Source organism: Chelonoidis abingdonii, chromosome 2 (assembly GCF_003597395.2).
Source record: "Chelonoidis abingdonii isolate Lonesome George chromosome 2, CheloAbing_2.0, whole genome shotgun sequence".
Classification (NCBI taxonomy): domain Eukaryota; kingdom Metazoa; phylum Chordata; order Testudines; family Testudinidae; genus Chelonoidis; species Chelonoidis abingdonii.
In genome coordinates this window covers 177,629,765-177,701,853 of record NC_133770.1, presented here as the reverse complement: position 1 = coordinate 177,701,853, position 72,089 = coordinate 177,629,765, and the positions used below count along the sequence as shown (strand labels likewise).

General features: G+C 42.6%; 1 protein-coding gene across 2 annotated transcripts; it reads left to right on the top strand.

The window, feature by feature from the left end:
- The first annotated feature begins 26,991 nt into the window (after positions 1–26,991).
- Positions 26,992–60,411, top strand: PXDC1 (PX domain containing 1). Of its 2 annotated transcripts, none has more exons than XM_032798405.2 (5): positions 26,992–28,249; positions 43,777–43,868; positions 45,940–46,057; positions 50,189–50,300; positions 58,774–60,411. In XM_032798405.2, the coding sequence occupies exons 1-5, from the start codon at positions 27,994–27,996 to the stop codon at positions 58,889–58,891; spliced, it is 696 nt and encodes a 231-aa protein (XP_032654296.1). In that variant the 5' UTR covers positions 26,992–27,993; the 3' UTR covers positions 58,892–60,411. The 2 variants fall into 2 exon arrangements, with proteins under 2 accessions (XP_032654296.1, XP_032654297.1); XM_032798406.2 differs by lacking the exon at positions 58,774–60,411 and adding an exon at positions 51,325–51,427 and having other exon boundaries at positions 27,061–28,249.
- Positions 60,412–72,089: the final 11,678 nt, after the last annotated feature.

Genomic DNA, 72,089 nt, shown 5'->3' with positions numbered 1-72,089 from the left:
AAGACTGAAAGGCACAGTATAACTGCAAATACATTATAGCTTCACCTCAATCTGTACAGAATTTTCTGTTTGTCTTGCCTCCCGCTGCTCTACTCAGGTTGCTCCTAGACAAAGGCTCAAACTGAAACCTCACATTCTAACCCCTGGGAACTGTGTGCATGCATTGCAGTGAGATGCGTATCTCTACATACCTAAAATAAAAATCTGTTGGGGGTGAGATTGTAAGATCTGAAATTAGAAGATGTCTGTAACTGTCAAATATCCACAGGAGCTGTCCTCTGCCCCAGAGTTTAAACCCTCCCTTGGATGAACTCCTTCAGTGTTCCAGATGCCCTCAGGGATCCCCCTCTTTCTTAAGGGCAGATGATGCAGCCTCAGCAGCTCCAAGACTGAGCCTCTGCACCATGGGCTCTGCCTAATGAGTCCGACCGAGGGCTTGTCTACATTTAAAACACAACAGTTGGCACCACTGCAGCTGTGCCACTGTAGCGCTTCAGTGTAGATGTTAGCTATGCTGCTGGGAAGGGATTTAAAGTGACACCAAAAAAAAAATCATACTTTGTGTATAGCATTTTCCTTTTGTTATCTAATGTGTACAAAGAGTGTATTATCATAAATGCACTGATCAAAGCTTTGGTATTTATAAATAAACTAATGGTTGTATGGGTAAGAGGTATTTGAAACCTACCTACTGTACATCTTAGAGCACACCTTTAAGTTGTCCTATTTACAACAGTAACAAAAACAAACACAGCTGACCAGTGAAAAGGCTATTTGATGCATTTTTCTGTGTGTCTCCATTTCACAGCTCAAACTCTCCCAGTTTTGCATTAGGGAGACAAAGAGAGTGAGGTAATATCTTCTATTGCACCAGCTTCCGTTGGTGTGAGAGAGAAGATATTACTTCCTCCATCTTGTCTCTCTAAGATCCTGGGACCAACATGGCTACAACAACTCAGTCTTGCATTGTCAGTCCTGGCCAGTCTTTAGGTTTGCAGTTGATAAGGTGAAGCAGGGTGACCTGCAGCAGTGTAAAGTGTCCTGATTTTATTTTAATCTCCTTGTTCAGATATTCAGAATCAAACACATTCACCAATAGATCCAGTGGGGAACTTGTCCAGCATTCCTGGTAAAAAGAGCTGAAGCTTACAGCTGGAACTCTTGCTTACAATATACTAGAACTGGTAATAGCCCACTACTATTAGCTACTTCTCAACATGTACCAGCCAAGCAGCTCTTCTTTCTCTTTCATGTGTTTAGCATTGTAAGGTAACAGCATTGTATTTGCGAGTGTGACTTCAGTGACAGTAAGTTTGGTTTTAATGTGCAAAAGATTGTTTTGTTTTTCTCTGTTAAATTGTACAGTATATGATAGCTGTGTAGGAATTAGCCAGGTCATCAGCGTAATTCTGCCAAAAGGTATCAAGACATTTTCAGGCAGAGAAGAAGTAACAGAGCAGCCATCAAAAACCTTCCTAACTGACAGTATCCTTAAAAGAACCTTTTTAAATGATAAAAATTGGGTTTAGAAAGCTTCTCATAAAACAAAAAAAAAATTATATTTTCAAATGAAACTTTTACTGAATGTAAAACTTTTTCATGAAACTCCATTTTTGACACCTTTTTATCTGGGGGTGGGAGAGAAGATTAGCTCTGTGCGCGTGTGATGAAGCCACTCCTCATGCTGTCCTAAATCTCCTCACATTTGGAAGGTAAAGGAGTTGATTTGCATTTGCCACTCTTCTGGGGAGTTATTGCTCAGGGGCAAGCACACTTGAGAGCAGTTTTTCACATTATGTACAAATCCAGTGTCTAGTCAAAGACAGAACGTGAAATACTTTGGGGACCTGACAAAAGACAAAATCCCATGTAACAACAAAATGATGACAAACTCTGTTTTTTAAATGATGAATAAAAACAACTATAGGTTAAAGATTTGACCTCTTGAGCTCAATGGGAGGCTTGATGCTGACTAAAATGATACTAGAATATAAGATATGTTTTCAGCCTGGAAACTGGTAAGTCAGATTATCATTCTTACCAGCATGTTACTAAGCATACTGCAGTCTGAAGGGCTGAATGTTCAGAAGGAGTTAGGTTCCTAACTTGGACTGATTTCAAATAGACAGTAGGCCTCTAACTCCTTCTGAGCATTCAGTCCGATATGTTTAGATTCAGTAAAGCGTACCTTACAAAAGCTACATGAGTACCATTTGCTATTGTAGCTGGTAATACCTGAAGCATAAAATACTTGTATGGATGTGTAGCAGGGCATCAGCTCATCTGGCGGTGCCTCCTGCTGGTCATCCAGGGAATTAGCTCGCCAGCCTCCGGAGCGCCCTTTGCAGGCCAGTGTCTCGCTTGCTGCTGGTCCTGGAGTCTCTCCTGGACCCCAGTGCCCCTTACCTCGGGGTTCCACCCTGTGCAGTACCCCACAGTCTCGCTGGGTCTCCCCTCTCCAGGGAACCCCCAACTCCCTATCCCCACCTTGCCTCAGTCTTTGGCTACTGCTAGTCACCATCTAGCCCCTGCTCACTGGGGCAGACTCCAGTATAATTGCCACTCATCATTGGCAAGGAGGATTTGGACCTGCTGCTTCTGCCTACCCTTGGGCTGCCCCTCTGCAACCTCAGTACCCTTCTTGGCCTTTAACAAGGCCTGCAGCCTGGGGATTTTCCAGGTCAGAGCTCCCCAGACCCTCTGGCCTTTCCCCAGCCCTGCTCCTGTCTAGGGACCCTGCTCAGTGCCAAGCAGCCAGGCCCATACCTCTCAACAGCTAGACAGAAAACTCTTCCTAAGCTCTAGCCTAGCAGCCACCTTATAGAGCCAGCTGCAGCCTGATTGAGGCGTGGCCCAGCTGCGACTGCTTCCCCAATCAGCCCAGGCTTACTGGTTCCCCACCACACCTTTCACAGGGCTGTTTTAAGCCCTTCATGGCAGGAGTGGGGTTACTGCCCCATCACAGGCTGCTATGACAATAGTAGCTGAGCAGTTCACAAAACTTACTCTATTATACCTTTGTGACATAGGGAAGCAGTGTCCCCATTTTCCAGATGGGGAAATGGAGAGATATTAAGAGACTTGCCCAACATCACACAGAAGTCTGTGGTAGAGTTGGAAACAGATCCATCATCTTCTGAATCAGTCAAGTGCTTTAGCAGAATACACCTTCAGGAGTGTCACTCACTTCACTACCTTCAACCCATAGTGAAAATATACTAACATCCCCCCAAAAATTTATGTATGCTTTCCATGTATCCTCTCCCATTACTGCTGATCACAAAGCCACTTGGTGTGACTGAGCCCCTGGGCTGAAGGGTATTTTGGGTGCATAGTATACTTGTAATTAGCATCTTTATATTAATAGTTTTAAATGATTATTTATACATTTCCACTTCCTTCTGTCTGATTGAATTAATAACAATCTTGTGTTTGTAAAATGACAACTAATTATGATGGAAGTGAGTCAGATGTCATTTTTTTACTTCAGTGTTTGTTACTGAATAAATCAGGCAGGAGGAGCAAACTAATTAGACTCAATACTAGGGCTAGGAAATGTGGAACATTTTCTACTAGAAAATTATCTTGCAATGACCCTAGTTCTCTAAAAAATAATGCTGAGATAATACCCTTGCACTGGGTACAAGTAGAGCATATGAAACTGTGGTGGAAAAACTGTAAGAAATGCATAGTAACAAAATAAATTATTACTGCTGTTATTTGTAACATAAAGTTTTAGACATTTCTCTGCATACGACAAACATACCTGTTCTCTATACATTTCTGGGATGGTGGTGAAAGGACAGATTGAAAGTCGGTAAGAATGGAAGGAAAAGCATGCATGTGAGAGAGAACTGGGAAAACATATCTAAGAATAAAAATAACATGCAAATATTTGCATAATATTTTACTGAGGCTTAGTCATGATGATGCAGTAGAAATAATATCAAATGTTGCAAAACTGCATGCAGACTACTGTAGATCAATGGATGTTACAGGACTTCAGCTAAGGATATAATGAAGAAAGAAACAAATAATAAAACACTTGAACTATTTCTGAAAATTCTCTTTGAATGCTCTACAGGAGTGCAAGTAGTGTGGTACTCTCCAGTATGCAGTACCGGCAAGAAATTTTTAGCGTGTACAGGGTACCAGAAAGACTTTGGGCTAGCCCTCCCTTCTGAAGGGGGGTGGGGCTGTGCTCTGCTCCTTAAAGGAACAGAACACTGCTAGGGAGGACATTCATTCTTTATATGGATTTAACAGCACAACGCAAATGCTAAAAAACTTAAACAAAGCCTTTGTTTAAGTTTGTTAGCATATGTATTCTGCTGTTACTTTGGTCAGGAGTCCTAAAGAGGGGAGGGGTGAGGGGGATGGAAGGTATTTAAACAGTGCTTTTGATTCTGTTTCTCCCCGTTCATCTGAATTATCCATGAAATCCATACTGCATCACATCAAGTCCAAATCATTAGAGGAATGCCTCTGCTTGCACTGACCAGAGGATGTTTGGTGTCAGGCCAGTTCTGTAGCCTGATGGGAATCAGATGTTGTCCCCAGTGTACGTAGAATTCTTCTTTGCAGTCAAACTCATCTAACATGCATTTTGTTAACTGGAACTGGAGCAGCAAAACAAAGAAAACAAATGCCTCGTTTTCCAGCTTTGTGGGTGAGAGAACTATAAGTGAATATTATAATGCCAGACACTGACAGCCTTAAACCAGCTGCCTCAGGAATCTGCCAAGAACTTTACTGAAAATATGTTCCTCATCTTAGCAGTGGAGCTAAGATTTATCACATATCTGCCCACCTTTATTCGAATGAAGCTTCTTCTGAGCTCACAACTCAGTCATTGCCAGTTTTGTCCAGAACAATTTACAAACTTGGAACCTAATCCTGTAAAGTGTAAACCCTTAATCGTTTGATCAATCCCACTGAAGACAATGGGACTATTTGCATAACTGTGAACCACTTTTGTGGACTGGTAAGAGTTTCAGGAGTCTGTTCTTATACAGGATATTGAATCCCTCGTTGAAATGCAATGTTTGAGTACAATACCATAAATCAGTTTAGGATACAGTTCTACTTAAAATTTGTCTTTCAATAAGTCATACATATGCTGAAATGGCTCCTTACCCAATTCCCAGATGCCGTATAAACAAACTGAATACTACATATCTGGGCGGGGAAGTGAATAAGCATGTTTATGTTGGTATATACGAAGGGGTGTGTCGGAGGGGATGGGGAGAGCGTGGAGGCAGGGAGGAGTCACATGGAGGGTCACGTGGAGCAGTCACATGCCCTACCCCGTCTGTTCCTCCTATGACTGCAGTCCCAGCAAGAAATGATTTCTACTTGCACCACTGATGCTATACTACTTCCTGGGCAGGTAGAAATCACAATACATGGCAGGTGATCTGACACTGCCCTAACCAGCATGACAGGAATACTAGCATAGAGCAAACTACTACTTTCAAGCAAGATGTGAATGGGAAGAATGTGTCTTCACTGGACAACATAGCTGAAACGTTAAAGTGTGCTGCTTTAGTTCGTGGATGTTGGTGGTTAATGGAATGGTAAATGTTTAATCTGGATCACTGTGACTTGTAGAGATTTAGCTTGCCCAATACTACCTAGGTATGATAGCATGATTTCGTGATGCAACACTTATTAAAAGCTGAACTCTTCTCGAACTCTGTATTCAGGGCACTGAAGGTGAGACTCTCCCCACTGACAAAAGCCAGCGCAATACCCTACAGAACAATTTAAGCCTCACACTAAGGAAGTAAGTGGTGGTACATAGAGCCTTTTGCAGACCTCTTTATAAGCTTCCTTCTATGCCTCACCTTCAACATCCACATGCCTATTTCTTTCAACCTCTTTTTTATTGTACAATAAAATACTGTTGTAGATAGTAAAAGGAAAATTCCATTCCTCACTTCTGCATATAAGACTTACTTATATCTTATACTGATGTAAATTGGGAGTAACTCCATCAAAGTCAATGAAGATGCACTGTTAAAAAACACTACCCATGTAAAAGAGGGAGAATCAAAGCGTCAGCATTCTAATATAATCTGTCCTCCTTACATTGTCCTTGGGCGTCATATGGTGCAATAAAAAATCTCATTCTAAAGTCTAGCCCACTCATTTTCTTTCCTCCTCCCTCAAAAAGCCTGCATTGATTTTCCGCAGATGTATATACTACTTCTGATCCCTGAAATTATGCTTTCCATATAGAAGGTCCTAAGTATACCCCCTTTGTCCAAGGAAATTTGTTGCCACCAGCTTGAGAAGTTCTAAAGAAAAAAAGAGTTTCGCTAACTGAATGAGGTATTTGTTTCATGTAGTCCAATATGAGGAGCATGAGGTGAAGTTATCATCCAAGGTTTTAATGTGGCCCATTTTTATGGGCATGTGGAAACCTCTCCATAGCTAAGGTTGCAACCTATGTCCATAATAAGACATATTAACTGCCTTATAACTTTGGTTCCAAAATATAGCTTGGCCTGAAAATTGCTAGCTTTGCTCTGAAGAAAAAGGAGAATGTTTCTCATAAATTTGTAGAACTTATCAAACTGTTTTGTTATCTCAGATCATTAAAAACAATCTGATTTGATTTTTTACTTCATTTGATCCCTGTAGCTCAAAATCTGCTTGCTTCTACTTCAAACTTCCCATATAGTTAAATGATCGTCAGAACTTGAGTACTGGCTATACTTGAAGAACAGAGTTTGTAATCAAGATAAGTTATTAACTTTTTGTGTGGAAAGTTTTGAGGCCAGCCTTCTTCCTGCTGCCTTTGGTAGGAGTTATGGGCCAAGAATTAATGCCACTGAAGTCAATGGAGTTATATCAGTGTGAGATCAAAGTTGAGCTATAGGGATGAAATCCTGGCTCCATTAAAGTCAATAGTAAAACTTCCATTGACTTCAGGATTTCACCCTAGATCTCGCTCATCTCCTTAATGGTCATGGCAATTATAAATGTATTTCCAACCACCCAATGCTTTCAGATGCTGGGGTATAATTACAGTACTTATGTCCAGACCCAACTGTTTAGCTCTCCTGAAATGCCGTGACATCAGAGCTGAGAGCATTGAGGAGCAGGGCTTGTCTACCACAGAATTTCAAAGGAGCTGAACAGATGAGCGTGGAGTTTTAGGGGGCATATCTGGAAAGCTGAAAGGCATGTTTGGAAAAGGTATCATACAATTAAATAACATCCAACATGCAAAATAAGATGTTATCTCAATCTGGTAAATCAAACTCCCGTAAGTATTTTTTTATTATGGAGTAATTCCAGGATGGCCTTAAACTATGGAGAAAATGGAATACGGATTTAGATCTGTATTCCCCCAAGCAGGATTCGGAGGCAATTTAGAAATAGTATACTTTCTATTTATCCAAAGCATGAAATGATTTTCAGCACAGAATTTACTCTTTATGTTAGAAGCTGCCATACACTTCATCTCTTTCTAGATCAGAAATCTGCAATAAAATGTGAAGACTTTCTTTCTAGGGTACTCAATACTACAAGTCTTTCTCACGCAGATTATCCTTTCTTTCAGTGAATCAAGTGACTATGGATTGCAAGATTGTCTATTGTTTAGAACTGTAGAAGAATTAATACATTATTAAGATTTACTACTAGTATCTGGTTTATTCTTTTTTCCATGAGAACAAGATGCTGTCTGGCTCTTACCTGGGTGTGCAGTGAGTGGTGAGCACTGAACCTTTCCCTTCACCCCATCTCAGCAAGAACTGTTTTACCAACACTCACTGGAGCGTAGGGATTACTCCATCCCTATTCGCCTTGCAGTGCAGAGCATCTCAAAGGGAACTGAGAGGGTTAGGTAGGAGGCAGGACTGATGCAGAGGTGGTAGCCAGCTGCATTCCTGAATGGGGGTACCAACAGAAACACTTGCCCATACACCAGAGACATTTGGGAGGCACATGGCCTGGTTGATGCAGAATGTCACCTGGCAGTACAGCTTCACACCAACCCTGACATGAACTGTCAATGTTTAGGAGGGAATATTTGAAAAGACATGAGAAGAGGCTTTTAGGAATTGGCCTATCTTCTGTACATCAGTATATAATGAGGCACTGGATACAAGGGTTAAGAAGGACAAATTTTCCTCAGTTACACTGGTTTAAATCTGGAGTAATTCCATTATCTTCAAGGGAGTTATTTATTCCAGTTTCATCCAAACGTCAATAAGAGCAGGATCTGGCCCACTGAGACTAATGGATTTACTCTGGATTTATACTTCTGTAGCTGGGCGCAAAAGTTTTACATTGTCCTCAAGCAAACATAAATTTTTTAAAAGCCAAATAATCAGCAGTTTAGCTCTAATAACAGGCTCCATTTCTTGGTCTGCTGCAAACACTTGTTTGGATAAGGAAAAGGATTTCTTAATCCTGAAGTCTAAACTCACTGATCTCTGATCAGGACAAAATTTAAATATCGGATGATGAGTTCTGAAGTAGTTTTAAAAATAGTGGAGCACAGTCTGACATTGTGTGTTCTATTATATGTCACGAGAACTCAAAGCACCCTTACTTCCTAAAACCACACAGTCATAGTATAGCAAGAAGGATATTGTTTATCCACAGCCAGTGGGTTCCATGATACTTTTCATGGTCAGGTAAGAAAACTGTCTTGAGTGCAGCCTGATTCTGAGTTCAGAGCAGTTTTATGCTGGTGCAATCCCTTAACTGTTAGTGATTTGACACTTTATTTACACTGGTGTAAATGAAATCAGAATCAGGCCTTTTGACTTTTTGGTGGTCTCCACTGTATATAATAAAGAAATTAGTGGTCCGTTCTTAACAGATAATAGACGGTGCTATGCTCTTTGTGTTAATTTCTTATGGTGCTCTTTCCTGTTCATTGATCTAGTTATATGGTAAAAATGTTTCTGTTTAAAATGAGCATTCTAATAATAATTTCCATAGGAGGCTGCAGACATAGACTGAAAGCTTATAGGTGTTCAGCTACCCTTTAAGAAGTATACATCACTTCAGTTTTCTTTTCCACTAGTAAAATAATAGTAGTAGTAGTAAACAGCCACCATTACTTTACAGACGCACTATGATGCTATTAATAAGGCAAGAATTACTTCAGGAAAACTTCTAGTTACTCATATAGGGCTGAATCCCAAAGTCCTTAATCAACTTTTACATATTCTTACTCCTCCTTTGACACCACTGGGAGGCTGCCTGAACAGGGACTGAAGAAAAATTAGACCCTGAATTCTAATCTCAGATTAGTTATACATCAGTGAAGCTGAGATCAGAAGCTGGCTCTTTGGAAGGACTTCAGGATTTGGCCCACTAATTTTTCACAAATAGAATTATTCTGAAGAGGGAAGAAAGAAAAGTCTGGTGATTTAAAGGACAATGTGGGTTTTATTCCTGGTTCTTTCACAGACTTTCTCTGTGATCTTGGCCAAGTCATATAGACTAAAATGTTCAGCCTTCCTAGTTACCTAAATGAAGGCATTTAAATTCATACTGAGATGAGTAAATAAGTGACCTGTTTTTCAGGGGGCTTGAACCCTGAACATCCATGGAAGTCAGCGTAAGACAAACAGGATATGAAGTTGCAAGTCCAGCTTGCAGTTTTCAGAGAATCAAGCTCAAATTCATAAACAAAAAAAAAAAAAAAAAGACACAATCACATGTCAGATTCAGAGTGGGAAATCAGCTTAGATGTTAGAAAAATCACAGTAATGCGACTTCAATGTCCCCTCAAAGAACTAAACATCAAATTCACTTCTCTTTTCATGTTCCACGGCATAAAAGGAAATGAAAGCAAATTAGAAAGAGAGATGTTTGGGTAAGTTTGAGCTATTTTGCTTTCCTGACCAAAGTAAATAGTGAACTGGAATAGATTATTTTGTCACATGCTGACAATGCCAGTAGTTAGGCTCCAAGTGCTTGCAAAATCCTTACTTATATGAGCATCCTTTACTCACTTAAATGAAAGGCTTATTTTGTTGCTCTTTTAACTAGGAGGTCAACAGTCAATGGCAATCACCAGTTTAATGACAGTAGTCATGGCTTCCCGCTTAACAGGGTGGGCACATGAAGGTCGTCATCTTCCACCCAACACTTCTACCATGGTTTTCTGTATTAGAAAACATCGAACCTCCAACTATTTGTCAAGATAAAGCCACAACACGAGAACTTAAATGTGCCAAAAACTACCTGGAACTTCCAATCAGTTTTCCTAATAATAATTTCAATTTCAAAAGAGCTCTTGCACAGGATATAGCTATGTGTGCCTAAATTTTCAGAAATGACTAATGATTTTGGAGGCTCAGCTTTTCAGTATCCAACATGAGACATTTTAAAGAGGCTTGATTTTCAAAGGGCAGTGCTCAGGAAGAATTATATTTGAAAATAATCAGATTTTTATTATTCAAATAACCTCATGAAAACAGATAAGATAAGAAAATCAACTGAATAACTAATCTATGACCTGATTCTTCAGACCTGAGTGGCTAAGTTAGGCTCATAAATCCTTATCTAGGAACATAAATATGTGACCTTTTTATTTTTATAAAGGTACTGAAAACTTACACTCCTATTGACTTTCATTTGGATGCCTAAATATGGATTCAGGAGTAGAGTTGAGGAAGGAATTGATTTTTTATTTTTTTTTTTTGGTTCAGGACAGACCCAAATATTCAGAAGAAAAAATTAGTTTGGTTTGAACTTTATTTTTTTGAATTTCCTTGTTGAAATGAGAAACTGAAAACAAAAATTAGTTTCACAAACACTGAGCACATTGTGTTTCCAAAATGAAATGTGCTCTCTCAGACCAGCAGCTGCTGAGTGAAATTGACAAGAATGCCAATTTCAACCAGCTCCTGCTGGGACTCCCAGGACTGGATTCCGCCCGGTGGACTGCCCTGAATTTGGGTATACTAGGGATTTGACTCCTAGGCTAGCCTGGAGTCTGGAAGCTCAGAGAACAGGACTCTGGAGGCTGGCAGGCTCCCTGCCTCTAAACTATGGAAACACCAGAAGATTCCCAGTGGAAATATGCTTGAGTTTTGGTGAAAGTTTTGTCAAATCTAAAATAGTTTTGATAAAATATTTCAGTCCAACAAATCGTAATTTTCCGATGAAACTTAGTTTCATCAGAAAATTTCTGACCAGCTCCATTTGAAAGGCTAGCTTTAGGCACCCACATTAAACATATTTTGGCCATATGCCAAAAGAAACTGATAACATTAAATTGATTATTATGACTTAACATTACTAAAAATCTAGAAACTATGGTCAATTCCCCCGTTCCTCTCCCAGGGTCCTTATCCCATCTTTAATCCTTGGAACTGACATTAAGGTTAAAAATAATGATACTGAGAATAATTGGTTTTTGATTTCTAATCATGGCTGTGATACTTGTTTGCTGTGTGGTCTCTGGAAAATCTTTTAACCTCTCTGTAGTCCATTTTGTTCATGTGTTTTTAAAAAAAGAGAGAGAATTCTTGCAACACTCTGCAGAGGAGGTAAACACAGAGCCCGTACAACTCATTAGGCGACCTAGGCAGTTGCCTAGGGCACTAGCATTTGGGGGGTGGCATTTCGGGTCCTTCGGCGGTGACCACAGCGGCTGGATCTTCAGCCGCCCCAGTCATCGTCAGCATAGGCGGAGGGACCTGGTGCAGGAGGGGGCACGGAGGGCTGCCTGCAGTAAGTAAGGGGTGGGGCGGCACGCAGGGGAACCGTTCCCCACCCCAGATCAGCTCTGCTCCACCACCTCCCCAGAGCACACTGCCCCGCTCTGCTTCTCTCCCTCACAGGCTTGCAGCGCCAAACAGCAGATTGGCGTCACAAGCCTGGGAGGCAGGAGAAGTGAAGCGGCGACAGAGTGCTCGGGGAGGAGGCGGAGTAGAGGCGAGCTGGGGTGGGAAGCTGCCGCACGGCTCCTCGGGCTGGGGGGAGCTGCCGCAGTGGAGGGGCGCCTCAGGGTGGGAAGCTGCCATGCGGGGGCACCTTAGGGCGGAGGGGGGATAGAGAGCTACTACAGGGCTCAGGGAGGAGGCGGGTGCAAGGTGGAAGTTATCAATTCTCAGATACAGCTTTGACTCTAGCCAATCCTTGTTGTCTTGGGTTTTGTTCCAGGCAAGAAGGAAGAAGTCTTCTGGGATTTAGATTGGCTCTTTTTGACAGGAAACTGTGGAATTATTTGGGAGGGGGTAAGTGTTTTTTAAATGGAAACTGTGGAACAAAAGTATCTTCCTTGTTTTACTCAGATTGCTGTGTTACAAGAGGCTGACTATAAAACGCATACATTCTTGACTAATTCTAAGAAAATTTTCTGAACTCAAAACAAGAATCTGTCCAGGCTAAACAGAAAAGTCACTAAATAGCTGAATTTGTTTTCCTTCAGAATGCAGCACTAATGAATAAGATTGCTGCAAAAACAAAAAATGAGCACTCTGCCCCTCCACCCAGCCATTACCACTTGCTCAGACAGGTGGAGGCATGCTCCATTCTCAATCATCTTCAATCCTAAATCCCATGACCTGACTGGGTCTCCGCAAGCAGGCAGCCTATTATATTTCGTGTCAATTGAGCTGTGCTTCATGTTTCCTTTCCGAATTGAAGACTGAAGGGCCCTAGAATTGTTTCACTGTGCGTTTAAATAAACAAACAAAGCTGAGATGCTTTATAAGCTTTTAATTGTCACTCTTTCCATTTCGTTTACACCTACCCCAGCCCTCTTATCTTTCTCTTTTTCATTTACACTGCTGGTTCGATCTTTCCTTCCCACCTCAGCTTTGGAAAGGAAAAGACTAAAGGTGAAACGCTGGCTCCATTGAAGTCAGTGGCAGAACTCTCAGTGACTTCAGTGGAACAAGGTTCTGATGATCCTGCGAATACTTACATGCTTTGCTTTATACCTTGAGTAATCCCACTGAGGCCTGGCTTTACATGGGTGCAGCAGAACTACAGGGATTTGCACTGGTGAAACTACATCAGCATAGCTACACTGGTGCAAAAGTCCCCACTGCAGACAAGCCATCAGTTTCATGGGGACTGTTCTGAGACAGAGGTCAGAGAAAAGGCAGCCTTTGTTCACCACCAAAGCTGCAATCTGAATGGCAATGGCCATTGCACATTGTTGGAAGTGCTGCTCTCCATGGGAGAGGTCCCACAGCAACTAGGGTAACATCATTCAGGATCCTCTGGAATAGTTCACCTTCTCTTTTGTTTATAGTTTCAGGTCAGTTTTGTTTGGGGGGTTCTCATGCACTTGGATGCTGCTGCAGTGTTTGGGTGGCAAACACTGGAGGGAAATAATTAGACTTGAATATATTTATATGAAAATGTTACTATTAGTTCTTTGAAAAAGCTATGGTGCTTTTTTTTTTTTTAACAAAACATCAGTTTGGGACCTAGACTACCCAGCAGCATTTCTTTGAGTAAATGGAATTCAAGGAAGACGGACATGTGGTATTGAATCGTATTAAACAGGTGCATCAGTCATTGACATTGAGTAATGAGCCTATTGTGGCTGCTATTGGAAACTAATAATACTAATAATTACTGACCATATGACTTGTCTAACGTGAACTTCACAAAAGCAAAAGAGGTGATTGTCATTGGCTGCTGACTGGATTAGGCTTGTAGAGTAATAGTTCTGGACAAGATAGTATTGGGGGCCTAAATAAAATATTTATTATGTAAAAAACAAAATAGCAAACCTTGAGTAACAGCATCTTTGTGCAACAGAAATCAGTGACTTTAACCTGTGATGCTACTTAGTAACATCATGAGTCCACTTCTGCTGCAACATTTATTGATCCGGGTCCCACAGTACAAGGTACTTTAGTCTTGTCAGTGTGGAACGGACCCAACTGTGTTTATGCTATGGACCCATGTGATGTCTATAGTCACTACAGTCTTTTTAATTCATCTAACTTGGGGCCAGATTGTGCCTACTCCTTCCACCAGTGCACAGTGTGACCGGAAGGTTTCTACAAGGAGCTTTCTATTTCCCCAATTGTATGGGCTGAATAATCATTTTAAAGCACAGTTAATGCTAATGCTGTTTGCCTACCTCTAAAGCCAGTCCAGTCATAGTACAACTTAGAGATCCAGTATGGAGCACATCTTTGAAAGTAGTTGTAAAATTGAGTATAAAATGATTATAGCCTTATGTAGATAGCTAGGCAGATAGGGCCAGATTTTTCCCTTCTTTGTACTAGTGTAAATGGAGAAAATCACTCCAGTGGACAAGAAGCAGAGTTATACTAACATAACATTTGTGTAAGTGAGTTGAAAATCAGGTCCACAGTATTTAGAATGTATTAATATGAACCATATTAAATATGGCTTCTTGTGGAGAGCAGAAAGAGACACAGTCCCTCATTTCCCAGTGTGCCAAATTGTACACTCAGATCTTGTTTCTCCTAAAATTACCTCTGGTTGAACCCCATCACTCGTAGCAATGGAGAGTTAGCTAGTATAGACTGTTGTAGGAACAGCAGTGATCTGTATACTCTGTATAACCTGTATGCTCAAAAGGACTGTTATACCTCCCCTCCCCCCCTTTGAATACCTGTGAAGTGGCTTTCCCCTTCCCCTCCCTCCTGGAATGCTTGTGGGATGAATGGGCTGCTTGAACAGCTGGAAGATCAGAAGGGCTCCCAGAGAGACAAGGTATCTGGGATTCTAATTAGGCAGTGATCACACACCCAATGCACGGACACTGTCTGAGGTGGAGTGTGACCAACCAGACATAGCCAAGTCATCTCTAGTCACAGGCCATGAGGAGCAGGACCTTAAAAGGGAAAGGAGCCATGTGCTCAGAAGTGCATTCACAAGATTGTACCTTCTGTGAAGGCCCTTCACCCGGACCAACTGGCCAGTGGTTCACCACGTTGCATTTCACCGTGCTTTAGGAAGACTTACTTTCATCGCACCGTCCATTGCTGTTCTGTGGGACACTTACCTTGAAGGATCCTGACATCTCCAATGCCGTGCCTGTCCTGGGAGTGTGAGTGTGACTACCCCCACTTCTTTTGAACTTAGCTATCAGTTTAATAAATGTGCTGCTTTCTGCCAAACTCTAGTGAGTCATTAGTCCTCCCTAAGCTTACTTGCTGGCCCAATTTTGGATAACATAGACAAGGATTTTAACTACTTTGTTGTGTAGATCAGATCTGAGTAGGGTTAGATGATAGAGTATCTAAAATGCTGGTGAATGTCTGGAGTCCTGTCTATCAGCATGTATCACTGTTGCTACCACTGGAGCAACAATGGGAAGTGCTATGGAAAAAACCCTACTGTAGACACAAACCTTTGAATCAACATGTCTTGCAATTGCCATTTCCAGGGAGTGGCTGTCTAAGAGGAATTCAGAATAAAGAAGAAGCCACCGGGCAAATTGTGCAATCCACCTTCATGTGTACTAGGTATGATCATATGTAACGTATGAGTCAAATCTACAGATACTTGTAAAAAGGAAAATCAAAAGAAAACCAAGGGTTAGAATCTGCAGATTCTGTGATTCAACTCCCACTGGTGGTAGGTGCTGGTGTCGTTAAAGTAAACTAAGGGCTGAATCCTGTTGAGGTTTATGCATGGAACAGCTATAGGACCAGGCCCTAAGGCTTTTTAAAAATTAGCTATGGGGGAAACTGTCTTCTTTCCAAGGCTCAGCTTCATCGCAACCATTGTGTATTGCTCACTTAGTTACCCAAGATCTTGTAATGGCCTTATGTAGTGTTCAGTTATGGCACAAATTAAACCCTTAGTTGAAGTAACTTGCTTGGTTTCACTTAAGGAAACAAGCAGCAGCTTTCTACAGGTCAAATGGGCATCCACCCGGCATTCCCTAAAAAGTTTGATTAGTTTCATAACAAATGCATGATATAGAAACTTAGCGGGAGATGAGTGTTCAGCACCTCACAGGATCTTGCCCCATGTGAATAAATAAAAAGATATTACATGATCTGTCATGACCTTTTTCATATATACGTGACAATAAAAGAGGTAGAAGGGAACATTTGAGACCAAAAATATTTTAATCCTTTAACCAGATGGCAGGTTCCTGGGGAAAAAACTTAATAAAGGCAACATAGTAATTGACTTAAAAGAGCCCCAAAAGAAATGTCTATACACAGAACATGAAAGAACTACTCACATACATGCACATAGCAGCGATGCTAAATAGCACAGAGGAATAGAGCATAATAGGTAGCAACAGTCAGAGATTCACTACAAGCCCCTTTCTGGAAGGGGAGGGAAAGGAGGGGGTGGGAAATAAGAGAGAAATGCTTTCTGTCTTGCTCCTGGGAAGAGTTAGAAAAATAGAACACTTACCAATACAGAAGAAAAAGGAAAATAGTTCTGTGTATTATTCATGCTTCATTTGTATCTTACCCATTGCCTCCTCTCCCACAACCCAGAAAGGCTTCCTAGGGCATGAAAGGGACTATAAAACTAAATAAGAACATCAACAGTACGTGTGTGTTTTGGGGGAAGAGAGCAGAAGTAATGGAACTCCCACTCTGATCTTTCAGCAGCTGTCCTCTCAGGAACCTCCAAAACAAAAGCATGGCATGAAACCTTGTTCTCCGGTAAAGGTCCCTGCTTTGAAACCTAAATAACTAAAAATGGGGGATATTGTGGCTCATCCTGGAGATGGAGGAAGTTTCATTAAAGCTGATGACTGGGTTGTCATGCACAGACTGAACTACCAAGGTATGATGGGCTCAAACTTAATTCCTGATACTATAGTACTGATGTACATTACAACTATACTGAAATACCTCATGTATTTACTTAGCTTATTGCTCTAGCTTCTGCAATGGCAGTCATCATTTACATCTCTAATTATGCTGTGCAGACATATCAAGTCATCTGTGCCTGTTTTGACTTGATGTAGCTGAAGTAGTAAATGTAGACTAGCGACACTTTGCAGATGCAGTTATGCACATCAGTGCAATTTGGCAGACACTGCTTTTCACACCAAGGATTCCATCCTGCATTTCTTTCATTCCCAAGGCTCCCATTGATTTTAATGGGAGTTTTGAGTGCATAGGGACTGCATTTTGTGAAATGTTTTCTTGGTCTGTGCAGATACCTAAGGGGTTCTTCTTGCAAGATGCTGAGCAGTTTGATCCTGATCCAGCAAAGCATGTAGGCACATGCTTAAGTTAAGCATGTGCGTAAGTATTTGGCCAGCGTGTTCAACATTTTGCAGGATCAGGGCCTAAAAGAGAGAGGCTAATCCTGGGCCTAATGTAGTGGAGGGAAAGCAGAGATTACATTTATTTCAATTTCAACATCACTAGCCCTAAAATGACCCACAGGGCAATCACTAACCTTCCAGTTCCTTAGACTGTTCCTTAGAAAAGGAAAAATTAGAAGGAAACTAGACAGCTTCGAATCTCAAAGTCAATGAACCACACTGATAGATGAATTCTTCTTTAGGGTATGCATACAGTAAAATTGCACATACACTGATCTTAGTAATTTCAGGTATTAATAATGTAGTTTCCCTTCTGAAACAATAAGATTTTTAATTTTATAAAATGCTACTTGCCAAATAGCTAAGAGATTTCAATTTACATTCACGCCGCTCTTTCTTGTGCAGTCTTAGACAAGTCACTTCACTGGCCTGTGCATCATCCTCCCTATCTGTAAAATCAGAATACTTGTCTGCCTTTGTAAAGCACTTCGAGAGCTACTGATAAAAAGTGCTACATAAGAGCTAGGTTGTTATTATTAGGCCACAAAAGAGATAACTGTAAACTGTGCTTAATTTCAGCACGTATATCTTTGTGTCTAAATTAATATATATTAGGCTGAGAACCTGAATAGTGTACATCCATATTTTTAGTATACTGCAGATTGATTTGCCACATTTTTTACTTAACTTTGGTATGCCTGAAACACATTAAAGGTATACTTAGTATACAACCTTTTTTGTACAGTGTGACAAACCCAGACCAGTGGGGTACAGGAGTCTGGTCCTATTGGCATCCCATGGGTGGACGGGCTTCGCCCGCCCACTTCTAAAGGACCTCCCCCCAGCCTAAGGGGAGGATCCACAGGTCTAGAACACCAAGTAATTCCGGGGGACAACAAATGAAAAAAAACAGGAGCGGGAGTGAGGTCACAGGGCTAAACTAAGGGAACCTGACGGGGACACCGAGCAGAGAACCCCGGACAACGTCCACTGCTCCTCAAAGGCGTCTAGGGAGCCAGTGGACACCGCCCAGAGGAACTCCGCTCGGATGCGTGAACGGACAGAGGAGCGGAAATAGGCCCCACAGTCGCAAGAAATCCCATCAGCCAACCTCCTCTCTCTGGTGCTATAGATGGCTAGTTTGGTCAGGGCCAAGAGGAGGTTGAGAAGGAGATCCCGCGACTTTGTGGGGCCCCGGATTGGGAGTGTATCGATAAAAGGTGAGGGAAAGTGGCAACCAGAACGCCAGAAGATATTCAGCAGAAGCCCGGAACAGGGGCGGGCAACCTGGCGCATTCCCAAGTAAACGGCGCCAGTCTCCTCTCGCCCACAGATAGGATAAGGCAGGGTGTTGGGGACAGGGGTGAACCGCGCCAGTAAACACACCTGTGCTCACGGCCCATGAAGGGAGTCGCCAACAGGAGTCCTGTAGAGGGCATTACTGTCACTGGATGAAGTAAGTTTTCTGTTCCCCTGAGTGCCAGGCACTAGAGTACTCAGGAACTGCTAGAACACTTTAGACAGACGGCTGATTAGATCACCTGGAGCCATCAAGGCAGGCTATCAGGGACCGGTTTAAAGGAGCTTCACTCCAGTCAGGTAGCGAGGGCCAGAGGGAGGAAGTGTGTGTGCGGAGCTGCAGACAGGAGACACAAGGACTGAGAGTGAGAGTGAGAGCGGCTGGAGGACTAAGAGTACAGCTGGAGGACTGAGTACAACATTATCAGCACCAGGGGGAGATCCTGTGTGAGTGCAAAGAAGGTTGAGGGACCAGGGGACATGCCCAGGAGTGTAGCTGTCATGCAGCCTGGTAAAAGAGGCACTATAGACAGCTGCAATCCACAGGGCCCTGGGCTGGAACCTGGAGTAGAGGGCGGCCCTGGGTTCCCCCCAAACCTCCCAACTCCTGACCAGACACAGGAGGAGTTGACCCAGACTGTGGGGAAGATCACTGAGGTGAGCAAATCTGCCAATAATCACAGGACCCACCAAGGTAGAGGAGGAACTTTGTCACAATAGGCTAATAAAGGGTAAAATTGTTTCAACTAGCAATTGTTCTTTAGCTAGATGAAGATAGCTTACCCTTTGGCATGAATATATCTAGCTTTCAAATGTGGTTACAGATCCTTGAACATTTATAATATATTTATCAATGGAAAGAATTTCAGGCTTTGCTATTAAATCAAATTCATTGTCAATGCTGAGGGAAAGGAGGGACTCTTTCAACCAGTTTTTACCCAGAAAACATGCTATAAACTGTAATAATCATTTATGCAACATTTATACACCTCTATCCCGTTATAATGCAACCCGATATAAGGCAAATTCACATACAAGGCGGTAAAGCTCTGACATGCTGCTCTGAGTAGCAGGTTAAGGGTGCCGGGGCAGGCCAGGGCCGAGGGGTTTGATAAGGGGCAGAGGGTCTCGGGGTCGGTCAAGGACTTCTCCCCCCGCCCCGGGTCTGGGGGGCAGCAGCTGTGGGAGGGCACTTTTGGAGGGCCTGCAGTCCCAGAGTGGCCTGGGGGATTAGCGGGGGGGGAGGGGCCAGGAGGACTCCGTTCTGCTTCCCTCGCCCCGGCCCCAGTTGTGTCACTCAGGGGACGGGGCTTGGGGGAAGGGATCCCTCCACAATCACTGGCAGTGGCGGAAGCATAGCAGGCCAGACCGAGCCAACTCCAATGGGCAGATGAGTGCAGGACCTTTCCCCTGCCGCCCGCCAGCAACATGGCTGGGGCCGGGGCAAGGAAAGTTCCCGCTGAAGGTGAGTGCAGGGGGGCATCCTTTCCCCAACCTCCCCACACTCACCGATGGCGGGAAGCAGAGCACCGCAGCTGGGAGGTGGCGGAGTGGAGCCGGCTGGGACCAGGCTGCTCCACTTCCTGCCGCTGCCAGTGAGTTCCTGTCAGGGGGTGGAGGGGTGGGGGCGGATAGGGGTCGGAGCAGTCGGGACAGGGAGCAGGGGGGTTGGGTAGGGGGTGGCATCCTGGGGGTGATTAGAGATGGGGGGGTCTCTGGAGGGGGTGGTCAGGGAACAAAGAACCGGGGAGGGGGGCAAAGCAAGTTTGATATAATGCAGTCTCACCTATAACAGGGTAAGATTTTTTTGTCTCTCAAGGACAGTGTTATATCGGGGTAGAGGTGTATTATGAATAGTCCAATGCTGCCTGGGTATGGCATGCCCTCCACTCCCATTGACTTCAGTGGGAGTTAAGGGCACTCAGCACCTCACAGGATCAGAGCCAGCTCTAGTCTGCAGGAGTGATAGGAGAACACAGCAAGAATACAGAATTCCAACAGAGCTCTGGCTGTGCATTCATCCCTCAATCAGACAGACCACCCTTTAGTAACATGAAAGGATATTTCAGTCACCAGCCCATTTAATCCCGGGTTGCCTTTCATCAAAAGGTTTCAGAGGAAAGATCTTGTCATGAGAATAACAATTCTCTGAAGACTAAAAGATGAGGAGTTATTGTGAATTATAGATACAAATACATTCTAATAGGAGGGATCTAACAAGGAAGAATTGAATGGGAGCCCCCACGCCACGTTGTCTGCACGTGTTAGCAGGGCTTGGGTTGCTGGTTAAAACTCATTATCTTCTCTTTACTTTCTGTGTAAGTGAATAAAGTTTCTACTCCCACTGCTTTGCAAGATTGGGATTCCTGAACAGGAGAAAGAAGTGAATACAGTTCATTTATTCCAATACCACTGACGAAAGAGCAGAACAATGCGATGAGCAGCTAGCTTTCCCCTCTAAGTCTTTTACCTCCTCCATTTAAAAACCCAGCCAACCCAGGCCTGTAAATTCCACCTGGTTCTTCATCCATGATATCTGGATTGGCCATTTTGCTAATTTAGGAACGAACCTGCAAGGTGCTAAATATCTCCTGTCAGGTGACCTCACGGGCCTGGGTGCTGGGTTGCTGCATCATCAGGTCAATTTCTTCCTTCTTTTTTTCCCTTTACATTTTTAAATTATTTCTGTTATTTAGTGATAATTGCAATAGCTATTCATTGACATTTATCTTATAGCTTTCCAAGTGTTTAACAAAGTATCATTATCCCCGTTTTACAAGATGAAGAAACGGAGGCATAGAGTAGTGAAATTACATGCCCGAGGTCACCCAGCAACAGAACCCAGATTAGAACCAAGGCCTCCCAAGTCTAAGTCTCATTGCCCAGCCACTGGTACATGCTCCAGATATAAGGCTGGAGAGCAACCTGCTTTCAGGATTCTCATAGTAGCAATGGACTTCAATTCTCTCCTACAGGCTGTGCTTCCTGTGAAAACCTGTTAAAACCAGGTCATTTTGTTTATGAAGGGAAATAAAGAAATTTAATTATCACTAGAATGTTGTTGAACTGTTTATTATAGTGAACATTTTATTCATCAAATGTTTTCATGAACAAGTTTCATCCTGTGGGTAACCTGGATTTCAAAGTGTTTAACACTTGCTGCAGTTGCTGCACTTTAGAGAAAATAAGGAAGATGGCAAAAGTAGATAATTTTTTTTTATGTTATCTCTTATTGTAGAACCCTCTCTCTCTCCTCTATTTGTGTCTTTATTGCACTCATTATGATGCTATTATGGAACAGGTCACAATAATAAAGTTCTGAGATTGACACCTTATGTACATTAATTTTTGTGTGTGCTTCCGTCTAACAATTGAATGTCAGTTTTCCACAAAGGTAGGCTTTATAGGGTTTGTATTATTTCAGCAAGCAGAGAAAAAGACTGTAGGCACTGTGCATGTATTTTTAGCTCATTTCATTCCTGCTGGAAAACATTCCTTTCTTTAATATCACGTTAGTGAAAGTTATGGTTTGCGAGGCTGAAAAACTGTGAGGCACAAATCTAAAGAATTTAAGTGGATGGAAGCTGGCATGTATTTAAGAAATATGATTGTAACAAGACAATTAGATCACTTCAAAAACCTCATAACATAAAATACACACTCACGTGGCATCTTTATTTGTGAAGGTATCTATGTGCCACCAAAACTATCTCTCCTCCCTTAAATATGGATAATAACCATCCTACACAAGTCATATTAAAAGCCACACTTACCAGGAAAAGGATAAAAATGTGTCTTAATAAAGGCCCTTCCTTTAAAAAAAAAAAATAAAAAAGCAAATACATATTTCCAGTTCTCTACTGTGTCACAGATGTTTCTCCACTGACTGTGATTATGCTGCATATAAATGATCTAAATGAATGCAAATAACCACCCTCTATCTACTTTTAAAAAGTGCACTATCAATGCAAATTGAATAGCAGAAAACAAAAGTATGAAAAAACAAATGGAACAATCATTTTCATTTGCAAGATGCACATCCCTTGTGGTTACACATGCTTGTTGCAAATCCATTTTATGGCCCAAGGTGCTGACCTACTTTCCTCCTAGACATACTGCCATTCTACTGCAAATAATTTTTTTGTGTGAGAGCATTTTTCCACTAAATTTTTATGGATGCAAACAACATCTGATTATTATGAAGTAATCTTTCATCTAAAGAAACAATCAATTCAGTTTTAAAGCTGCACCACTGTTTATATTTAAGTTATGTGTCTTTTATATTTAGTAGGGCTGTTGATTAATTGCAGTTAACTCATGTGATTAACTCAAAAAAAATTAATCTTGATTAATGACAGTTTTAATTTCAGTGTTAATAGAATGCCAATTGAAATGTATTAAATGTTTTGGTGGTTTTTCTACATTTTCATATATATTGTATTCTGTGTAATTGAAATCAAAGTGTATATTTATTATTATTATAAATATTGCAAAAATGAGAAACAAAAGAAATGGTATTTTTCCATTCATCTCATACAAATACTGTAGTGCAATCTTTTTCATGAAAGTGCCACTTACAAATGTAGGTGTTTTTTGTTACATAACTTCACTCAAAAACAAAACAATGTAAAACTTCAGAGCCTACAAGTCCACTCAATCCTATTTCTTGTTCAGTCAATCGCTAAGACAAACAAATTTGTTTACATTTATAGGAGATAATGCTGTCCTCTTCTTATTTACAATGTCACCAGAAAGTGAGAACAGGTATTTGCATGGCACTTTTGTAGCTGGCATTGCAAGGTCTTTACATGCCAGATATGCTAAATATTCATATGCCCCTTCTTGCTTTGGCCACTATTCCAGAGGACATGCTTCCATGCTGATGCTTGCTTTAAAAAAGAAAAAAAAAAGTGTTAATTAAATTTGTGACTGAACTCCTTGGGGGAGAATTGTATGACCCTTGCTTTGTTTTACCCACATTCTGCCATATATTTCATGTTATGTGTCAGTCCGCACTGCTTTGGATTGTTATCGAGCAGAACCCATTATCAGCACGGACGCATATGGTTGAAGCATGAAGGGGCATATGAATCTTTAGCACGTCTGCACGTAAACAACTTGTGATGCCGGCTACAACAGTGCCATGAGAATGGCCTGTTCTCACTTTCAGGTGATGTAAACAAGAAGCGGGCAACATTATCTCCTGCAAATGTAAACAAATTTGTTTGTTTGAGTGATTGGCTGAACAAGAAGTAGGACTGAGTGGACATGCAGGCTCTAAAATTTTACATTGTTTTATTTCTGAATGCATTTTTTGTACATAATTCTACATTTGTAAATTTAACTTTCATGATAAAGAGATTGCACTACAGTACTTGTATTAGATGAATTGCAAAATACTATTTCTTTTGTTTTTTTACAGTGCAAATACTTGTAATCAAAAATAATTATAAAGTGAGCACTGTACACTTTGTATTCTGTGTTGTAATTGAAATAATATATTTGAAAATGTAGAAAACATCCAAAAATATTTAAATAAATGGTATTCTATTATTGCTTAACAGCACGATTAATCATGATTTTTTTAATCGTGTGATTGTGATTAATTTTTTTAATCACTTGACAGCCTTAGTATTTAGTGAATAAAGTAACTTTTTTCTGGTACAATACTATATAATCACTCACTGGAGGTGTAAGGGGCTGATCCTGCACACAGTTATGTACATAATTAATTTTAGGCATGCAAGTAATCCTACTTTCAGCACTTCTAAAAATAAGATGTATTTGTATACAATATATATGCCTAAATATGACTTTTTTTTGGCATTGAATCATTTTTTCGTAAGCAGGCAGTAACATGTACACACGTTTTCTTGTGAAGTTTGTTTTCAATTGCTTCGAGCACTTTAATTAAACTGTGAAGGAGTGTGTGGGGGAGGGGGGCTGTGTAACTGAAGGGGAGAAAAGTGAATCGTACAAATGAAAAATCAAAGGGGCTCAAACCTGTGAGATGCTGAATGCCCCATGGGAATGAAGGTGCTCAACACCAGGCCTGAAATATAAGAGAACTTCAATCTGAATGGTACAAGGCTTCTTCAAGCTGATTTCAGCAGGAATTGGGGGAACAGAGCAAGGGGCAAAAATCAGTCGCAGTCTGTATTGTAATGGAAAAAAATACAATTAAACACACAGTACTTCAGCTGCTATATTTAGAAGTGACACAAGGCTGACATCTTAAAAATGAGTGTGATGCACAGTTGCCTTCACTTCCTTAGGATATGCAGAGTTCCCCCCCCCTTGGGTTACCACAGCAACAGTTAGAAAACAAAATGCCTCTTTTCTTGTTTTTGTTTTTACATTGAAGAACTTGGGAGACCACCATGTACCGGAACAAGAGAAGAGATTACAAAAGCCCCCTTATAACACAAAGAACTGTGTTAAGTTCTTCCCTCAGTACAAAAGTTCACATCAATCCCTCTTCCTTGAAAACACATTGACTATTCCTAACAGCTAATAATGAATACAGAAGAGAGGTCTTGTCTGTCAGTGATATGGAATCTTTTTGTGGAGAGCCAAGGAGAAGTGGGTGGGCCTTTACCACACACTGCACTGTCTGCTGTGGTAGAAATGTGTGAAATTTTTATGTAGATTGCTGAGTTGCTTATTTGGTTTACTTTCATTTGTCAGATTTAGGCCTAATCCTGCTTTTTTTTACTGAGGTCAGTTTGTTGGCTGTTTAGTTTGACTGGGGCAGGATCCAGTTCAATCTTAAGGGACTTGGGTATCATTAGTCCAGCTTTTTTAAAAATTCAATATGATCTATAATGAAAAGTAAATTGGGGAAATATGGTTCAGTTGTGGTTTGCTCTTTTCTCTGACATTCTATTGTGCTGTAGAATAGATTTAACACAGCTGTGCTGATAAAGAAATTGAGTCAACAGAGTGTGGGCAGTTTATGTGTGTGTCCCTGGGAAAAGGATTAAAATTCTTCTTTTGTGTGTCTTGAAGCATCAGAATGTTTTAGTGACTTATCAGCAATTCCTACCAACAAGTTGAAAATTGAGAGGGTTTTGCTTACTAAAGGCTTCATGTAGTTTGTGTCAAGCATCTTTTTCACGCATTCTTAATTTAAAGCGTTTTAAAATTCAGCAATATCTGCAATAAAGGTAAAAAACAATGCAATGTGCAGTGCGTTTCATATGAAAAAGCTGCATAACCATCCCCCCAACATTGATTCAGCTGCAATCCCCTCAGAGTAGCTATCTGTCCATTCCTATAAGTTTTCTGTTCCACAGCTCTGGTAACTCTTTGTATCTGCCCTCTGCTTGCATCCTCAGCTGTTGGTTTGTTGGCTGCAATCCTGGTCTGAGGAACCCTAGGAGTTTATCACATCAGCAAACCAGCTCTAATGTGCTACTGAGTACAGTAGCAGGTGAATGTGGGAACCTTAGGTCTTCCAAAGAATGTACCCCTCTCACTTCTGACCACTGTAGGGTCCAGGGAAAGCGCCCTGCAGCAGCCCACCCTTTCCTCAATGCAGTTCTGCTCTGTCCAGGGGGAGCTCCAAGCCCCAGCACGCCAAGCGCGTGCTTGGGGCGGCATGCTGTGGAGGGCGCTCTGCCGGTCGGAGGGTCCGCTGGTCCCGCGGCTTCGCCTGCGGGAGGTCCACCAGAGCCGCGGGACTGACAACTGGCAGAGCTGGTGAGCTGCAAGAAAGCAGAACTCCCTCGCCAACAAGCAAAAATTCTTCATCAAGGTGCAGGTACCCCCAACCAAACACTTCTGATTTCGTGGCTTCATTTACTTTGGGTCTAGGAAGTACCACTTACTGTTCAGATTCACAGGTGTTTCAAACAACTAGAACAACAATCCTCACCCCACCTCCCCATAATAGGCATCTCTCTCTCTCTAGTTCTGGCAGATAGCTCTCTTGACTGATAGATCTTACACCCATGCTATCCAGCCCCAGCATTGATTTCTCCTTAATGAGGATATGCTTAGGGTGGGGATGAAGCAAATTGTACTGTATGGTTGCAAGAACGCGTGCAGTGCTTTTGCAGGCTCAGTCAGGGGTGCTGCTGGCCCTCGGGGGCAAAGAGGGAAAGACAGATTGGTGGAAAAAAGCACCAGCAAGTTTGCTAGGTTCCCCCCTGCTTTGCCTCTATAATCCCGTATGTGCTTCTAGTCTCGCTCTTTCCTCAATAGTACGCCACGAGTCCAGGCTCCTGTCCTGCTTTAGCTAACATTGCGTGGGAGGTTCGATATGGCAGGCACTCATCTCCCAGCCAATCCCCCGGGAGAGCCACCGACAGTCCTGCTGCGGAAGGCATCTCAGCAGAGCAGCGGGGTCTGCCTTTAAAACCACGTGCAGGCTAGAAGCGGGCCCTGAGAGGCCGCGAATGCAGCAGCCAGAGGTTGGGGCGGGGGGAACTGTCTCTTCCCAGCTATTGGGGCTGGAAGAAAAACTTCTAGGGTCAGTGGGAGGGAGAGCAATTTCTCGGCCGCTCAGTGGCTGTCTGTGAGATCACCCCGAGGCGCAGGACCTTGTCCCCAGCCTGGGACCCTGCTCAGCGCTGGGGATGGGGCGGGTGTTGGCTGTGGGCTCTCAGCTGCTGCTGCTGCAGTGGGGAGGGAGTCTGGCAAGCGCGGCTGAGGAGGAGGCTCCGCTGGCCGGGGCTTTTCGCTGACACCTCCCCAGCGTGCCGGGATCGGCAGCGCCACCGAGCAGGAGGGAGCTGTCCCGGCCAGAGCGCGCAGAGCAGCCGCCCAGGCGGGGCGAGGGGGCAGCGCGCCCGATTGCGTTGCAATAACCCGGTCCTAGTCCCTTGGCGAGAGGAGGCAAAGGGGGCTTCGGCCTCTGCCTGCTGCCGCCGGGAGACTCCTACCAGCCGTCCCCAGCATCCCGCCCCCGCTGTCCAGCCCCCGCGGGATCCGGAGAGAGGAAGCCAAAGCCGGGGGAGCGGAGCCCAAGCGGAACTCGCGACCCTCCCCCGCGCGGAGTCCCGGGCGCAGAGGAGTCGGCGGGACGGGAGGGGTGCCTGCCTGGAGGCGCCTCCTCGAGCTGCTGCGTGGGGAAAGAGCCAAGGCGCAGCAAGAACTGAGTGTGCAGGGAGTGCCCGGGATCGGACTGCAAAGGGCGCTGCCTCCTAGCCCGGGGGGCTGCTCGGGCCCCTTGGCCAAGCTGCTGCCCGGCGCCGCGCAAAGTGCAAGAAAGTCGGGGAAAGTTACTGCCCGTCGAGATCTCCCCACCGTGCCACTGCCTGCCGGGCGTGTGACACGCAGCACCGCTGCAGCGGGAGGAGGGCAGGGCTGGGACCTCCCTCCAGCGCAGGAGGAGACTCAACCCGTGCTTTTTGCGGGCTGGGTTGCATCGCACCCCCCATTGATTTGCAACCCTCCCCCCAGCCACCGTTCGGTTCCCCAGCAGCGGGAGGAGGCTGCTCCCCGCCGGGGCATGTGCAGGCAGCGGCGGGATGGCCTCGGCCGTGTTTGAGGGTACCTCTCTGGTGAACATGTACGTGAGGGGCTGCTGGGTGAATGGCATCCGGAGACTTATCATCAGTCGGCGTGGGGACGAGGAGGAGTTCTTCGAGATCCGCACCGAGTGGTCGGACAGGAACGTTCTCTACTTGCACCGGAGCTACTCGGACCTGGGCCGCCTCTTCAAGAGGCTGCTGGACTCCTTCCCGGAGGATCGCCCCGAGCTGTCACAGTCCCCCCTGCTCCAAGGTTTGGGCAGCTTCTGGCTTCCTTTGTATTGCCTAAGACCCTGCTCCTGGCTTGGGGTGTATGTAGGTACGCCCTGGAGAGGGTGGGGAGAGGTAACGTAGTTGCTGGGGAGAGTCAGGCTCTGTTGTTGCCTGTATGGGTTTGAGTCGTGTTTCTGGAGCGATTGAAAGGCTACCGAATGAGTGGGGGAGGAAAGGGTTAAACGCCATATAGCGAGCTGGGTTCCCTGCTGTGTAACTTACAGCGGTGTCCAGTGGCTGTGGAATACCGCCTGGCTCAGTCAGCCTGGTAACCCTTCATACAAGGCAGTGGAGAGAATCTGCGCCAGATGTTGGGCCCAGATTGCCCGGAAACCGAACTCAGTCATCATGCTCCACATAGGCACAAGCCCCAAATTCGGATGCACCCTGTGGAGGTAATTGCAGAGAGGGTGCTAAGAATATTGTCCCACCCCTCTTGGGCCCAGTGAGCCTAATTGACATAATTTGTGTTTACTGCTCCATCCACACTGATTTAACGCCTCCCCACCCCGCCCCAGATGCATGAGACACTCTGAGGGATGCGGGGCTTTTGGGGGGGGGGGTATGAGGGAAACACTGGGGTTGAAAGTGGGAAGTCTGCAGCTCTTCACAGTCAATAGAGCAGACTTCCAGGGCTTTATAGGGGGAAAAGTCCAGACTTTGTGTATATTTTCCCATGAGAACGTGGAAGTTTGCTGCTGCTGTCTCTCTTTAAGCATCCTATGCTGAGCATCAGTGCAGGGTGATTGAGAGTTAAATTCTGAGGCTTGATTCTCTGCTCCTTTGTACCAGTGTAGTTCTACTGACTTCAGTGGAGTTACTTCTGATTCTCACCTGTGTGAGAAAAGACATGGTCCTTGAGGTTGGAGGTAGCATCAGAGAGTGTTCCCCAAGCTAAGGTGGTTAAAAAATCATTTTTTTCCTAGAGTAATTCAAAGTGAGATATATCTTGCAGGCTCTGTCAGTCACTCAAGCCTCCTGCTTTCTTTACTCCTGCCAGGTCTCCGTCTATTTGTGTTGTCATTTTGTCCTGTTAAAAATACCTGGAATATCTTCTTCTCCCCTGCCCCTTTTCCCCTGATTCCTGTGCTGTATTCTAGGTTCATGGGAAATCGCTTCTCTTTCAGTTTCTGAAAATGTAGAGTTGCTCATTTTAGTTCATCTTGTTTCCCCTCCTAGTCTTTTCTCAGCTGAGGCTGAGGGAGGAAGGAATGCTTCCTGACAGTCTTGGCACTGAGTGCCCCCTGCGGTCAACTGGGGAACCTTGCAGTGTAAAAGCTGAAAACCATTGAGTTGGCTGCCAAGTCTAAGACCTACTGATTTGGGTGCTCAGTTTAACATACTTTGGGCCTGATTTTCAGTGGTGCTGAGCACTTATAGGCCCTATTGACCTGAGTTGGAGCTGTGAGTACTCAACACCTCTAAAAACCAGGCCCTAGTTATATCAAGTGAGGCCCTTCAAATCAGTGACCACTCTTGCAAAATATTAGGCCTTAATTACATGTTTCAGATGCCCCATTTGTGCTTTTTCACTCTCACTGAAATGCTGATGCCCCTACTTGATCATCCCACAGAGCATAAACTATAACTGATGAATAGTCGGGGAAGAGTAAACCTCCTTAGCACATTAGGAGATTTAATTCCTGTGCAAAGCCTAGGTCCTGCAGCCCTCACTTCTGTGAGTAATCTTTCCCGCATAAATTGTCATCTTGATTTCCGTAGGCTTCCACAGTGAATGATGTGCATGAGGAGTGGGTGGAAGAATTGAGCCCTAATACTACAGTCATTGGGAGCATCTATCTCCCTACATTGTTTTTAATGCTGACAATTCTACGATTTGGGGGTTAAGATATTTTAAATCTCAAGAACTGTACTTTATTTGGCTAATGATGGAAACTATTTACAGTGAAACACGTGAATGTGATGGAATCAAAGTCCTGAATTGTTTCTGAGTATTTGCAGTATGTAGCTGATAATTCTAGTTACAGTTAACCCACTTCTTAAAATGAAATTCTGTGAAAAATGACTTTATGGTAATGAGGTATCTATCACTGCATTTCTCTGTACAGTCTGTATTTCATATTTCTTCACCAGAACTTGTGCTTTTCTGGCCACACATACAGTCAAATCTTCTTTAACTAAATGATGCTTTGGATTTAAGCAGGGGATTTTATAATGTGTTTGATACACGTAGGGTATGACCCCATTTTAGATACGCTTTTTGGATCTCAGGTTTCTGCATGTAGCATTTTAAGGAAGAATCACATTTTTCTGTAAATTTCAATATATTTAACCCAGTAGAAAGTCACACAGTTTCTAGGCATTAGCACTGAGTCACATACATTGTTGATCCTAGCTTTTCCAAAAGTGCCAGGCAGAATATTATTTGCATCTTCAATCTTTATGGAAGCAGTGAAAGCTTTGTGAGTCAAATTTGCATTGCAGAGCAGGAATTGGAAGTACTTCTGGTTACCGTAGATACATTTAAGTAGCATCAGAAGAATTAGATTATCTTATCATTTATATACACTTTGTCAAATTATATTTTATAAAAGTTAAGGGATATTTTCAAGTAGCAGACACCTAAAATTTGAGCTAAAATAGTTTGATCTTAAAAATGGTTATTAAGAATTTCTAGGCTTAAAAAATGTCCACTCTTCAGCTGCAGAAATTTTAGAAAGAGATGGTAGACCACTCCTTTCGTGGGAGTATAAATACTTGTGGGTTCAAAACAAAGCTAACATTCTGTGCTGGTATGTTCCTTTTTGCGCAGTAACAGCAAATTTTAGTGACCTAGCCCCCCCCCCCCCGCCCCAATCCACTATTTCCAGAACTGTACATCATTAATGATGCTTATGCAAAAATAGGGGGGAAAAGACCCATATTGGCCACTGTTGCACTAGGAATACTAAAAAAAGAGGTGGGGAGAATACTGGAGAAATACATATTTTAAATCTTTGAGAGGGAGTTGCAAGCTGATTGTGGCTTGTTTTGAGATTAGAGTTCTGCAGCTCAGGGCTTGTCTACACTTACAGATCTGCAGCAGCACAGGTGGAGCTGCTGTGTTGTAGCACTTAGTGAAGTCACTGCCTATGCTGATGGGAGAGCTACTCCCTTTGGCATAGGCACTCCACTTCCTCAAGAGGTGGTAGCTATATTGACAGGAAAATCCACACCACTGAGCAACATAGTTATACTGACACAAATTTGAAGTGTAGACCAGTGTTTTGCCTTCTGAAGTTTGTTACATATAAATCTATTTCATCTGAAGAAATGTCATTGACCCTTGCACAGGGCATCTGTGCAGATGAAATGATCTAGTATAAATGCATGCTTCTGAACTGCAACAAGGATTCCCTAGATAGAAAGTCTTGATTATGTGCTTAGTACCATGGTACATGCTCTTGGGAGATCTCCTCTCATTCGGGGTCAGGCTATAATATTACACCAAGCCTGCACTTCATTATGAACTTTGCAGCATTTGGACTTGCAAAACCTCTTATTTCATGTGAACAGACATTCATCATGCAGATAGTTCCATTGAAGTCAGTTGGTCTCTTTTCAAGAGTAAGAACTATTTGCATAAGTATTTTACAGCTTGAGCCCTGTGCTAATACCCATACTGAAGGAATTGTCACGGCATTAAACTAAGATTACTATAGGTGTTTATAAACTTAGAGTCCTCTTGCAGGCTCCTGAGCCCTTCCTAGTGGTGCTCAATGCCATGAGCTGCTGTATTCATATATCTTAACTTTTCCAATGACTTTGTGCCCTAGTGGGGGTGGGTACCAGCACACCCAGCAAAAATTCTGACTGAAAAAGCAAATAGAAAGTAGTATTAATTTGTATTCCTTTAGACCAGAGTTTCCATGAAAGCATAAATGTTCCTGCCACTTTAGTGTGAAGTGAGGGTTATCAGAATCTTGCAAAGATCAGACTTTATGAGCCATGTTGTACCCTTAGGTGGTGTGGTACCTGCATAGGAAACAGGGAATTTAATGAGGTTTCTCTCATGTAGTTTCGTCTGTATTCTTCTATTGTATGGAAGACAGGGGAACGGTTCTCCTTCATCCACAGAAGAAAGGCAGGGTCTGGTCCATAAGGCTCACAAGATCCACCAAGGGCACAAGACCATCTACATCAGGGGTTGTCAAACTGGGTGTCAGGACCCCTCAGGGAGTCATGAGGTTATTACATTGGGTGGGTCACGAGCTGTCAGCCTCCACCCCAAACCCTGCTTTGCCTCCAGCATTTATAATGGTGTTAAATATATTTAAAGGTGTTTTTAATGGATAAGGGGGGGGGTCACACTCAGAGACTTGCTGTGTGAAAGAGATCACCGGTACAAAAGTTTGAGAACCGCTAATTACATGTTCCAGTGGAATTGCATTGGCATGGTGTCTCCTGATTACACCTATGCCAGGACAGGGGCATTCTCACCAGAGGGATTAGAGGGTATATCACATTTTATTAGCCGCCAGCTTTGTTTCATTTCACATGCCCTGGCAGTTCCAGAGAAAGTGTGTGCAGGGAGGGAGAGAAATGCTGCTATGGGGATAGCTGATCACCTTCCCCTTCCTGTATAGGGAGTGGGGAGGTCTACATATGCAGGGTATCAGTCTTGCATAATCTGTACTATAGTACAGGTAGTATACACAGTATAAGCAATAAGACTTCATGGAAAAGTATACTTGATACCTGGACATCTGGAGTGCATAATGAGGCTAAAGGCCAAGTACGCTCATCAGCATGAGGTGTGAGTGTCTAGGACAGCTGTACTCCTTATTACAGTGATGCTTTTGTAAAATGTTTTCCTTACACATTGATAGTAAGCTGGCAAACAAGTCTGTTTCCATGCTGTTTGCCACTCTCTGTAGGGGGCATAAATTTTGTCTTCCAATCAGATTCCTGTTCTTATAATGACAGAGAATCTTCATTCTCATGATTCATTATGATGTCACCAGAATCTTCATAGTATTTTCTTTGGATGTCTGAAGTGCACCTATCCCTTGCTCTAAGCACCTGCACAAACAACGCAATATAAAAGTACAGACTGGCTCAATAAGTGCAGTCTTATCACTCACAGACATACACAGTACTTTACTATTCTTGTCATTACCACTCTACACTCTGCTTACATCTATTCAAAATTACCTCCTCTGTAAAAATTGGTCAGGAAGACAGCAAAAAGGATTAGGGCGCTGACATAAAAATGATCAATTCACTCTAAAGAGATCCAGAAATAATTGCAGTAGATCAAATTAATAAAGTAAAATAGGGAAAACGAGGTACAAATCTGGCATAGAATGAACTGTGGCTACTGCCTGGAAAATAATATTGAGTAGTTAGATACTTTTCTTCAAGCACAATCCTTCACTCATTAAGTCAAAGGCAAACCTTCCACTGAATTCAGCCGGTGCAGGAGCCAGCCCCTAGTGCAGGGATCGGCAACCTTTGGCACACTGGCCGCGGTTCGCTGTCCCAGGTCAATGGGGGCAGGGGGAAGTGGTGGCCAGCACATCCCTCAACCTGCACTACTTCCTGAAGCCCCCGTTGGCCTGGAGCGGTGAACCGCAGTCAGTGGGAGCCGCAACTGGCCGAACCTGTGGACACGTCAGGCAAACGAAATGGCCCAGCCCGCCAGGGGTCTTGTCCTGGCCGGCCATGTGCCAAAGGTTGCCGATCTCTGCCCTAGTGCTTCTTGATCAATCTAAATTTTATCTCCTAAGCACAATCCCACTGAAGCCAGTGATAAATTTGGCCTTTTGAGTGATTATGTGTTTTCTGGGAATCCTAATGGAGTGGAACTGTAACACTTTTATACACTCTAATGCTGTTTTCCTGGGCCAATTTCTGCTTCCAGAAACTCCCCTCACAGACTTCAGAATTTGATCCTTGTATTTATAAACTCTTAACATGTGCTAATAACTTTATGAATGTTCATGTTCCCAGCGTAGAGACACCTGGATGGTAAGCATGAAAGCTCAAATGCACTGCCAGAATGGCCATTAACATTATGGCTGTGTGTAGTGCCTGAACCTCAGGGGTGAAAGTAACTTAAAGGACTTATCGGTATGCTGGAGTCTTGAGCAGGGGGCATGGCCTCAACTGGAGGGGGTGTGGCCTCAACAGGAAGAGGTAGGGCCTTTAAATCACCAACCGAACCCCGAGGCTCTCGGCCACCTCTGCTACCCAGAGGCTCTAGCAGCAGGGCTCTGGTGGCAAATTAAATCGCCGCCTGGGGAAGCCAGTACACTGGACTGTACCAGTTTACTTTCACCTCTGCTGAACCTATGCACACACTCTCAGTACACACAATCTCATCTGTCTCATAGGGCTGTTCTGCTGTATTTCTCTTTTCAGATTGCTTCTCTTCCAGCTGCTTCCTCCCCCACCCCGTCCCATCTAGTCTGATTTTAATCTTCCTTTCTTCGTCAGTCTTTCGCACGCTGTTTATCCCCCTCATGTCTCACTTTGCTTGGCCTACTTTCTGTTTCCTTTCTTCCTCTTCACAGTTTTCTCTGTCCTTCGCGAGAATGTTGGTGTCACCAATAATTAATTATCTGTGGCACATCAGAGCTCTCCTATCATTCTCCACATTATCTCCTGAAACACAGCTTCTGTTTCATGTTGGATCATCTCTCCTTCCTCCCCTGTTACATCAGTGAATGGAAAAGAGACACTCAGCTGCTTCTGTGTCACATCTGCAGTGCACCAGGAAGGACTGAGGGCTGCATGATCTGGACTACACACACTAGAAGACTGTCACATTTTGCTGCACTTTCTATACCCATAACCTACTGTGTTATATGTGCTCCCTTATACACTGTTTACAAGACCATCTGGGAGTTTAATATATGTGTGAAGGGAGCACTACAGAGGCAATTTAGCAGTTCCCAAAGACAGCAGCTGTTACAGTACTGTGACAATACGGGTATACACTGCATCTATTGTGCCCCATTTCACTGTTGACAATGTCAATGGTTCATTAACAGAGTTCAGAACTTCAGTCTGGTGGACAAAAGGGAACAGATCTCCATTTTCAGACTTCTAGCAATGTAGTCCGACTGAAATTCAGTTTTTTTATTAGTGGCCTTTAAATTCAGCTCTTTCAGGATGGCATTGGTTGCATACGATTGCTAAGGACCTTTTAGTGAAAGGACACACACTTTTTCATTTGCTTCTCAGTCTCCTTTACAAGTTTTACTTGGTTATAGGTAAATCCATTGAAACCAGCTGATGTTCACCAAATCATTCAACAGTGTGGTCCAGTGATGGCAAAAATGAATGGTTCATCTGTAATGTTATAAGATGAATAAAACTTGCTGGTTTCATAACGAAGCCATCCAAAAATCTGGAGTATATGATGAATTAATAAAATTTGTCAGTTTGGGCTTTTTTTGGTCTACGTTCTATGCTGAATTTCTGAGTTTGTATGAATTCAGTGCTAAAAGAGATAGCAGAGACTTCCATTTTAATGCCAAACTCAGTTCATTTCATTTCCTCTTCCTCCCATCACTTTTCCCTCACTTAATTTTGTCTTTTGCGTTCTGTCTTATACCATGTTTCTCATCTGACACCCTATCTGCAAGATCACCGGGGCTGGGACTGTTCTCTTTGCTTGTGACAGTAAAGTCTTGAACACCTAGACTGCTGTTTGTAGGCGCTATCATAATAAATGGTAATGTTGGTATGAATGTATGTAAAAAGCCAGTGAGTTGAGAGACCAGAGTTCTCTGCCTTTAACCTCCTTGGGCTGTGCATGTGTGCACAAACAGTTGAGTTAAATATAGAATGAAATAAAAAACCCCACCTTTTTTACTCTTAAATTCCTGTTTTGGGGAATTTGTCAGGCTGTTGTTTGAAAGGAATACTGCTAGGTGCTATAACTTACCTCTGCATAATCTGAGCTATGGATCTTAAAATAAGAAACCTGTTGTATGAGGATTAAATTTGTGCACTAAGGCCCAGATTTTTACAGGTATTTATCTGCCTAAATGAACATTTTGAAAATCTCACTAAGGATCTAACTCTCCGTGCATAATGTTAAATACCTTTACAAATCTGGCCCTAAATGCTCCCAAGCAAGAACTCTGTTCAGAATGTAACCAATTTAAAACAATGGTTTTTTTCACACTGCCAACATCCAGCTCCCAGCACAGCTTGCCAGCTTCTCCCCAAGAAACACCCCCAGAATGAGCAATGTTGATGACATCACATGAAAATGAAACCCTTGGAGCGCAGAGGTGACCTCTAAAACCTGGATTATTCTCTCCAGAATTAATGCATGGACTGAACCCTCCATGTGTGGATTTCCCCAGCTCCCTGAGGATAGCGGGGAAGAGTGCTGCCTTTGTGACGCCTTCCCCAGCCCCCTGCATGGATAGTGTGGCAGAACAGAAGACGAGGTGTCACAGGGGAGGTGTTGCTCTCATAAGAACTTAGGACAAGGTTTCTCAAATGTAGCCATCGTGGCTGCATGCGGCCGCCAGGGGCTTTTTGTGTGGCCACGACAGCCTCCTGGGTAGCGATGGGAGTAGGGGAAGCATCGGCCCCTTCTCTTCCCTCCTTGTTGCTCCTGGATGTGCTGCCCTGCACTGCTTCTGGAAAGAGGTGGGGCACAACACTGCAGGAGCAAGGGAGTTCTTGACCCACCATTGCCTCTGGCTTCTGCTGCCTCCCTCTTTGGCTCCCCATCCAAGAATTAATAGGTTCTGGGGCTTGCTGAGAAAAGTGAAATTAACAAACTTGCAGGTATCACTTCACGGCAGACTTACTAGCTATCTGTGAAAAGTGATACTTGTATATTTATTAATATAAGGTATCACTTTTCATAGCCTCCCAGGTAGCTACTAAGTTGCTGTGATTATTAACAAATATACAAATATTCACAGCAAGCCCCAGGACCCGCTAAGCCAGTGGTCTCAAACTCCTGGCCTGTGGGCCATCTGTGGCCTGCGAGCCTCCCCAGTGTTCCCCGCAGGACTCCAGCAGTTTTGGGACTGGGTCAATCCCTTGGCCCCACCTGCTGACCCCGAGAGATCCCCCCTCAGGTGCCCCGGCAGCGGAGCTGAGTGGAGTCTGCCTGGTCACTCCAGTCGCTGCTGGATCCTCCCAGGGGCGGGGCAGGGCTGTGCTTCTGCGCGCTGCCCCCGCCCCGAGTGCCCCTGCGGCCAATGGGATGCTGTGGGGGCAGTGCCTGGGGGCAGAAGCACGCGGAGGCCCCCCGGCCTGCCCCACCTTGGAGCCCCAGGTAAGCACTGCACCCCCGACCCCCTCCCAGAGCTTGCATCCCCACCCCCTCCTCACATGTCCTTTCCTGCCTCCAAACTCCCAGAGCCTGCATCCCCTTCCCACATTCCCCCCCCGCCGCCAAACTCCCTCCCAGAGCCTGCGCTCTGTCCCCACACCTCCCCAAACTCCCTCTCAGAACCTGCAGCCCCTCCCCCATCACCCAGCCCCCAAACTCCCTTCCAGAGCCTGCACCCCCTCCCCACACTCTCCCAGCCCCCAAACTTCCTCCCAGAGCCTGCACCCTGCCACACACAGAGCCCAGCCCCCAAACTCCATCCCAAAGCCTGCACCCCAGACTCCTTCCTCCACCCAAACTCCCTCCCAGAGCCCAACCTCTCACCCCTTCTGCACCCAAACTCCCTCCCAGAGCCTGCATCCCAATCCCCTACCCCAGACCTCCTCCCCTACCCAAACTCCCTCCAAGAGCCCTAGGCAGGTGCGGGCAGAGTTTTTAGGGGGAGGGTTCTGGGCAGCATGAGTGACATTGGCCCACTCGGAGGATTTGAGGACTGGCACTGGCCCTTCAGTAAATTGAGTTTGAGACTCCTGTGCTAAGCCCTGGATGGAGAGGGGTGGCTATGGGGGAGGCCACATTATTTTTGTTGTTGAGTCTGCCGAAAAACCCTACAAATATACATTACAGTGATTTGGATGTGAATCAGTGCATATTGTTTTTCCTAAAGTTAATTAAATATTTTAAGAAAAAAGTGTCAGTGCGGCCACCAGTGAGATTTGGTGGCTGCACTCTGAGGCCACGAAAAAATTCGTTGCGAGAACCCCTGACATAGGATTTGCCAGCCTGGATCAGACAAGCTGTCCATTTAGTCCAGTATCCTGTCTGCAACAGTGGCCAGAACCAGCTGCTTCAGTGGATGGTGTAAAAAATCTGCAGTAGGCCAACGTGGGATAATCTGCCCTCCACATAGGTTTCATCCTGATCTCTAATAATTAGAAATTAGTTTAAACCCTGAAGCATGGAATTTAATATCTCTTCCAACATTTTATCTTTAATTATAACCAATCTAGCTATTTTTGGTTAGCCATATAAATACCCAGCTCCCCCTTCCCCTTTTAAATCTTGCTATATTCTTGGCCTCAATTATTTCCTATGACAATCAGTTTCACAGCTTAATTGCTCCTTGTGTGAAAATGTATTTCCTTGTATCCATTCTGAATTTCCCACCTTTTAATGTAATTGAATGTCCCTTTGTTCCTGTATAATTCTGTGCAGAAATGGGGAGGAGGAGTGGCAATAACAGCTGTAGACTGACTGTCTTATCTTCCTCTGAGTCCAGGCTGAGGTTGCTAATGCCATGCCCTGCAGGTGAGGATTTGTAAGATCTAATTGCCTTCCATGCAATTGATTGGGGGCTCAACCTCCAAAATTTGTGGTCCCTCAATCCCTTTTGATATAAGAAAACTTTGCCAGGTGTACTTACTCCATGGGATTGTCCACCTCTTGGTTTACCTTGCTCCCTCCTGTGGGTTTTCCCATGGGAAATGGCAGCCTGGGTCGAGGAGAGGAAGGTACAATGTGATTTATTTAATATGTAATAGTAATCACAGTACAACATCTCACACACTTTGCAGAAAGCATACACTTGCTTTGACCTCCATGGTCCAGTAAGATTCCAAGGTTAGTGAGTTAAACTTTAGAGCGGAAGGGGAGGATGAGGATCTCTAGGCCAGTCCCTTCGCCCCTTACCCATGAGTTAGTCCCGCTGGAGTCAATAGGGCTAATCTTGTGAGTAAGCTGAACAGGATTTGGGACCTGTCTGAGACGTTGCCAACTTAAACACAGCTACATTTTGGAAAACCAAAGACTTATTCATGACATTATCTAGGGATGGTGTGTGAGACTTACAACTCTTATGTATGTATGTAGCTATTTTGCCTTGGAAGTCAATAGATCTTTTTATAAGTGATTCATTATGTACATTTCTCATCAACAGTGCGTGTGATATAGTGAGCTGGGCACCACTGAGTGAAATTCCTCCCCCTGTCAGTTAAAAAACATGCAAATGAATCAAATAAATGCTTTGCTATGTATGTGTGTTACATAGAAGTTCAGCAGTGTGCAAGTTTAGGTGTATGGACATTAAAATATTGTAATTATTCACATTTTAATAACATTTGTATATAACTGAAGGTTTTGTGGTGGGGAGAAGAAGCCCATGGAAATCCAATTTAGCTTAAGAATGATAAAGATGGGTGTTCACAGCATTTAAGTCCCTTGAAATGACAGTTATTTGTCCAAGCATAGTACATATAATAAGACAGCACAGCAAAGTTTCCAGGGAGGATCTAGCACATGCTTTCAATTAGAAGTCAGACTGCAGCAGAAGAAAAGGAGTGTGAGCAACATTTCTCCATGACCTCACTAGGATATTTCCCAGCTCTCAGCTAACCTACGTATGCATGACTGAACAAGTGAAAAATAGTACAGTTGGGTTCCAAGCTACAAGGCATCTTCTTCTGATTTATTTTCCTTTATTTAAGGACTTCTGTCAGAACAAGGTTTCCAGCTCTGCATTAGCAGTGTAAGTGGAGGACTTGGGTGAAATCCTGAAACCCTCTTGGCCAAAAGTTACTCTGACTGATCCTGCAAATTCTTATGCATGTGAGCAGTCCTATAAATTGCCTGCAGTTACTGAAAGTACTATGGCATGTCTTGTACCTGTTAATTTTTAAAATTATATAGTGTGTGCAAATATTACAAATGAAATTATGCTGGCTTCTGTTTACATGTAAAACCATTTGGGTATTTTCCACATATTTAGAATGCAGATGCATAAAGCAGAGGGGCCTGTACCTAGCTGAATTCGTAGTGACTAATGGTATAAGATCAGCAGCTTTAGGCTGCATGTTTGTAGTGAGTGAGAGCGTTTATAGCTATTTATTCATGCATATATAGTACTTATTCATGCATGTAGGCAAAGCCTGTCCTGGAGCTCTCTCTCTGGCAGTGCTGATTTGCATGATCCTAAAAGCAGACCCATGCCACAAATTGGCGCTTGTCAGTCACTGAGAGGAAACATTATTTTCAGAGGTAACAAGTGAGCATGGATGGCTCTTGCAGGCTTTCGGTAAAAAAGCAAAAGGGTAGGAGTTTTTGCTGCTTCTCATCACTCCTAATCTCCTTCGTCCCCACTTTGCTTCTTTTCTTCTGTTACATTGTTTAAGGTTTTAATAAAAATGTTTTTTATTGTGCTAAAAGCTATAAAGTCTTCTGTTCCAGTTTCTGGTAGGTTTTTGTTTTTTGTATTTGGTCTGTAGCTGATTCTTTTCCATGATCTAGAGATTAGAAACATGTACTAGAAGTGAAATCTCTTGCTTATGATGGAAAATATTGGTGGATTCATGGAGCTGTAGAACCCTCTACTGGGTGGCCTGTGAAGTTCCAGAGACTAAAAATCTCATCTGCCATTTCTGATGAAAGAATAAGCCAGGGGTCGGCAACCTTTCAGAAGTGGTGTGCCGAATCTTCATTTCTTCACTCTAATTTAAGGTTTTGCGTGCCGGTAATACATTTTAATGTTTTTAGAAGATCTCTTTCTATAAATCTATAATATATAACTAAACTATTATTGTATGTAAAGTAAATAAGGTTTTTAAAATGTTTAAGAAACTATATTTAAAATTAAATTAAAATGCAGAGCCCCCCAGACCGACGGCCAGGACTCGGGCAGTGTGAGTGCCACTGAAAATCAGCACGCCTGCCATAGGTTGCCTACCCCTGAAATAGGCCATTGTAGACAGAGAGAGCTCTTACATGGACAAATATTCTTCTCTAAGTACTGATTCCTGCCAGCCATCTCTTTAGGAAGATTAGGAGATGTGTCAGTGTCTTGAATCTGCAACACTGGAGCCCAATCCTGAAAACCTTTACTTACACAAATAGTCTGTTCTCGTGCAAGTAGTTCCATTGTGTTCAAGGATTTGCAGAAAGTTTTTATATAATACTGTATGTCTGGCAGGAAAAAAAGATGAATGCCTATGTTAGAAATATTAGTGGAGAAAATCAGATCCTGATATTGGAAATCAACACATGCGAACTTATGTACTTGGTCATGTTAGGCGTAGAGATGGATAACCCGAGAAAGTTATTATGGAAGGAATGGTGGGGGTCATTGTAGTGGTGGATGACCAGCGAGGCAATGATGGATGGATAGTATAGTATATGGCAGATCACCGGAAGGTCAGCTGCTCAGCCCTTGAAATTAGCGATGGATCGTGAAGGCTTTAGAAAATTCTGCTATGATGTCACTAATATTAAGACATGAATACATGGATTTATTTACTTACCTACTTATTCGTAGTAAAAGCCAGGCAAACAGTACAGTGCCACTTTGCATATAGAATCATTGGCCCCATGTCCAAGCACAGGTGGGGCTGGCCTGGAATAAAGAGCTGGCAAAATGGGCTACCAAGCAACTAGAAAGACGTAGAAAATGAGGCTATATCTATATGTTGGTCCAACTTCCCAATAACCCTATTCACCTACATTGTGGTGAGATGGAATCTCTGTAGGTGCCTATTAGTTACAAAATTCAGAGCTAGATAAAGTTTCTGAGCACCCCAATATTAAGGGCTGCTGGTTTTGCTATATCTACTTTCTTTAGGCCCAATCCAACTCCCTTTAAAGTCCATAGAAATACTCACATTGATTTCAGTGGGAGTTGACTCGGGCTCTGGGCAAGGAACCTCTTCCTTCCTTGACCATGGAAGAAATAGGGGAAGTTACAGTGTGCTTAATGGATTTGTATAGAATATAGCAGAATGTGACAACACATCCAACATCCTATTGGTCCATCCTTGGCAATCCTCTGCTCTGCCGTGGATGATGTAAATTTGGGGCCCATTGCCAGTAGTAGTTGCTGTTGAGATAGTCTGTAACCTTTTTTTTTTTTTTTTTTAACTAAAGCTGTACTTTAAGGACCATTGCCAGCCTAAACTCACACTTCTATCTGGAAGCTACGTATGTGCCAGTGCTACGAGCAACACCTAAAATAAGGCTGTGTAGACACTACTACTTATGTTGGTATAACTTATGTCACTCAGGGGTGTGAATAAGCTGCCCCCCTGTGTGATGTAAGTTACACCAATCTAAGTGCTAGTATGGACAGTACTCTGTTGGCGGGAGAGAGCTTCTCCCGCCAGTGTAATTACCACTGCGTGCAAGGGCCAGATTAATTAAATCGATGGGAGAGCTCTCCTATCACATTAGAGTATCTGCACTAGCAGAGAGAAATTGAAAATTTTCTATATTTTTGTCCTTAGTTTGTTCGTTTTATATGTTTGACAGTCTTGCATGGGTCTTTCACACAGTAACAAAGAGATTAAAACATTTTTTAAAAACAGGAAAATATGAGTGTAAAACCACAAAAATTGACAGAGTGGTCAAGGACAGGATTATACCTCAAACTATTTTACACGTTTTTGTTGTCTGCTTTTAAAAGATTCACCCAGGTTTTTCAGTTTCCTGGATTTATTTCTGCAGCAGCCTTTAGGACTGCCTCATTTCCCAACAATAAGGTCTGTTAGGTTGTGAAAAAAATCTCTCAAATATTATGGTGGAAGCCTCTTATTCTGAGACATTTAAAATAGAGACAAAGCACTCTAAATATATTGCACTGACTGGATAGTAAGATGGTGTAGAGGATCTAATGTCTTTTTCCATCTTGATCGTTTCTATGGCTGTGTGATAACGTTCATGGTGGATGATTACCATGACAGTTGTAGCAAAAGCCACTTGTCCTGCAGTCTAGCTGTTTACAGATAGGGTTTTGAAAATCTTCCTTTGATTATTGCTCTTGTACCATATTACGTTCAAAGAAATATGAGACTGCTCTCAAAGAGCTTTGTTTACCTTGTGTTTGATTCTTTCCTCTTCTCTTGTGTGGGTATTTTTCTTTTCCACTCTTCTTTGAGAAATAAAGATGGATCATGGCTCTAGAAAGATGGTTTGGGTTTTTTTGATTTTATATCCCACCCTGTGTTCCAACACAACAACACTCTGAAATTAAGTTAGGGGAGCTACGTCTGGACAATGGGTCGTCATCTCCTGAGGTAAAAGACGTGTATCAATTAGGCATGCTGTTTGATGCCTTTCCACATATTCTTGAGCAAACTAGATCTGTCTACTACATATAGATATCCACTTGCATGTTTTGTATTTTCATTCTTGCTTACAAGTGTTTACCTTGTTTCTAGGACTAATCACAATAAAAGAGGCCCGTGATATAGAAGCCAGGCTTAATGAAGTGGAGAAGCTTCTGAAGATTATTATAAATATGCCTTGGAAAGTAAGTATGTTAAGTACCACCTTACTGAACTTCAGACCTGGTGGATAGTAACTTGCCCTCTTCATTTAGATGGGAAGACTTGGGGCTGTTTGAGCTTTTGCAGAGGCAGAAGTAGCTGTTCAAGATTCTGCATATCATCCTTCCCTGTATCTCAACTCTCATAGTATCTTACCCCTTGTTTCTACCCCTGCTGCCTTTGCTCCTAAGCAGCCTTTGGTATCCTTCTTTTTACTCAGAGGACCCTGCTTTTCCTAGTGCACCAAACTATCACCCTCTCTCTAGTCAGGGACATCCCTCATTTCAACACAAGTTCTTATCTGGAGCCTGTCAGAGTTAATCCATCTAAGTCAGTGGTTCTGAACCTATTTACCATTGTGGGCCACATATGCAGCTCTCTCTGTTATGAGGGCTGAATCCACACAACATATATATACACTACCCCTGTGGTCCTAAGGCTGTCACAGGGGCTGCAGCTGTGTGCTGATTGGACCACAAGCAGCCGGCAGGTTGACAACCAGTGATCTAAGTAATGTTCTGTTACATAACATTTACTGCAAAGTGACCTGTGGCATTGCCATGACTATCATCTCCTTGTCTTTCAGGGTAATATATCTGATCTGCATGGCGTGTTGAATTGAGGGCCCAATCTTGTAATTAGATCCACATGAGCAGACCCCCATGGATTTCAGTAGGGCTCTGTGTTTTCTGATTGCAGGATTGGGGCTGTAGATTGTAAGCTCAGTAAAGCAGGGACCGTGTATTTCCCTGTTTTTATTGCACGAGGCACATTGAAGGTGCTCAATGAAGAATAATAATAATGGATATTATTTATAGTCTTGCCACTGCTATCCCAGGCTTCTGAATGCCTTCCTTTTAATGTTATCAGGATCCTAGATTCAGTCTGCTTTTTAAATTGGACAAGTCACTTAACCTCTCTGTTCCTTGGGTTGCCCATCTGTACAAAAGGTATTATAATATTTATCTCCATGATGAGGTTATGCTGAGTCTTGATTAATATATGCAAAACACTTAAAGATTCTTGGGACGATCTTGTAAAAGAGCAGTTGCTCTTGAAGTTCAACCACACATGCAGGAGTTGGGAGATGAGTTGCATTCTTGGTCCTGGCACTGGCTTTGCTATATAAATGGGGAAGTCACTGAACATATGCGCCTCAGTTTCCCCATTAATAAAATGGGGATAATGATACTTTGCAGGGATACTGAGTGATTTTATTCATTTTAAGTGCTTTGAGTTCTTCAAATGGAATGCAGCATGGAAATACAATGTATTTTTATTTTATATTTTCAACCAAGGTCCTATCATAAGATGGTGTAGCCAATAGACCATGTGCCAGACATGATCATTCTGCCTGACAGTCATATTGCTATATTTCAGTGTCTCAGATACTTACAAAGTGTGTAGTCACGTCTGCTGTGTCAGTGTCTTTACCAAGGAAACTAACTCATGAGCAAACAAAGCACTTACTGGGCAAGAAAACTACTTGAGTAATTGGCAACCATGGTGACTGATAACCAGTGTGAATGGTTGGTCATTTTGAAATCTGCAGATCATGGACCTGGTTGGCTACTTGTTCTTGTGTAGAGCAAAATGCACAGCACAGTAGTCAGTGGAGTTACACTAGTGAAAAGGAGTGCCAGCGAGAGGAGTTTCAGACTTCATGAGATTTTTGGCATGTCCAGATGAGTTCAGTGTAAGAGGTTCCCTCCCACCCTCCCTCACTGGACAAATAAGTTTGTTATAAGGAACATTAACTATATTTTGTACAACGTGCCTCAAAAATCACTGATGGGCAAGTAATAAAAAACAAAATAAAGGCATCCATTAAGTAGTCATAATTTATTAGACAAACCCTGAGAAGCACTGGGCATCTGGAATGCCTAATGTAGTCAATGGGAGTTGCATGTTGTCAATAGGAATTGCGTGTATTCAGCATTTCTCAAGATTTGGCCCGGTGGGAGGTGGGAGGTAGGGGGTAACAGGATAAACAAACCAAGCAGTGAGTCTGGGCCTTAAACTTTGAAAATATTTATTTCTTTGGTTCTTTTTCAGTATTCTAGATCTGAAGTTGTCCTTACCTTCTTTGAAAGATCTCCATTAGATCAAGTGTTAAAAAATGACAATGTCCATAAAATTCAACCAAGCTTTCAGAGTCCAGTTAAAATATCAGGTAAGAATTATTAGCTCGCTAGAATGCACACAAGAATTATTAAATTAAAATATTTGTCTGTTCTTTCCCTCCTCTCCCTCCTCAACATTTCAGAAGAAACCCTTTGCCCCCACTTTCCCTATTCTCTTGCCTTCTAATGTATAGAATATCATAAGGGCAAACATGCTATGCAGCAGAGCTATAGGGCATGTTGAGATGACTCCTTTGGGCATTATACGATCTTCAGACTCTTCTTTCCGCTGCTTGGAGTCCATTAGCCATTCCTTGGGAAGGCTGTGTCCTTGTGCTGTCTGTACTGTTGCATTGCAATGGAAAAACTGAGAGGACATGAACTAAATAAAGTATATTTCTATAACATGCAAAATGGTCACATTTTGTAGTAAGGATGTATTTATAAATGTTTTAAGAAGGGTTAATACGAAGTGAAAAGATATAAAACACATGAGTAATATATCTTACAGATAGTTGTGACTACATCAGTAAATAGAAAATTTCGTACATGATTATATGCCATGGTTCGAAGTAATCATTTGTTAGAGTTTATTAACCCTTTATAAATGGTTTATAAATGTACCCTTAATATAAAGCATGACTGAGAAATTTAACAGCAAACCCACCTGTATAAACAATAGTGAAGAGCATCAAAAAAATTAAATGAAACACAAGAGCAGGTGTAAGTGTGGAACAGTGATTCCATGCCCGGATTGGCTTCCATGTACAAATTCAGTCTCCTCTTCAGTGCAGGGTTTATGTGTCTGTCTCTTCAGATATCTACTCGTATGCTTAGGGGAGCAAGGGAGGGCGTGAATCCATTTACTGTACCTAATCCTCCTTGACCAGGATGTGAGTCAAGTAGAGGTGGGTAAATTCATTAATCTGAACAAAAAACAAAAAAAAAGTAGGTTTTTCCAATATTGGTATATGATGTGCAAATGTATCCTGAGAGGGAGTAAATGCAAACACAGAAAATCAGTCATTTGTTCTTTATATCACCTTGCAAAATTTAGCTTGTTCAGGATCTGCTTTTAGTCATTTTACTAATGTACAGAACAAAAACGTCTAGGCCAGTTCTAATGGCAAAGATATGAATTTCTAGACAGGTTATGTATACGTTAATTAGAAATTACATATACCATTTCTGAGCACAGTTCTTGCATCAGTCACCCACTTAAATGCATGATGTGCTAGACTATATGTCATTTATTTTGCTTCTATATACCTGAAAATGTTCTCTGAACACACACTAAAGAGTATATTCAATGGGACTACGTGTAGAGTAAGTTGCTTCTCGGTGTCAGTAAGGGTGGCAGAATCTAGCCTTAAGAATATATAATGTGAAACAAAATGCTCTTAAACAATGTACTTTAAAAGAAAGTCTAGGAAAAATTGCAGTTTAAAATACTGAAAATTGACAAACTGGGTCTGATTCCCTCAACATTTATACTGGTATAAATCAAGTATAACTCCATTGGAACTGAACTGGTTAAACTCTGCAGAATCAATTTTTTTGTTTTTATAGGGTTTAAGGCTTGTTTTGTTCTCTGAAGAAAAATGTAGTTAAAGATAACTACTTAACAGTAACGTAGTCTGTGTGCATCTCTGCATGCGTGACATGATGGGTCCAAAAGCAGATGGAATGTGGTGATTAAGCAATAGTCTGGGCTCCATTCTGTTGCAGCTCTAAGATTGCAATAAGATGGCAGCTACTAGTTCTGGTGCTGCTCCCTCTTACACTGGTGTAAATCAAGAATAACTTTGTGGAAGCCACTGAAGTTACACCAAAGTGAGTGTAAGAGAATGAAGGTCACTGATATTTTTAATAGTAGGTAAAGAATTGTGTGGAGACCACTATCTTACTTCTCATGTATGAGTGCTCAGATACAAAGAGTGAAGCCTGAACTCGCAGTGAGTAGATTCGGCAAGGCCTATGTGTAGAGGAGCTATGGAAACAATGGGACCTGAACAAGACTACATTTTTAAATCCCAAATTAACTCCTACAGTTTATAGTCAGGCCCTACAGTTTATAGTCACGCCTGACTTGATTTGTTTTTTCCTATCTGTCTGGATATCCTAAAGCACTCTGTGGTAGTCAGTCTTATGGACTGACTGGCTGTTATAGAGAATTTCAAAACAAAGCCCAGAATATGATGTTTAGTTGACACAATTCTAGTCTGAATTTTACACACTGAAATGACTGCATTGTTTAGTTGATGGTTCCAGCAGATGGCACTAAAGGTTAACTTCTAAAATGCTTCGTACTGCAGGAGTAATGCTGTAATATTCTTAGGTCACATCAAGGACACTTGGAAAAAACTGTGACATGCAGAGCTTGCTTTACATTGGATCTAATACAACTCTCTAGGTGACTTGTAACCTCAGAATACTCTGCAAAAATATTTTGTTTTCACTAAAAGAAAACAAACTGTGTCCAACACAGTCCACTCCAGCTTAAAATATTTGAAACAAAGCTCACCAGATGAAAGCAGAATCTGATCCTTGAGTTTGCATCTCAATCTACTGAACAATGTTTGAGAGTGAGTCACAGCTGATGTGGAATTCTGGAGGGATTCAATGTAAAACCACTCACCTATACATTCTATTCAACTTGGGTGCAATAAAAAATAGACTAGAAGTGAGAGATTAATTTTTCCACATAAACATGGAGGCACAAGTGTTAGTCTGAATGCAAAAACATTATCTCTATTGTAAAAAATTCAAACCTCAGGTCTTTTCACAACTAAGGTTGGTAGGTATCACAGGGTGGCTAACTCTTTGGGTTCAAAATGCAAATCTTTTGTGTCCAGACCCACCCCATCTAACTTTCAACAGCGGGATAGTTCCTGGTTGTTTTTGCAGATAATGCTCAGAACTAAAAAATAGGGCCTGGTTCTCCTCTTAATTTGGTGTATATCAGGAAAAAAAATCTATTGAGATCACTGGCAGTGTGAAATGAGTGCAAGTGAGAGGAGAATCCAAAGATGTGCCAGCCCCAGTATACTTTTGCTGCTCCCAGTGAATGAAAAGGTGTTCTAATGAACATGGGGCTAAAATCTCTGATGTAAATGGGTAAGAAACCATTAAAGGCAATGCTGCTGTATCCATGTCTACCAGTTGAAAATTTGCCCCCTGAATGTAACTTGGTTTCATGCAGAATTTATAAAGTAAATGCCGGTATGTTTCTTCACTTCTAGCCTGAGAGCTTTAACTTTGAAGTTTAGTTGTTTAGGATTGTTAATTAATGATCACTCATTTGAGTTGCAAGTGTTGGGCCTAATCTTGATTGAAGTCAATGGCATTCAGGCCCCAAAAGTGTAAGCTTGCTGAAGTGAGCTTGCTGAGTATTTATGATATCATAACTTTGTGTATTCACTTAGAGCTGAATCTAGTGCCCCATAAAGTCAATAGGTGTCTGTCCACTGATTTCAATGTGGATTGCGTCAGACCCTCCTACCTATAAAGAATGACTGTAGAATTCAGCCATTCTGAGCTGGTAGCTTTTGCAGAGAGGTAATGAGTACACACGGCTCAAGGAAATAGAGAATTGGGCCCAAGGAAAATTGCTGTTGGAAAACCTATTGTTTAACTTTCTTCCCAGGTTGTTGTTGATTTAGTGTTGTAATTATTTCTTTTCTTCATCTTTTTGTTTAATTATGATAACTTGCTGTTTGGGAAGAATACCATCAAGAGTACTGTTGGACTATAAACTTATGGAGCAGATGCCATGTCACTGAAGTGGCACAGGCTTTAATGGGAAAAGAATTTGGCCTTCTCCCAGATGGGAAGATTTGTTAAATATTCTCACGTTAGGGTTCTGAACTGCAAATATTCAAGCACATGAGTTCAGTAGGACTGATCACAAGTAAAATTGCTCAGGTGTTGCTCAAGTGGCTATGAAGCCACCAAATGAGCCCAGCTCATCATTAAGCTACAAAATAATAAAAAGACTTCTTCTTTTAAATTAGCTTGCACATATGTTCACTGACATTTCAGTATGTCCTGTTTGCAGCAATGTCAGCTTTGTGCGATGCGCATCCACCCTATTCCTGCCCCGTTGCCCTCCCCCTCCCCCCTTTTTCTGGAACCATCTCAGACTTTCAGCATTTTACCTGTTTCTTCCCTTCTTCCCACAGAAATCATGCGATCTAATGGATTTTGTTTAGCAAACACTGAAACAATAGTCATTGACCACAGTATACCAAACGGAAAAGACAAGCACCTGGATGTAGATTCAGCAGAGCACTTGTAAGTATACATTGTTCCTGAGTATTGGTGTCTTTAAATTAATTGTAACCTTCTCCTAACAAAATTTTAGTACCCAGACAAACACAGTGCTGTGGGAAGACCTGTGTTGGTAAAATTGCCAATCTGGCTGATTAAAGGTTGGTTAATTTGGCTGGTCTGTAAGGGTCTTGTCTATGCTGCAGCTGGGAGTGAGCCTCCCAGCCTGGGCAGACAGACGTGTGCTAGCAGGGCTTAACCTGCCATGCTAAAAATAGCTGTGTGGACATTGCAGTGCCAGCAGAGGCTCAGGCTCGCAGCTCAAGCTCGGACCCAGGGAGCAGGGTAGGTCTGAGCTCAGGTGGCTAGCTTGAGCCTACGCCATGCTGCAACATCTACTCAACTATATTTGGCATGCTAGCATGAGCTCCACTAGCCCAACTCTGTCCACCTGGGCTGGAAAGCTCATCTGTAGATGCAGTGCAGACGTACCCTAAGGGCCCATTGCAGCGGTCATAAAAATCAACAGAAAGACTCCCAATGGGAGTTGCAGTGTCCCTAAAAGAGACTGGCCCTTTTCTGATGGAAAAACTGTGGATGCAACATGGGCCCTCAAGGGCGATAGGTACAAAGGGTCTGATTTGTGCGAAAGAGTGCTGAGAACCAGTAGCTGACCCAGCACTCTGATCACTCAGCTTTAATTAGTTCCCCCAAAAAAGGCCTGCTGGAGGAGTGGAGTATTTAATTATCTAATCAAACTGTGGGCTGGGAGGACTGATGAGCTAAGGAGCTAATTATCCTACTAGCTGAGAGGATAGTTAAAAAGCACAGAAAGGAAGTGCAAGGGAGGATGCTAGCAGAGTTCAGAGGAAGCAAGAGGTCAGGATGGTGAGAGCGCTCTCTTAGAGAAAGGGCTGAGGACTAGGGGAAACTGCAGAGAGAGCTGCTGCACAGGATTGTGATGGTGGTTTGGTGGAGGTAATATCAGTAAAACTCATGGAGGTGCTAACAAACAGGAAGCATCCCAGACTGTTTGTGTGGATCTCAGAACAGGAGCGGACACTGGCCTGTTACACTTTGTCTTTGGTGAGAGCTGGATTGAACCAAGTGTGTAGAAAAATGAAGGATCCTTAGAGAAGTGAAATCCTCCTAAGAGGCAAGTAATTTATTACTCAGAAACTAAAATATACCTTCTTATTCGTGATTGCTTCCCCTTTGGGTCTGCGTTGTAGGCACTTTGGGGATAAAGCTTTCAAATAGAGTTTGAGTCGATGAGTATGTTGACAGACTAATTTTTATGGAAATACATTCCTGTGAAATTCTGTCATGCCAACTGATTGATGTTTCACTTTAATAGCTTCAACTAGATGTAGGTAACAGTGTATTCAAGACTTTTAAATATTTGCATTGAAAAACCTTGAACTACCCATTAGTCAAGCCAGTAAAAACCAAGGGAGGAAAAACGTCATGGATAAAATGGACAGAAACTTGGTTTCCAAACTTAAGGTCTTCTCCAGACTTCATTTAGAATGTGATCTGTATCAGTTTGCTAAAGGGTTTAAAGCAGGGGTCTCAAAGTCCTGGCCCGTGGGCCATCTGCAGCCCGAGAATCTCCCCAGTGTAGCCTGTGGGGCTCACAATTGAGGCTGTGTCTTCCCTTGGCCCTACGCCTTGCTACCCCCTCATGCGCTCCCCTCCTCCCGCCCCCCATGGCATTTCTCCTGGCAAATATTAGAATGGGCCTTGTGGGCCCTCCCACCTACCACCAGCAGCGCAAGCAGAGCTGAGTGGTGCCGTGGCCCTCCTTGACGCTCGGGGCTGGGGTGGTGGTGGTTGTGCCTTGGTGCACTTGCCCCTGTCCGTAGCGCCCCTGCGACCAATGGGAAGCTGGTGCGCGCGCAGTGCCTCGGGGGCAGTAGCATGCGGAAGCGCCCCTGGCCTGGCTTCCTCCTTGGAACCCTAGGGTAGTGCTGCCCCCCCAAACCCCCTCGCCAGGAGCTGCACCCCGACCCCCTTCCCCATTACCCTCTCCTGCCCCCAAACTCCCTTGCATGAGCCTGCACCCCTCCCCACACTCCTCCCAGCCCCCAAACTCCCTCCAGAGCCTGCAACCCCACCCCCTCCTCCTGCACCCCCACCCTCTGCCCCAGCCCAGAGCCTGCCCAGCACTCAAACTCCATCTCAGAGCCTGCACCCCAGACTCCCTCCTCCACCCAAACTCCCTCCCAGAGCCTGCATCCCAATCCCTTACCCCAGACCACCTCCCTTACCCAAACTCCCTCCAAGAGCCTTAGGCAGGTGGGGGAGTGGAGTTGGTGTGGGGGGGTTCTGGGCGGCATGAGTGACATTATTGGCCCACTGGGAGGATTTGAGGACTGGCACTGGCCCTAAGGTAAATCCCTAGTTTAAAGGATATTGAGGCCCCTGTTGTCATCAATGGGAATTTTGCTGTTGACTTCAATGTGGCCAGGATCTTGCTCCTTGTTTCAAACTTTGATCCTTGATAACATAGTTTGAACTGCAGCACGTATGGAGCCCTAATCCAATGGCTGGAAGTAGGCGTAAAAAGATCCAGTGTCTGGAAGCTGAAGTCATCAAAGCTGAAACTGGAAAGCAGACACATATTTTTAATAGCAAGGGTATTTAACCGTTGGAACAGGTTACCAGGGGCCACAATAGATTTTTCCAACACTTAGATTCTTTTAGAAAGACATCCAGTCTTGATTTAAAAATATTTTGTAGCCCAGCCAAAAGTTGTTAGGCTACAATCGGAGATCAGCTGATGTAATGCTGTGCTATGTGCGAGGTCTGACTGGATGATCAGAACGGGCCCTTCTGGCCTTAAAATCTGTGAAATACATAACTGATGCAGGGTTTTCAGATGAACTGTGGTGAAAGAAATAAGCCAATGAAACAGGATGTCTTTACCCATTCATATTTTAAATTCAGAGGTAGCATGTTTTCTCTTGCAAGGAACAGTTCAGAAGTTAATAACTGCAAATCTATACGTGCACTGTTCTTAGGCTGAAGTGAGGTCCTTCCTGCAGTTATTTTTATAGAAGGGATAGAACTGGAATCACTTGTATAAGATGTGGTTTTGTCAAATGGAGTTAGTGACGATTTCCTATATTGCAGCTGTAAATGTAGGTTGATAATCTTGAGTGAAAGTATACATTTTTTGGAGTGTTATGGAATCCTTTTGCAGTCTGGATTGTGCTTTCTGTCTGAAATAAGAGCTAATTCCTGTTTGACTGACTAGTCTCACCTGAAATGAAAACTGATAGATCCACACTTTTCTTCAGCAACTCAAATATCATAAGCTAAGTAGGGCTTGGCTAGATTTGAACTTGTAGGTATTCTGTGCAAATTTCCTATCCATGCTTCAGAAAGTGGTACTGGAGGTTCAATAGATGGCACTCTTTCCTTTAAGGCTTTACTGAACTGGTGTCCAACATTCAGAGGCTGTCATAAATATAAAGGGAAGGGTAACCACCAGGGGTGAAAGTAACTTACAGGACTTACCTGTGCTGCTGGAGTCCTGAGGAGGGTGTGGCCTCATCTGGAAGAAGTATGGCCTCAACCAGAAGAGGTGGGGCCTCACAAGATTTAAAGGCCTTCGGGCATCGGCTGTGGCTGGGAGCCCCAGGGCCTTTAAATCAACCCGGGGCTCCCAGCTGCAGAAGTGGCTGGAAGCCCCCGGGGCTCAGGGCAAATTAAAGGGCCTGGGGCTCTGGCCACCACTTTAACACCGCCCCCCCACAGCTCTGGCAGCCAAAGCTGTAGGAGGGATTTAAAGGGCTCAGGGTTCCCTGCAGCCATGGGAGCTCTGGGCCTTTTGAATCCCTGCCCAAGTCCTGAGCGGCCCCAGCCCAGCCGCCGGAGTTCCAGGGGGGGATTTAAAGGGCTCGGCTCCCCGCAGCTGTGGGAGCTCCGAGCCCTTTAAATTCCAGCCCCAGCCCAGGCGCCGAGCTGCGGAAGGGAATTTAAAGAGCTCTGGGCTCCCTGCAGCCATGGGAGCTCTGGGTCTTTTGAATCCCTGCCCAAGTCCTGAGCGGCCCCAGCCCAGCCACCGGAGCTGCAGGTGGGATTTAAAGGGCTCTGGGCTTCACCCAGAGCCCTTTAAGTCCCCGCCGTGGAAGCCGGTGTGGTCCAGCATGGCGTACTGGCTCTTGCTGGTACACCGGACCAGACCAGCTTACTTTCACCTCTGGTAACCACCTTTCTGTAAACAGTACTATAAAATCCCTCCTGGCCAGAGGCACAGAATCCTTTTACTTGTAAAGGGTTAAGAAGCTCAGGTAACCTAGCTGGCACCTGACCAAAAGGATCAATAAGGGGACAAGATACTTTCAAAGCTGAGGTGGGAGAAAAGGCTTTGTTTTGTCTGTTCTTTGTCTGTCTGTTCTGTGTGCTTGCCGGAGACAGATCAAGAAGGCAAGCAATCCAACTCACTTAGAATTAGTAAGTAATAATAAGGGAATGTGTTAGCTTACTTTTACTTTGGCTTGTGATTTTCTTCGTCTAGAGGGAAGTTTATCCCTGGATTTGTAACTTTAAACTTTTGCCTAGAGGGGAGATCCTCTGTGTTCTTGAGTCTTTTGTTATTCTGTAAAGTACTTACCATCCCGAATTTAGAGGTAATTCTTTTACCTTTTCTTTAATTAAAATTCGTCTTTTAAGAACCTGATTGATTTTTTCATCATTTTAAGATCCAAGGGTTTGGGTCTGTGTTCACCTGTACCAATTGGTGAGGATATTATTCTCAAGCCTCCCAGGAAAGGGGGTGTAGGGGCTTGGGGGATTATTCTCAAGCCTGCCCAGGAAAACGGGTATAGGGTTTAGGGGGATATTTGGGGAAGGTAGGGCTCCAAGTGTTTCTCCCTAAATGTTTGTTTAAATCACTTGGTGGTGGCAGCATTTCTTAATCCAAAGAGTTTTTAACCTAAGCTGGTAGAAATAAGCTTAGGGGGTCTTCATGCGGGTCCCCACATCTGTACCCTAAAGTTCAGAGTGGGGAGGGAACCCTGACAGAGGCATTAGATTGTGAGTGGTGCTGTGTTTTGTAAGATCCATAAAATGGAAATCCTGATCACTCTTCACTAAAGATGATATTAGCACTTTTGCAAGTAGGAGAGTTAGTGCTGGTGATCTGGCCAAATGCCAGTTTGAATAATTGTATTTTGCCCCTTTAATTTCCCCTGTAATTTTAGAGCCTGTTTTGTGCCTTATGTGACATTGAATTGCCCGGGAAGGATTCAGATTTAGAATGTCATTTGGCCGTATTCTTCACATCCTGTCCTGAAATGTGTTGTACTGTTGCAGTATGCTGTGAAACAATTGTGTTCCATCCCAGAGGTGACAGAAACGATCCCCTTGTGTATAGTTTGTAAAGTTCTTTGTAATCCTTTGAGAGAAAAGGTGCTAAATAGACTCTTCTACTCATTATAATGTAGACACTGGTTTGTTGTACATGAGCCTTCTCTTACAAGGGTTGTTTGGACCCTTTGGGCCAGCAGCAGTTGGTGAAAACTGTGGAGTTGGTCATGCCGCTTTCTAGTAAAAATCCACTGTAACAGAAAATGTGCATTTTTAAGGACAATCCTACTGTAATGTTATAAGCATGTAGAGCTCTGGATAGGCGATTTTTATGTTAGCAAATGCAAATAAGTTAAATAGACAGCTATGCTGAAATACTAATGTTGGGAATAGAACATTGCCAGAAGTGCAAAATCCTACCATTTACTAGCAGGAAGAGAAAATGCTACCACTGACCTTTAAGATCTAGCCATAGAGAGCAGAGGCGCTATATAGATACTAATCTTATGCGGGCTGATACATGGGACCAGGTTTTCTTCTCCCACCAATTTTACACTAGTGTTACTTCACTGACATCTGTGGAGATATTCTTGGCTTACAATCATGTAAATTATGAGAGGGGAATCAGCTAATACTTTCTTCATCAGCAGCGCACTGTCGCTGATTCTCCTGTCACTTACCCATGATTTACACTGGTGTAATCATATTGTAAGCAGAGAAATTACCCGTTTCGCATCAGTGTGTACAATGAGAGGAGAAATAGGCTCTTTGTGAGGATGTTGTATCTTTTGAGGGACTAGGGAATAATTGGTGAGGACAGAGGAAGGAATCTGCATGTAATTAATAGTCTGAAGAACTATTATTTCAGAAACTCTCACTTGGGGAAAAAGACTTGTTTGTAATGACTCAGATGCATGTTATGTATCCTACTGCTGTGCTCTCTGAAGCAGTCTCCTTAACTGAGTTCAGCTTCACATGAAGATTTTAAAATATTGCAGAGTCTATGGTGTATGACCCACTTTAAACAGAAGTGTCATCTGTTCTTCAGTAGAGATACTGATGGGGGAAAGATAGAATCTTAACAGACCTGTCTCTTGCTTTTCTAGTTTTCTCACCCTGAACATAAGACCATGGAAAATAGATAGAAGCCTGGTGGCAGAATGCAACGGAGTGTTTAAAACATTCCTGCCAATGACTGGTGAGGCTTCTGAAACCAAAAGAAAGAGTTTGATGGAGAAATTGGATGTGGGTTTGGAAGCTTATGGCTGCTATTTCTTTGCCCCAGCACTTTTGGTTTATCTCTGGAATAGCATGCCCCAATGGCAAACTGTGAGAAGAGTTGCTGGGATGACTGTAGTCATGTTACTCAGCTGCAGCAGTCTAATCAGTTCAGATTAATGTAATGACCCAGCTTTGCACTGAACTATTTAAGGCTCCATCTGTTTGGTCTCTCTTCAGAGAATTCGATGATGTCTAACAAGATGTCGGAAAATATGAGTATTGGCTCCATCCCAAGTGAGGCAGGTCCCATAATGCAGCAGCATGAAGGTGGTGCAGAAGATGTCAAAGGAGGAGAAACTGAGAATAGGTTCATCTTTTATTCTGGTTGAACTAAACTTGGTTTGCCAAAACCTTGTGTGAGTAAGGGATGGCAATCAGGCTGTAGGGATTAGAGAGGGATACACAGACTCTGCAAGAAATTGTAGTCATTCCATCAGAATTTAGTTCCTTATTCTGGTTTGTTGCAGAAGCCAAATGCAAAGTCTTATATATAAATGGAAAGGATTATATTTCCATTTTCAGAACCAAAACAAAACCAGATTCCATTCAGACTCTGTCCTCTGTGTTCTCAGAACAGAAGCATTTGAAATAGCTGCCAAAGGCTGTGAGAATGAAATGAGAGGATTTGGGCCTCAATTACATGACTCATTTTTCCAGTGCTTGCTTGCTAGCTTCCTTCCTTCATCACCAGCATGTTTTAACTTAGGAGAGAGTATGGTGGTTCACTTGCATATGAGTGTATGGTTGAGTGGGATTAGCCCTAGAGGTTCTTCTTAAGTGATTCACATGCAGTCATTCACATACCATAGTTTGAACTTCTCTTGGCTAGTAAAATTTAATCAACTCCTGTCCTAGATCTCTGACATTGCCTGATAGAACATTGACTTCCTGGGAACACAGCCTTCCTGTGGTTGGTTGGTAGTAGGGTGTCATGGAGAAAAGAATTCTCGAGAACGACTTGACCACTGTTTTTGACCTAGGCCAACTTTCATATGACACACTAACAATGCATCACAAATCCACAGTGCTCAAGTACTCTGATGACAAAAGCCATAGGTGGCAACTGTCATACTACGGTGCTCATCCTTGTGGTAATAATTTTTAATAAACACTGTTGGATAACTTACTACCTCCATATGGGTACCATACTATATTGTGAGGTTTGGTTTGGTTTTTCATTCAGCGCATGTATTTAAGAAGATAGCCATCCTATTTTACTGAAAACAAACTGATCCTCCCTCCATTAATTTCCATGATTTAGAAAGACACAGGCCAACTGTTAATGGGAGGGGGGGGATGTAGGGAGAGGGTCTCTCTAGTCATGTAAAACTCAATGATTCTGAAACTGGCAGTAGATGCTATAGTACTTTGGCCAATGTATCAAAGAAGTGTAATTACAATCTGTCAATGGTTCACAGACTGTGATCTGTGAGCCACCAGTAGTCCATATGGGCCTTCCTTGGTGGAGTATTCTGAAAAACAAAGCACTGCTTCATTAGGGTGAAGCACTGAGGTACTGGAAGAAGGGGTGGATCCCTGGGAGGATCATTCTCTTACAAAGTAGTCGGCACAAAGATAAAGCTGCAATAAAGCATTAGAAATACTGTTACTCTGGTCTGCTGTGAACTGAGGCTAGTTGGTAATACTTATTCAAACCATTGCCCTGAAAGGTGGGCAAGCAACATTAGCTGAAGATGCAGCCCAAGAAAGCATTCTTGTTTGTGGACTTGTTTCTACATGGTTCCCTAGCAGGTATCTTTCCTCATTGTTTCCTGGAGTCAGTCTTCAGTTATTTTACCTCTCTTTCCACAATTTCTGTTCATTCTTTCCTTTGTCCCCCACTCCTTTGTCCCGTGTTGTGTAAGTGATTTGACACTTTTTTTTTTTTTTTTAATTTTAGGTTTGAAACTGTTAGTGAGTTTACTTCAGAGCTAGAAGACACTGATGATCCAGCAGCTTATGTCACCAACTTGACATATTACCACCTGGTCCCATTTGAGACGGATATTTTGGACTGAGGCTTTCCAGAGACCCAGTCAGCTAGCATCCAGCTGATTTCTTTGCGCATAGACTCTGCTTTCCCATTGCTCTTCTATGAATAAAGCTGTGTGATTTAAAACAGCAGAGAAGTTGCTGCAGATATGCCATGAAACTGATTTTGCAGCTTAGCTCTTCGTTGTGACTCAAGGAGGTACCTTGCAAGGAAGTAACTGCTTCAAGAAACTCCTTTTTCCCGGAAAGGAATGTAGCAAGATCTTAGGGCTACTTGGATCCAAGGAAATCATTTTGGCAAAGGCCATGGCAACCACTACATTGACAAAACCATAAGCGATCGTGCTATTGTTGGGCACCAGTGGTCACTGGTATACAGTGCAACTTGTACAAAAGACTGCCCTTATTAGCAGTCACAACAAAATATCCCCAGATGTACTGAGTACACTTCCACTCCACCTTTAGTAGAAGACCACCTCTGTTAAGCAATCAATGTTTGTCAGTCCCTTCATGTGGTCACTTAAGACAGGTCCCACAGTTCAGCTGTGAGATGACAGGTGCCTTACATATAATGTTACAAATACCATAGAGTGCCTACAGGAAACCAATGCACAATCTGATTATTTTACCTCTGTTAATCCTTGGGTGTTGTTTAATCGTCCGAGAGCTGACTTCTTTCCTTTCCTTTCCTGAAATAGGAGAGCAGACTGGCATTGCAATGGAAAGCTTATAATGCTGCAGTACCTTGAATTACTTCAGAGTTCTGGAAAGCTGATAGGAAGGCTAAATTGCCTTGCTAAGAATGGTCAGTGCATGCCAGGCACTCGGATCTGGTTTTTCTCTTGGACCAGGAAATCTGAGCAGTGCTTGCAGTTGTTTACACAAGATGGATAATTACCTTTGCGTATTACTTTCCAGAGAATGGGGAGATTTAAGCCATGTAGAGACTGAGAATTAAAGATAAACTACAGCTTATCTTATGAGGACAGGAAAAAAGGAAACCACCCCAGCTCAGATAGTCTGCTTAACCTACACCCATAGACCTAAAGAGCCTGATTCTGATCTTGCCTACATGGATTTCATACCAGTGACATTTTGTTCACCTCAATGGAATTATGCCAGTGTAAGAAAGGGCGGAATCAGACCCTAAAGGCTCTTTACTACTGAGTAGTGCAACGTTAACCTCTCTTAGAGCTCAACCTTGTAAGTTGCTGAGCACCCTGAACTCCCAATATGAGCGCAACACCCTGCATGATCAGGCCCTGACCTTTCATCAAGCATTTAATGTAGTAATGGCCAGAATTAATTTAAAGAGATATGAACTGAGAAGAGTGCATTTTGAGCTGGTTATCTGTACAATAGCTTTGCCTTGGTCCTGAAGAACTTGGCACAGCTCCTCTCCTGTATACTCTTCGGTGCTCTGTGTATAACAACAGTAGACAGAATTTGCTAATGTACATAATAAATTATTGAGAATCCTAATTCCTTTACACGGTATGTTTTTAAAATATATATTTAATTAAATAAAATAACTCACCTTAAGTATATCTTCCATTTAAAGTGTTGACTTCCATTTATTTTTCATGGAGAGTAAGTCTCTGAGACCTGAGTCCTCTGCTTTTCCCTCCAATAATTTTGGAAACAGGTTGCGTAACTGCTGCTTTTCCTGTGCTGCTTATGGGCTCATGCTGCAGGTATAATTAACACCCAAGTGAAAGCTACAGGGCTGGATACTGATCTCACCTCTGTGTAAACATGGATTAACACCACTGCCTTCAGTGGAGCTCTTTGGGATTTATACAGGTGAAAATGAGATCAAATCTGGCATCTATAGTTTCTCAGGATGGAGGAGTTCCTTAAACTGGAATGTAATGGGAAACTTCCTTGTTTCGTGTTCTTGAACTAGATTTATTTTCTTTGCCCACTGGCTACAGTTCTTCAGTCTATGCTTCCAGCTGATTATTATTGGGTAGCAGCAATATCTGATGGAAGGGGAACAGGACTGGGAACTGGGAGACCTGAGTTCTGTTCCTTGCTCTGTTACTAACCTGCTATGGGATGTTGGGCAACTGTACTTCATTGCCTGTGCCTCAGTTTCCCCATTTGAAAATTCTACCTGCTTTCTCCATTTTACAAGTGCCTATGCCCCACTGACTTCCACTGAGACATAAGTATTCTTGTAAATGTTATTCACTGATACTTACCTACCTTTTGTAAAGTAATTTAAGATGTATGGATAAAAAGTTATATTAAAGCTAAGTATTATTACCAAGTTTAAGAGCAAGTGACCTCTCTCATAATGAGAAAACAGGTCAAGCTGCAGAGAGGAGAGGAGATGTTGTAGGGGGTCATTTTATTAAATCTGAGATTAAGGTTTAGTTCATAAACAGAAGTTGCACTGGTTTCAGGTAATTCTGTTTTTTAAAACTATTTACATTGGTGCAGAAGACTGTGTGACTACACTTTATGAAATCACCCCTTTAGTTAAACTGGTACAACTTTCTCATGTAGATGAGGCCTTAGTCCTTGTACCAAACATAAATTTGGAAAAGGATAAAGTATTAATCATGAATATGTCCACTTCTAAAATTCAAAATGGATCTAGGGCTAAGTAAAAATCAAGCCGTAGTATGGAGGGTGTAGGAGCGTTCACTGCCACACAAAGAATATGCACTTAATATTATCTGACTGTTGCACACAAAACACTATATTAAAAGGATCTTATGAAGGTTCCAAAGTCAAGTCCTCAAAAGTTTGCCAGTGCAACCTTAATTCGTCCCCTGCACATGTATGTGTTACGATTCAGTCATTAATTACATGACCACGTACTATTTTCCTGCAGGACTCCTGCCTCATTCAGGGCACAGAGTGGGCCGCTCTGGAGATAAATCAGGGCTGTCTAGTAGAGGAGATTGTTGTCTGTAGGACCCTTGCTTCATTTGTTGCAGAATTTGGAAGGTGTGTAACAAATGAGGCAGGACCCCTCAGGAAGAGAAAAGATGTACATAAAAAGTTGTTACAAGGAGGAGGGAGAAAAATTGTTCTTCTTAACCTCCAAGGATAGGACAAGAAGCAATGGGTTTAAATTGCAGCAAGGGAGGTTTAGGTTGGACATGAGGAAAAACTTCCTAACTGGCAAGGCAGTTAAGCACTGGAATAAATTCCCTTGGGAGGTTGTGGAATCTCCATCATTGGAGATTTTTAAGAGCAGGTTAGACAAACACCTGCTAGTAATATTGTCCTGCTAGTAATATTGTCCTGCTATATGAGTGCAGGGGACTGGACAAGATGACCTCTCGAGGTCCTTTCCTGGCCTATGATTCTATGGTGGCGTAGTTTTGTGTGGTTGCATGCGTGCACACAATCTAGGTTGTTTTTGTTTTGAAAAAGCAAAGTGACAAAACAGAAATTCCATCATGTGGCATTGTATTGACACACACATGGCTCATCAGCAGGGTTGAGACTTTAGATCCACCATGCAGATCTGTGGCATTTGACCTAACAGTAACTGATAGAGGATGACAACCTACTACTGCTATGTGGACTAGCACTAGAGGAGGATGGGGCACTGTCAGTGAGTTTCAAGGTATTTGCTGACAGCAGAGGAATGATGAGACTCAGGAATGCTATGTTGTTCCAGTATCTAAAAATGAGTATGCTTTAGTGGACATAGATTCAGCCCAAATGATTAAAGTTTGGCAAAGTTAAAAGCAACTGAAAACAGGGTCTTATAATAGGAAGTGTTATACAACCTTAATTATAGCTGGTGCCACCAATGCCAGCTTTTGCTTTCGGCCAGGTCACTTTTTGATAGGTCACTGTTGATCTTCATTATAATTCATACATGTTTATAAAAGTTTTTTTTAAAGATTAATACTTTGAACTGCAAATGAACAAAAGTTTCTGATTTAATGAGCTGTACAACTCCTGTGATTGAAAGCTGTACAACTCCAGTGACTGACTAATATTATTGAGCATGAGTTGTGGGTGGATGCTATATTTGTTCACAATACTACTACTTTGGGTTGTCAAAAATAATTGTACAGCTTTATATTTAGGGCTCTGGGAGTTGTTTTGGTTTTTTTTGAGGGGGGTTATTAATTTCATTTTGGGGGGATTATTTTTAGCAATTCTAGTTCTATGTAGATGTCCAAAAATTGAAGGTTTCAGGGACTCTCTCTACTATATTGAATGAGATTTTTTTGAGTATTTCCCAAAATTCTTCTCTAAATAGGATCTACTGTAATTCTTATTATATGAATAAAAATGTCCTACCTGTTCGTTTAAGTCTTACATCCCTCTTATTGAACCCCTGGTTTAGAATTTAGCACATTTGTTCCCTAATGCGCTTTAATGTAGTACCGTTTCAGAACGTTACCTTGAATCACACTAGGGAACCTTCAGTGTGCACCAGCAGGGTCTATATGGGCCAATTAATGTGAAACACATTAGTGCTCTTTGGAAATAACACCCCTATAGTCTGCATTACTGCTACATGTAGACAAGCCTTTAGATGATACAAACCAGGGAGCAGAAACACCAGCTATACAAACAAACTGCACTGGAAAAGGGGCAAGGTCAATGCAAATAGAGTAACCATTTCCAGAATTTTTCAGTGTTTATTGGATCAATACTGATTGATTGATTTATGGAATTGGGGGTGTTTTATTGGTGTTTATTGGTTAAAACCTAATTTAGAAGTGCTGTTTATATCTTAAATTTCATTAATACCTCCCAGAACTGACACTATCTTAGTTAGAGCTGGCCAAAAAATTTCAAACTTCAATTTTTTTTGAGAAAAAGGAATAAGTATTTAATGAAAATATTTAGAAAAATTTTCCTATTGTTTAACCAGCTCTAAGTTTAGTCCCATATCTTCCTCCAAGAAGATATTTCAAACCGATTATCTAAGTGATTCTATTAAGTTCTCCTTGTCTTTTAATATAGATAGATGTTCTGTTTTTCCTACTATAATTTGGTTTCTGTTCTATTGGATAATATAACATTATGGGGTATAGGTGACAGTAGTACTTGGGCCAATATTCAGATCTAGGAGGCAAAAAACGTGATCTGCAAGGATACACTTTTAGAGCAGCAATTGAAAGATACATAATAAAGAAGACTCAACTGACTGACAGAGGAAAACATCCTGTTTTGATCACTGAATGTTGGGCTTGTCTGTGCAGAAAGTTGCACTGGTTTACCTATAGGTATGACTTAAAGTCAATTTAATTAGACCAGTGCCAAAGGTTGTTTGAATATTCTTAAATCAACATAAGCCAGTCAATAGCATGCAACAGAAATGTAAAAGTGGGCTAGAAAAATGTAACCTGTAAATACAAATGCATATTGCTTGAGTCATAGGGCCTGAGTCTTTACTTAGGGACCCAGATCCTACACTGCAAAGCAAAGCATTTGTTGCTGGCTATAAAGGGATTGGCCTAGTGTAGCTGGGAGATCCACTGATTGCACAGAGCTGATGCAGCAACTCCTTTGCCACTGCTGCAATGACGGGTAGAAGAAAGGGGTAATTTCCCTTCTGTTCCCGGTTTCCAGGTGGGACGTTTGGGGCCACTGAACAGTAATGCAATTTACAGTAGTCTTAATACTGCTCTACATTATGTTAGGGGACTAGCCTGGCATACAGTCAGGCCAAGATTATGGGGATCACAAAAGCCTTCTTTGTGCATGTACACCAGCTTCATTGTGTATCCCTGAGTTGTAGCTGAGGAGTTCGGCCACTCATACTGGAACAAATCAGGAATAACTCCATTGAGATCAATGAAATTACGTAGTATAAGTGAAAGGAGAAGTGGACCCAGGTTGTCAATCTCTATGAAATATTGAATGTCCAGAAGCAAATTAGATAACCTGGCAGCGATCAGTCAGGTTGGGCAAAACAGGAGCTGATGGGTGGATTCCTCCACCACATTGACTGGGCTAGGATTGTTTCTCCCCTTGGAGCTTGTCATTCCATTGAAAGAATGTGCTTGCAAAGTGAAGCTATGACTTTAGCGATTTTTCTATCTATTTCTGATCTGTGTTTTTACAAGACTCCTCCTTTTGTGAAATAGCAGCACATTACGTATTACTGTCATGCTGCTAAGGAATAGGAAATTAGTTATTTTAAACCTATGGCTTTGTAATCACACTGGAACCCCTTGATAACAAAGTTGATTTATTTTAGAAAAAAATCTTTTTGTAGGAGAAGGGAATATGTGACAAAATAATCCCTTCCTCCTGTCTCAGGAGAGGTAGCAGGGACTTCTTTCATTCCCTACGGTTGCAGGGAGTGGTGGCAGCTATTAGCCTTCCAGAAGCTTCCATATTTTCATTCATTTCCAGCCAAGAACAGCTGCAATGAGTTGGAAAAATTCCTCCTTGAACCTTGTCTACACTGGGGATGTGACCTGGTTTCTTCCACTGGTGGCAGGCAATGGTGTAACTGCCTCTGTGCAACCCTTAGCACAGACGGACACAACCACTATTTGTGAAGCTGAGCTTACTCCTGCCTGAAACCAGACTAAGCTCCATCAGTGTAAACTGTGGCTCTCCTTGCCCACGCTAGGTTTTGCACCAGTACAGCTTCATCACTGATTGCTCACTGATGGCAGAGACAGAGGCCAATGTAAACAAGGCTCATGGAACAAAGGCTATGTCTGTACTATGGAGACTAAACCCTCATAGCCCCTTAGTGTATGCAAAAGACATGGTTTTTTTCTTGGTGTAGAAGCACCACCTCCGCACATGATGTTAGCTACGTCAGCAGAAGCACTTTTCTCTCAGCATAGCTTTATCTACACTGGGAGGTTTGTCAGCAAAGCTGTGTCACCTGGGGTGTGTGGTTTTTCATACCTCTGACATAGCTATGCCTATAAAAGTTTTTAATGTAGACCATATCAGAGGCAACCTCCCTCCCTCCTTCCTTTTTTGCATCTGCTAAACAAGTGGTGGGGAAGTGATAATCCACTTGGACCATGTCTTCATAAGGAAAAAAACTGTGTTTAAATCCTTGTGTAGAAAAGTAAGTTGTCAGTTAACACATATTGGGCTTGTGTACATGTGAATGCGTTTACCAGTTACACAGGTCCATTTATACAGGTGTAACCCCCATGTAGACATTGGGAATGTCTACATGGGGAAAATCAGGAAAGTTAAATCAGGTTAACTAAAGGAGTGAATTTAAAGTGCACTATCTAAATCACATTAAACCATGTTTTTTGTGGTTGAGAGCACTCACACAGGTTTAATCCCCTTTAAATTTTATGAGTGTCCCCATGTAGATATGCTCTCTTATTCTGGTATAAACACCTACATAGATTAAACCCCTTCTGAAGTGCCATAAACTAAACCAGAGGGCACTCTTCTACCAGAATGAGTGTTCACCTGGGCAGTTTTTCCTGTACTAGTAACTGAAAGCCTGTGATGTTCCATGGCTGTAATTCATAAAGTTGTACGTAAAAAAAAAAAAAGCCAAAAATGGCTAAGAACTTAAAATGGGATTGTAACAGACCATGAATCCCAGTGAAGTCCAATTCTGGTGATATTCTCAACCAAAATATCTCTCAACTGTGTTTGTAGCTGTTTCCATCCCTTCACGGTGACTCAACAGCTGGTCTAGGCTTCCAGGTGATGTTTGGGTCTATTGTGCATGCTGCTGCTGGTGGTGTGTGGGTGGGTGTGATGATTTGTATCTAGGGAGGTTGTGTTAATTTGTACAGATGGTGAATGAGGGATGTGTATTGCTGTGAGGAGCTCTGTATGTCTGGGGTCATTGTGTATGCTAGTTGTGTTATTTTGTGGGTGGCAGCTGAGTGCATGTCTGTGGCAGTTGGGCCAAGTAATCCTCCATCTGTGCAGTCTCCCTCATGAAACCAATGAAATTGTTGCATGTAAATTAGCTGTAGATTAAGGGTTATGATTGATTGAGTGACCGATGATATCACAATGGTCTAGGACTCCGGGCATGGCATAGATACATGCCTTACTGTAGCTGAACACCACACAGGTGTAATTCATAAAGTCAAAACTGGCTGAGAACTTAAAAATTGGATAGTAACAGACTTTGAAACCCACTGATGACTCAACCTGGTGATACTTAAACAAAACCAGCTCTCAAGCATGCTTGTAGTTGCTTCCATTGCTTCACATGGATTTTACTGACATTTTAGGCTTCTGAGTTATGCACAGAGTGACATTCCAGCAATCTTATTATATAGATAATGGCATCAGTTTAAATTCACACCTTAGCTTTATACTTGCATGACTTGTGTGTGTAGATAAGGTCTTAGATGATAAATCTTAGGGGAAAGTTTAAGGTTTATCTTGGCCAGCCAACACATTTTAAAGTTCAGCTTGCTTTGTCTAGGATTGTAACATGTTAAAAATACATCTTTTTTTCCCCCTTAGTGAAGGTAAGGCCTTGGAGTACAACACTTAACATGTATCTTGTAGGTGTTAATTGCTGCAATTCAAAGTGATAAATTCATAGCATAACCCGATTGCTTATGGTGCAGCATCACACTGACTGGAAATGCAGTGAAGCGCTTCTGGGACTTTGATTTTACTTCATAGATCTGGATTTCACTAAATTAAAAAAGCTTGCATGTGAAGAAGGAGCACAGAGATTGATTTAATGATGAGCACTGTGCCTTAAGGAAGTCTTTGTATATATAACACGTTGAGGTTTTCTGTGGCTGTTGCCAGGAAAGCAATTTTAAAATCATTTGATAGAACCATTCCCTGATTTTTGATTATTGTGTGTAATTCTTTTCTTTCAAGTTCCTTGAGTAACTAAAAAACTAGATTTTTTTTCTCCTACGTTTTTGGAAATGTATTAAATTTTTCCACTACAGCACACAAACTTAAGCAGAGCCCATGTATTCCACAGCCCTGGAATCCTTTCTTTACTGCACAATTCTGCTCCTAAATCAATACTTTTCTTTTTAAAAAACAAAAATAAATTTACATTTCCAGCTTTCATAATTGTGAAGAAAACCTTCCAACTGTATCCAATGTAGTGGTGTCTGCAGAAAGCCGGGAAATACCCCTGTAGATGGGTCTGCTGCTCCCATTCTTTTCCATGGGGGGTGTTTATTCTGTAGCCTAATGAACAGCGCTGGAAAATACATTTTCATCATTAACTTCTGGTTTTAGCAGGAACATCCAGGCAAAGCTTTTATCCCCAAACTCCTTCCATCATTCTAAATCACCTCCCATATGTTCTTGGATATCTAAAGCCTCACTGTCGTTTGCCTAGCTACCACAGGTTCTGGCTTCCCCCAACAACTTCTGCCGAGTATTTGAGTTGTGAATGATTGGACTTGACAGTATGTTGAAAAATGAAAATTATAGAGCATATTAAAATTTAACTATGCAGAAGGGATATTATACTCTTCTGTTCTTCATTTTCATATTAAATTAAATACAAATCTTTGGTGAAATCCTGGCCCCAATGAAGTCAGGGAGAATTTTGCTGTTGACTTTAGTGGGGCCAGGATTTCAAGGACATGCTGAAGTGCTTTGAATCAGGGCCTTAAGTCCAGATGGTCTCTTGTTCCTAAGTCTTTGCTCAGTTCTATTTTAATACTATTTAAATAGTTGACTATTGATACAGTTCTAAAATCCCATTCTCCTGATTTATTTTTTATTTTGCAGGGGGGAGGTGAGTGTCTTTTGGAATAACTGCTTCTCTATGCCTATTACTTTGGAACACTGTGCAAAAATAGTGGGCTAAACAGTTGCTGCCCTGAGAAGAAGAAAACGGTACACAGTATAGTCTAGAGGTTGGATCAGGAACTAAGGACTCATTTCTTGGGAATTTGAAGTAATTTCCTCATGAGTTATTAAACAAGCTGACATTTGAATATTGTCAAAAATCTTAAGGAAGTAAGGAAAGAGAAGAAGGCCATTCAGCACCATATATTGTCCACTAGCCCTTTTATTATTTTATTATTATTATTATAAGCAGCATGTTTAAATGTCTCTTGCAGTCCTGTCTTTCATTATGATTCCTGATTTCTCATTATAACTGCAATAGTTTGTGGAGCAACAGCAGATTTTTTTAAGATAAATGTTTACTCCTGTGTTACATACTTACCTATAATCCTCATGATCATTTTTCTTTTCTAATGTAAGTATTACAGTGATGAAGTACAATCTTCCCTTCCCGCCACCCCCAGATTACTCAGATATTGCTATTGGTCAGCCCCAAGTTTCTTTCATCAGTTTAATGGCTTTCTAATGCAAATATTTGCAGACAGATGTGTTGTTCCAAAACTTGACTGCGCATTGAGTGTTCGCATCTTCAGTGCCGTAGAACAATTGTCTCTTGTTTGTATAATCATTCTTGTCATAAACAATTTCAGCTAAGATATGCATTTGGGGATTTACGCAAAGGGAAGAAATATACCAAGATGGTATTACAGATAAGTATGCGTGCGTAACAGTGACGGAAATCGCATTCAGCTAAAAGCTTATGGTAATTGTGAGGTCTTATGAACTAAATGGAAATACTTATCATATAATTATGTGTGGGTTGGCGGTTTTTGAGTCTCTGAACAAACTCCACTGATCTATCTGTCTGTCTAATAGCCCCAGAATCCTCATTATCATAGTCTCAGAGCATCTCATAAACCTTAATGTATTTATCCTCACAACATCCCTGTGAGTTAGGAAATTACTATTATCCCCATTTTACAGATGGATCAAGTCTCTCAAACTGTAAAATAGGACTTGCTGGATAGAAAGCTAGCTACTAAATTGAGATGGTCACTCCTTTTGCACAGGCTACTACTGTAGAAATCCTTGAGGGACCTGACTCAGGTGAAGATTGGTAAAGGAGATTCCTTCATCTTTAAGGGTATGGTTACATTGCAGAGGAGTGCCAGCCTCCCAGCCTGGGTAGACAGACTCGCGCTAGTGCGGCTCAGGCTGGTGCACTAAAAATAGCTTTAAGGCCATTGCCACTCCAGTGGAGGCTCAGGTGAGGCACCCAAGCTCAAGCCTAGGGGTTCAGGTGGGCTTGAACTCATTCCCTTTTTGTCTTGTTAGAGCTGGACTTGAACCATCAGCTCATTTCCCTAATACCACTGAAAACCCATCAGACAGGAGAACCTTAGATCATTACGGGCCTGCTGAAATTTCAGCAGGCACCTTAGTATGTCTATACTGCAAGTGAAGTTGTGATTGTAGCATAGCTTGAGTGAAAGCACTCCACAGAGCCTGGGTATATACTTGGGTTGCTAGCCCATGCTGAAGCCTGTGCCAGTGTGTCTATACTGCTATTGTTACCTATATTAGTTAGATGAAAGCTGGCATGGGTATACCTATCTGGCTACAATAGCACCTTCACTTGCAGTGTAGACATGCTCTAAAGTGCCCATTGAAATCTTATCAGCTCAGCAGTGGCCTGAAGTTCTACTGTCTGATGGGTATTCAGTGGCATAAGAGAAATGAGCTGATGGTTCCAATCCAGCTCTAACAAGACAAGAACCCACATTGCAAACTATAGGGAGACGAAGAACTCTGAATAGTCCTTGAGTTTGAGGTTGACACTAGGAATTTACCTTGCAGGATTGAGCCCTCTTTCTTTTTTCTTTTCTTTTTTTTAGAGCTGTGTCATAACCCAAACAATTAGTCTAATTAACATACTGTAAAGCTGAGTTTAAGGACCACCCTCAATTAGTCATTGCCTCCTGTTAGTAGCTGCACCTTTACCATGCCAGCCGCAGGCAGGAGTAATTAAATGTAATAGAAGCCACACTTGTTTTGAAACCTACCCTCCATTTTTTTTATAGCCCCAAGAACAAAAAATTAAATTTAACAGAGGCCATAGTGTCAAAATAAAAACATACTGTATATTAGAGAGAAACTTCACAAATTTGGAGTTCAGCTTTGTTTTGTTTAACAGGCCTTAACTTCAAGAAAGTTGGTGGATGATGTCATATTCTAAATTCAGTGTTCCAGGCTTTATTCTTCAGATATAAAGAAAGTGAAAAAGAGACTGACTTGGCAGCTGGGGGATGGAGGAGAAAAGGGAAGGATTCTGAGTACAAAAGGAGGAGAGTTCAGAGGATATCCTCTATAGGGTTACCATAAGTTCCCAAATAGAAGATACTGTTGGAGGGAGAGGAAGTGGGGTGGGGAGGATGGGTACAGCTCTCCGGCTGCCCAGTTCTGAAGGCAGTGCCACCACCAGCAGCAGCTCAGAAGTAAGGGTGGCAATACCATACCACACCATCCTTACTTCTGCACTGCTGCTATGGCAGTGCTGCCTTCAGAGGTGGCCAGCCCGCACCCACCGCTCTCTGACCACGCAGCTCAAAATCACAGACGCTTGTTCTTATTTCAGAAATGCAGCAGCATGGAGATTGGAGAACCTAAACAGAGGTCATGTCTGGGAAAACCCAGATGTATGGTAACCCTAATTTCCTCTATGTGATGTGATGACTCATCTTAGTCACTTTGAAGGTGTATTTGTGTTTCTTCACATTGGCAATGTCCAAGGGTCAGGTCAGACTGTTTAACATAAACGGTTAACGTCCCAGCAGGATTGGTGTGACTGGGGTTTTTAATTTTGTTGGCTTATGGATAAAGGTTTAAATAAAGAGAGTGGACCTCCCAAATTAAAGATTTCAGAAATAAACTGCTATACTAGTCCATTGCAGCTCTGGAGCCAGGGGAGCAGCACCTCTCCCCACAGCGCGCCTGCATGGCCTTTGATAGCCTGCTGCGCGGCCATGCAACTTAGAGGGAACTTAGCCCACAGCCAATGTATAATGTTCTGAATGTAATTTAAATTAATGCTGTATGTGCCTCTCACCTCAAACTCCATTTCAGTATTTTTCACATTAAAAATGCTTATGACTATTTTTTAATGGTGAGTTTTTTGGGAGGGGAGCAGTTGATAGTGTGATTAATGATTCTGTGACTTTTTCCTGTTTATGTTTGAAAATATCCAGGACTTGCTTCAGTGCTGAGGGCATGATTTTCAGTTACACTAAGGCCCCTAAACGCTGCTCTGGCACTGTAAAGCGGCCTTAGAATTTGTATAAATGGCACTTACACACATTATTTTATAATTATTAATTGTATTCCAGTAGCACCTAGAGACCGCAACTCTGATCAGGGCCTCGTTGTGCTGGGAACTGTACAAACACAGTGGAAGATAGTCTCTGCCCAGAAGAGTTAGCAATCTAAACAGATGAGACAAATAAAGGCTTT

Coding starts and splice junctions, on each gene's coding strand:
- PXDC1 (XM_032798405.2), top strand. CDS start 27,994: ATGGCCTCGGCCGTGTTTGAGGGTACCTCTCTGGTGAACATGTACGTG. Junction 28,250..43,776: donor ACAGTCCCCCCTGCTCCAAG/GTTTGGGCAGCT, acceptor CCTTGTTTCTAG/GACTAATCACAATAAAAGAG. Junction 50,301..58,773: donor GTAGATTCAGCAGAGCACTT/GTAAGTATACAT, acceptor TTTTAATTTTAG/GTTTGAAACTGTTAGTGAGT.